The sequence below is a fragment of the Lissotriton vulgaris genome, chromosome 2_1, assembly GCF_964263255.1.
Source record: "Lissotriton vulgaris chromosome 2_1, aLisVul1.2, whole genome shotgun sequence".
Taxonomy (NCBI): Eukaryota; Metazoa; Chordata; class Amphibia; order Caudata; family Salamandridae; genus Lissotriton; species Lissotriton vulgaris.
The window spans coordinates 1606764074-1606836162 of NC_141687.1; positions in this window are offsets into that span (position 1 = coordinate 1606764074).

The following is a 72089-nucleotide window of genomic DNA, read 5'->3' on the forward strand; positions in this document are numbered from 1 at the left end:
TGGCTTTGCAAATATCCCAGTTCTTACCCTGGTACCCACCCTCAAACTGCATATTGGCTTTGGCCCAAGTTTCTGAACAGGGTTTTCGAGGCCTTGAGAAAACTCTTAGTTTTTTTGTTTTTATTTTGAGACTGGTCACCAACTTTCCCTTAGTGGGGCTTAGCAATCTCTTTCTTTTGGTCACCCCTACCATAGGTTGTCTTGGTTATCCTTGTTTTGATCCAGTGGTCTGCCTTCTTCCTGAACTTTTGAGGAAAAAGTGGAGCTAGGTCTATTAGGTACTGATGAAATTTTTCAGTAACATAATTACTCAACAAATGCTCTTTCATAATAACATCATAAAGATCATCATTGTCATGCACATTGTTACCTTTTGATCAGCCAGCTAGTGTTTTCACTGAAAAGTCTAGGAAATCTTCCCAGATCTGACTTTGGGATTTTCGAATGTCCTGGAACATAATTCAGTATTCCTCAGTGGTGAGTCCAAAGCCCTCATCAAGGTTATCCTTCATGAGAGCATAAGACTCAGCATCTGCCTTATTGAGTGTCAGGAGCCTATCCCTAAACTTTGCTGAGAACAGTTCAGAGAGAAGAGAGTCCCAATACTTTTGGTTAAGTTGTCTCTTTTTGAAAGTCCTCTGCAAGGCTGTAAAGCATTATCACCCTCTGTGTATTTAGGGACAATCCATTTGAGTATTTATTTTGCTGCCACCAGTGGGTCCTAATCCCAGCTCAGCTCTTTCTTTCTCTATAGCCAGGATTTTGCCTTGTAAAGCCTTCCTCTTGCATTTTATTTTGAGAACAAAATCCTCCTCAGGTAGGTCTTCTCTCCCCAAGAGAGAGAGAACACTAAGCTCCTCTCCTGTCCACTGTCTCGATCCTGACCCTCAGGGGACACAGTGTCAACCTCTTGATGGTCTTTCTCATACTCTGCCAGATCCCCTGTAGAAAACATTGTCACTAAAGCAGAGGCCCTTTTTTTTTTTTAGAAAACAACAAAAAGTCTCAAATAAATGTTTGGGCCTAGCCTCTAGTATACATTTTACATCCTAAACAGTTTCAATGCAGGACTTAACACATTAACACAATGTCCTAACAACCAGGCTTTAAACAATTTAGAAAAAAAATTGAAATCAGAAAAGGTTACTTTTAACTAATGACAATTTTGGATTTCTCAGTTGAATCATGTACCAACCAAGTGTGACAGCAGATGTTAAGTCTTGTATCTCACTTCTTCATCACCAATATAGGAAGCTGGCTTTTTATATGATATACCAAAATGAAGTGTATTGTGCAAAGATTGCGGGGTTCCCTTATTAGTAGCCAGGGGCTTGCACTAGCAATCCCAAGGTGCTCTTCTAAGGGGTAGTGTGGTCGAGCAGCATTAGGCTTATCAGAGAAGAGTGTTAGACATCTAAACACACACACACACAATACTCAATAAATGATGTACAAGACTCAGTAAGGAGATCCACACCAATTTATGAAAATAATGCGTATCTTTATATATGTTTTTGGCACCAGAATGAATATGATTAGGTAAGTACGCTTCCCAAGAGAAATACTTTTGTATTGAACACGTCTTCACTTATTGTATGTTTCAAAAGCTGCACTGTTATCCTATGGGAGGAAAACGAAGTACAGCAGTAAACTGGACTTCCTTGAAACCAGTCCCAGGATGCCTGTTTCTTCTCCAGGGAGGACCTGATAGATTTGAATCTGGAGGCTGGATCTAAACTGGGGTGGCATAGTGAGCAAAAGAACAATGGATTTAACCCAGATCTCTTGACTGGGTATAGAACTAAGAAAAGCCCACCTCAAGGAGGAGTGGGGGCTTGGCGGTGTGGGAATCACCCGAGTCTACTCTTACCATCCTTATATAATAAAGTGGAGCTGGAAACCTTACTCTGCAGAGAGAACCACCTTTATTACAATAGCCCGGGCTATGGAACAGAGTCCCAAGCTAGTCAGAGACAAAACCCAGGAGGCTGCTGCTTTACTCCACAACGAACAAGCCTTATATACAGTTTTATTCCACTCTTTTGGTATTCAGTCCATTGTTCAATCAGGGCGGTGTTTGTAGTTAATGACCTGATCAAGGCGGTGTTTGTAGTTGATGACCTGATCAAGGCGGTGTTTGTAGTTGATGGCCTGATCAAGGCTCGGCATTCAGACCATTGTTCAATCAGCTTGATTAACCCCTTTAGCGCGTCGAACATTCCGCCCCAGTGCGGACGTTCGATCGCGCTAACGGGATTCGGACGTCCAACGGTCGTGAGCAGCACCAGCGAGGTAGCGCGCGCGACGACCGTTGGACGTTCGAAGCACGGAAGGGGTTAAGACTCGGCATTCAGACCATTGTTCAATCAGCTTGATCAAGGTTTGGTCAGTGAAACCATTGTCCAGATGACCTGATCACGGCGTCAAGGATGTTTACCAAGCAGGGAGCAGAAGATGAAAAACAAGCTCGTTTACACAGGGTGTAGGTGTCTCATGGCTTTCTGTTGATGAATTGGTTAACTGCAAAGAACGGGGAGCTTGTGTATGTGATAGTTTTTTTAGCATCAGCGGAAATGGAGGCTGTAGGCAGGGTTTTTTCACGAGATGGCAAGAAATGGCGGAATGTGAGGAAATTAATAGGACCTAGTAAAAAAATATTTTCTTCAGACCCTCCTTTTGCCATTGAGTGGCAAAACATGTTTTTAGGAAATGTCTATCTGCATTAGGTCGCCAATCTCTTGTTGACGCATTATCCTCACGTTGGTGTCACGTGTACTGACCGGGGAACTTTTAAGGGCCTGTGTACACATAGCACAAAGCATAGGCAAGCACTGCATACACAGGCAGCATGAGATGATGACTGTTGTTCCTAAGGCAAAAAAAAATAAGGATCCCCCATCCCCATCTGGAAAGGAGGCCCCAAATCCAGCCCATGAGGGACCAGTCGTCTTGTTGTTGATGAATCTCAGAGGAAAGTTTATGCAGACATTGGATAGCTTGATAGACTGATGGAGCGTTATCAGGTATGTAAATGCAGCAGCTGGAGCCAATTAGTTTACATACACCACCACGTGCAGCAAGGATGATGTCAAGTACCATTCGATGTTGTCGTGTCATCAGGCGGTCCGCCTGAAGCTCTGCGGTGATGTTGCCCAATGCCCTTGCTGTTTTATTAATTGTTGCCTCCACCACTTGGGTAAGGTGTTGTATGTTGCGGCTGTTGATCATATGACCCAAGATTGGCAGGAAACCTTTGAAGAAGTCCCCCGCCTCCTGTCCTGCAGTGTCATCGCCCTCAATTACTCCCCTAGGCATACGACTGTGGAGGTGGGGATTGGGCAAGTGATGTGTCCCAACAGCTGTAAAGGAAGGGGGAAGAAGAAAGGCCAAATAACACACACCTGACCAATTTCCTGGAAGCCAGGTATAAGCAGACTGTCCACAAACAAAATAGGTATTTGGAGAAGTGATTAGGAATGGTGGTGAGGTAATATTCAGTGTACTGACTATTGCGCAGTCACCGACTCCTACCTCCTGGGTCCCCAGTCCTTTTATGCACACTTGGCCATGCGTGTTGATCACATTGAAAGCCTCTATAGCCAAGATTTTGCCTTCAAAAGCCTCCCTCTTGCATACTATTTTGGCCAGTTTTAATTTAAGTACCCCATTGTATTTCTCCACCAATCCGGCTGACTGGGGAATGATTAGCAGCATGAAACATTTGTCTAACACCAAGCCCGGAAAACACAAACCACATTGGCTGTAAAATGTTGACCATTGTCACTCTAAATCAAACGGGGCAACCCAAATCGGGGAAAGTATTATTTCCACAAAACTTTGGCTGTTGTAATAGCTGTCCAATCCTTGGTGGGGTAGGCCTCCACCCTTCTGCTGAAGGCACAGATCACTACAAGGACTTATTTCAAATTCGCACACCTGTCCATGTGGATATAATCCATCTGGATGGCGTCAAAAGGAAACGTAGGTGGGGAGAAGTCACCAGCGGGGGTAACTGTACTTTTTCCTGGATTAATTATAAGGCAGATCATACATGACTTAACTACTCGGTCAGCATATAGGGGTATTTTTTCATTATACCATGTTGGCTCTAGCAACTTGCATATTCCCTTTGCACTGATATGGGCAGGGCCATGGGACATTGTGACAACTGGGGGGACATGACTGTCTGGTAACATCCATTGCCTCCCTTTGGATATACGCACCCAGCATCCCTCTATCTCTTTCTCTGCCAGATGTTCCTCCCATGTGTGCAGTTCTTTTGCAGTGGCATGAGATTGAATCTCGACCGCACTCTGGCTGGTCCTGCCACAAACATCTGATTTACTTAGAGCAGTCTGTCTTGCTGTTTGGTCTGCAAGGGCATTGCCTTCCCCTACATCCTCAGTCACTTTCTGGTGGGCTTTACATTTAATCACTGCAACTTTTCTAGGTAATGTCAAAGCGCCTAGAAGTCTGTGTATCAGGGGGCCATGCTGTATTCTGGTCCCATGTGAGGTGAGAACATTTCTTTCTTTCCAGAGTCTACCAAAATTGTGAGCCACCCCAAAGGCGTACTGACTGTCGGTATAGATATTAACAGTCATGTTTTTACCGATTTCACAAGCTCGTGTCAAGGTCATAAATTCAGTCGCTTGGGTCGATGCCTGTGGAATTTGTGCTGTCTCAACTACTGTAACAAGAGTGGTGAGGGCATATGCAGCAGATGTAGTTCCATCCGATGTTTTAAAACATTAACCATCTATGTATAGTGTTCCCTCAGCGTCTGTTAGGGGGGTGTCTTTTAGGTCCACACAACAGTTTGTCTCTTCTTCAGTCCGTAATATGCAGTCATGAGGGTCAGAATTTTTCCCTTGTGTCTCAGTAGGGAGTAGTGTAGCTGAGTTTAGAATATCACATCTCCTAATGTCAATGTGACTCGAAAAAAGAGTGAGCTCATAAGCTGTAAGTCGTGCACTGGTAAGGTGTTGTGTCTTGTTGTTGTTGAGCAAGTTATCTACTGCATGTGGGACCATTAAGGTCAAGGGTGCGCTCTGGGGGACCATAAGTGCAGCAGCAGTAGTTGCACGTAAACATCCAGGGAGGGCTCGGGCTACTGGGTCAAGTGTAGCCGAGAAATAAGCACAAGGGCGATGTTTGTCTCCAAAAATCTGATTTAAGACCGCGCAAGCACAGCCATGTGTTTCATGGACAAAAAGGAAAAATTGTTTGCCATAGTCTGGGGTGCCTAACACTGGAGCTGTACATAAGGCATCTTTGAGTGTCTGAAAGGTAGCCACATGCTCAGTTGTCCATGAAAAACCTCTTTCTGGCATATCTTTAGTAGTGAGAGCTAAAAGAGGTTTGACAATGGCCGAGAAGTTAGGGATCCATTGTCTGCAATAGGAAGTGAGGCCTATAAAGGCACGTACTTGTTTCTGTGTCAAAGGGGGAGGCATGGAGGTAATAAGGGACACTCGGTGAGAGGTAAGTTGCCTTCCCTCCTTCAAGAGGAGGTGGCTGAGGTAGGTCACTTTCTCTCAACAAAATTGCAATTTGTTCAAGGAAACCTCATGATTGTGGGAGGCAAGGTGGTGAAGCAGACATACTGTTGCTTGTTCACAAAGTGGAGCAGACGTGGCTGCAATTAAGAGGTCATCTACATATTGCAACAGAGTGGCTCCTGCTGGGAGCGTCAGGGAGTCCAACTGATTCTTGAGAGCCTGACTATAGATGCTGGGGCTTTCAGTAAAATCTTGGGGGGCGAGGCAGAACCAGAAATCCACCCTCTAAGGGAGAAACCAAAAAGATGTCTACTGTCCGGATGTATGGGAATGCTGAAAAACACATTCTTTAGGTCAATAACAGAAAAATGAGTGCCGGCCGTTGGGACCATGGTCAGAAGGGCTGTGATATCAGGGACAACGGGATACTATGAGACCGTAATTTTGTTGAGAGCCCTCAGAGCGATGACAAACCGATAAATTTTGGTTGCCGCGGGAGAGGGATCAATTTGTTTTTTCGGAACTGGAATATTTTAGCTGGTACATTCATTTCCACGTGTCTCCTCAACTACTCCCGTCTTCATGAGATCTGATATTATAGATAATAGGGCAGCCGCACCTTCCTGGGGAAGGCGATACTGGCAAAGCCGGGGCAGTTGGGCACCTTGCTGGATATTGACAGTATGCAGACCAATGTCGAGAAGTCCTACATCAGTGTCAGAAGTGGCGGAGGAATCTGGTGATATTGTAAGGGGCATGCCATCAGGACTACAAGAAATGGTAGCATGTAAAGCCTTTAACAAATCCATACCCAGCAAATTGTCACTTCATCCAGTCATGAGAATCAAAGGAGCATCCATATAAGCTGGACCGAGATCCAGCGGGAGAGGTTTAGAGACAGGGTTAGTGACAGGGACCCCAGAAAAACCCATGGAGACATTGAGAGAGCCAGAAAGGGGTGCCTCCGGTATCAAGGTGTGTGCAACAGAGGATCTAGTAGCCCCGGTGTCTAGGAGAAACGTATTTTTATCCCCTACAACTGATATCCGGACATAAGGACCTCGCCGATCCACAGGAATCAGCACTCTCACATTACCACTTTCCTGGCTTTCCTATGGCTGGTAGAAACCTGTCTCATCGGTCTCATCATAATCATCATTAAAGTATGTCCTAGTGGCCTCATACCCGTTCTCAAATCTGTTAACTGTACCCTTGGGCGGACCCATACGGGATCGAACATTAGGATGTGATGCACGCCTCTGCCTAGGAGGTCCCATATTTCTTTCCCTTTGACTTCGGGGCCTAGTTTTTCCTGACTGAATATTCTGGGCTAATACTGGGCATTCACTAACCCAGTGGCAATGAGCCTTACAGTAGGCACACTGGTCTTTATTAACGGTACCTGCCGAATTGATGGACTTCTGTAAAGGAGACTGAAGGGTGCGCTGGGGCAGCCTCTGGAACTGGTCTGAAGGCGGGCCTTGGCCTCTAGCATTTTGTCCCCGGGGTGGATAACCTTGTTGTAACAAAACTTTTGTTTTAAGGTCCTTGTTCTTCCTAACCTCTTTGTTTTTATCTTCATTCTCTCTATTCTCATGATATTGGGCCTTGGCAAGGATGCCTGCCCTAGTCTGAGCTGACGACGTACTCTCAACCTTCTTAAGGCAGTCCAAGAGATCCGGTAATAAATTAGATACAAATTTATCAATAAACACTGAGCCCGAACCAGCGGCTCTAGCGTCCAATCCACTGTGACGTTTGTAGTCAGTTTTGAAGCGGGTGACAAAATCAGCAACAGACTCATCCTTACGTTGTTTACATGCATTTATCTTATCCCAATTAACAGCTATTTTGGGCAAAAGGGTCTTCATGAGTTGCAACAGATGGCCTGGAAGAACCAGAATAGCAGGATCAGGCTTAGTCCCCCCCTCTCTGTCATTCTACATCCTCTCAAAGACGGTCCAGTCACCATGCAAAGCAGTATTATGGTTGGCATGGCGTATTTTGTCCCATATGTCGGGTGGTACTACTGACCCGAATAATAAGTCAATATCCTCTAAGGTAAGGACGCCAGAGGAAACAATCTGACCTAATTCCTGATAGTAGTAAAGAGCCGGATTCTTACAGGGGTCTAGTAATTGGGATTTCAATTGAAGAAAACATCCGCTTTTTTCCATGGGACATGCACCCACATCCTACGCCAGTGGGCTGGGGATGCTCCAACACCCTGGTTATTGGCGAGCACTGCAGGGATAAAGACGGGAGCTGTCTCTCTCATAGGCATAGCTTTGTCATTCGGAGATGGCGGAAAAGCCGTTGGGTCTCTGAACGCAATCATGGCAACAAGGGCTTCATGCATATCATCTCCCTGAACATGACCCTTGACAATAGTTAGTTTTAAATCAATCAATCCCCTAAGAGTATCTCAATTCAATTCATGAAGCTTTATTCGGAGCATTAAAAAACATGTCCATAAAAGCACATACAGTTACAGATACAAACATTTCATTAAAAGAAAACACATAATACATATATTATCCAGAAGGGGATGGAATAAATATTTAAAAAGATTAAAAAGACATACTTTTCCTGGCGCTAATTGCTTTAAGCAGAAGAGTAGCAGTAAAAAAGCAAATGTCCGGATGATGCAAATTAAAAAGCAGTTTCATAGACTCCGTGATTGTTCTCACTCCAAATCTTTTCAACAACGGCTTCAGGAAGAGTTTCCGTAGTTCACTATACAATTCGCATGTTAAAAGAAAGTGCTTAGTGCTCTGTTCTGTTGTATTATCACATGCACATGGTCCATTTGGGCGCATTTTAATATTAGGGCACGCAACAAGATAATGTACTATTCCCATCCTCATTCTAGTTAGTACAAACTGGTGCGAAACTCTGGTTACCTGTGACAAATACGGATGAAATCCAGTAAAATCGTTCATGCTATTGTACAATATACATGTAGATATTTTAGAATCCTCCAGAAAACGCCTTTCGTTGCAATAGTTCAGAAAAGTTATTTTCATATTTAATTTAGAGATATCTGAGGCACTGTATGGATCATTGATCATATTAAGCCCAAAAATCTTTCGGGAGCATTCAATAATGTATTTAATCCAAGGGATCTTTAAATGCTGGTCTAAAGAAAGGCAATCCTCAATAATAGCTCTGTTCAATGAGGTGCCATCGCTCAGCCAAATAGAGCGCCACAATAATAAGGGTCTTTACATGATCATATCATTTAGGGTTTGAATCCCTGTTTCCTTATGAACCAAGGTGTCGGAGGTAGATTTGGGTAAACACAGGAGCCTTTTCAGGAAATTATTCTCCTCCACCTGAAGGCTCCCCGCTGGTGACACACCCCATACACCAGCCCCATAGAGGGCTGCAGAGAGACATCTAGATTGATAGATTTTTAACATGTCTTTAATACGTCTACTCCCCAGCTTCTTGGCAAATACAAAGACCCCATTAGCACTCCTAAAGACGGTCCAGTCACCATGCAAAGCAGTATTATAGTTGGCATGGCGTATTTTGTCCCATATGTCGGGTGGTACTACTGGCCCGAATAATAAGTCAATATCCTCTAAGGTAAGGGCACCAGAGGAAACAATCTGACCTAATTCCTGATAGTAAAGAGCCGGATTCTTACAGGGGTCTAGTAATTGGGATTTCAATTGAAGAAAACATCCGCTTTTTTCCATGGGACATGCACCCACATCCTACGCCAGTGGGTTGGGGATGCTCCAACACCCTGGTTATTGGCGAGCACTACAGGGATAAAGACGGGAGCTGTCTCTCTCATAGGCATAGCTTTGTCATTCGGAGATGGCGGAAAAGCTGTTGGGTCTCTGAACGCAATCATGGCAACAAGGGCTTCATGCATATCATCTCCCTGAACATGACCCTTGACAATAGTTAGTTTTAAATCAATCAATCCCCTAGGAGTATCTATGAATGGTGCTTAGTATCTTTTCATTATAAGTGTGCACATGTACTCAGCCATGTCTGTTTGTTGTATGGCCGACCATTGTCTAAACGTCGACCAGATATCTTTAACGCCATAAATATTACCATTATTTACCCAAAATGCACATTGTTTTCCATAGCTTCCCTTTCACTACCCCCAGCGAGTTCAGCAGACCTCAAAGACTCATTTCTAGGGGTACCGAAGAATCCAAACAGGGTATTGAGCATAAGGGAGGACCATCTTGTTAGGTCCGGAGTGGCATAAGAGTCACCAACAGGGGTACAAATAGACTTATTATCAAGGAGACAGGAATGTATGGCCGGGGTTGGGTCAATAGGTAGGGCGGTATGAACTGTTGGAGGGAGGTGTGCTGGCAGGATGATGGGAGTCAAAGGATCAGGCAGTGGTACAATGAGTGGGGCAGCCTCAACCACCACTGGTGGGGGGGGGCGTTAGGAACATTTTGAGGAAGAGCGGGATACATAGGAGCCGGAGCATAGGCAGGAGGTGGACCTTCAAGAATAGCATTCAACAACGAGTCCCCCTCTTCTCTATCAATCTCAAGGTCTCTGGGAGAACGAGCGGGGTAACATTTTGTCGCCTCAGCCCTATGATGCCTATCTGCCATTTAAACCCCTTCATGAACCTTATTTTCTAAATGCGCTTTCGCATGATTAGCCATAGACATCCTCTCTTTCTTTTTATTCAACGCTTGCTTTTTTCTCATTTTTTGATCTATTTCTTTCCTCCACAACGCGGTGGGGTCAAACATGGCTTGACAAGACCGTTTGCGGAGCAGCTGTTCCTCCTGGCTCGAGAGGGCCTAGAGATCAAATGAGCCAAACTGTGGCCACTGTAATTCAACATTGCTTTGTTTTGTATATTTTACCCATAAGGAAGAAAACATGAGAGCAGATGGCCCATATTTAACATATATTTAACATATATCTCATAACTTGGAGTTCCTTCTGGAGGAAGCGGGCAGGCTGCCTCCAGAAGGGAGTCCTCTGAACATACGCAACAACATAACTTTCTGAACTTACTACTGACTGGCATATTTTTACTCCAGGCAGACAAAAGTGGGCGAAAAATACTCATCTCACTGGCTTGGCTTTTGCAAAAGTCAATACAGACAGAAAACAGAGCACAAGGTATGGATGATCCGAAAATGTTGTTCTCTTCTGCAGACGTAGGCAGGAGTCCAGATCCAGACAGAGACCACACTAAAGGGGGCACCAGCGGGACGCAGTCAGGTTGCCCAGACCGGATGGGGAAGACTGTGTGCAAGACTTCTGGTCTACCGGACTCAAAATGGTCCCTCAGGTAGGGTACCTCCATCAGACTTCCACCATGGGCCACCTCACGAACACCGGGCCAGACCTACATCTCCGTGGTGTACCTGTTCAGGCGCCATTTGTAGAACCAAGAAAAGCCCACCTCAAGGAGGAGTGGGGGCTTGGCGGTGAGGGAATCACCCAAGCCTACTCTTACCCTCCTTATATAATAAAGTGGACCCGAAAACCTTTGTCTACAGAGAGAACCACCTTTATTACAATAGCCCGGGCTATGGAACAGAGTCCCAAGCAAGTCAGAGACAAAACCCAGGAGGCTTTACTCCACAGCAAACAGGCCTTATATACATTTTTATAAGCATGGGCGGAAAATCCGTTCCGCTTGCGGATTTTGTGGATTTTCGGTAAATTTGCAATCCGCGAGATTCGGGAATTTCCTGCAAAATCCGCGAGCGGAGCGGAACGGATTGGGTCAAAAGTTCAAGCTGACTTTTTGTAAGTATTTTAGAATGGTGCCGGAAAGCTCCAGAGCCTCTAAAATAGTTACAAAAGTCAGCTTCAACAGGAAGCACTAATAGATAAAGTAAAGAAGGTGCTAGAGTTGAATCTCAAATTCAGTTACACAATCATTAATCACCCCAAACTTGGGGTGATTAATGACTGTGTAACTTAATTTGACCTTCAACTCAAGCACCTGCTTTACTTTATCTATCAGTGCTTCCTGTTGAAGCTGACTTATGGCTGAGGGCAGAAGGGCACAAAGTGGGACAGAGGGCATGAGTTAGGCAGAGGGCAGAGGGCAAAAGGGCACAAACAAGATTGGGGCAGAGGGCAGAAAGGCACAAAAACAAGTGGTACAGAGGGCAAAAGGGCATAAAAAACAAGAAGCCCCGCGAATATGCAAAGTTCCCCTCGAACACACGCGAACACCCGCGAACACGCAAAAATAAAAAATCAGCAAATGTGTGCGAATTCACAAATTTTGCGGATTGCGAATTCGCAAATCCGCTAATTCGCGGATCGCGAATTCGCAAAATTCGCCCATGCTTACATTTTTATTCCACTATTTTGGTATTCAGTTCATCGTTCAATCAGGGCGGTGTTTGTAGTTAATGACCTGATCAAGGCAGAGTTTGTAGTTGATGACCTAATCAAGGTGGTGTTTGTAGTTGATGACCTGATCAAAGCTCGGCATTCAGACCATTGTTCAATCAACTTGATCAAGGCGCGGTCAGTCAGACCATTGTTCAATCAGCTTGATCAAGGCTGGGTTAGTCAGATCCTTGTCCAGATGACCTGATCACAGCGTCAAGGATGTTTACCAAGCAGGGAGCAGAAGATTAAAAACAAGCTTGTTTACACAGGGCGTAGGTGTCTCATGTCTTTCTGTTGATGAATTGGTTAACTGCAAAGAACAGGGGGCTTGTGTATGGGATAGATTTTTTTTAGCATCAGAAGAAATGGAGGCTGTAGGCAGGGTTTTGTCACGAGATGGCAAGTAAGGAAGGAATGTAAGGAAAATAATAGGACCTAGTAAAAACGTATTTTCTTCATGGGGATGAATGTTTGATTTGTTCCACATTCTGTCCATCATTTGTGTGTCTTCTGCATGGAGTGGTGTGGCTCACTGGTTAGAGGCGGCAGAGGACGGCCCGGGACCAGGGTTCAATTCCTGACGCGGCAGGGTCGTGGACCAGGGTCAGCGGACTCGATAATTCTCGCCTCGGTGCCTACTCTAACCAGGGATCACACTCAGCAACTCTGGGCATTAGCTTGCCTCATCTTCACAACGGCCCCCCACATACGCCGGGGATGCCTGGTTTCACCTTGGAGATACCCAGTAGGGACCATCTCACAGGGAAAGCCAGAACGGGTTCCCCAGCGGTCTACAGTGCGGAGATACCCCATGTGGGGGTATTCATGCGCTTTAAAAGACAACATTACATTACATTCTCGCTCTAAGTGCACCTGGTATGACCAGACGTGGGTCCCGGGCTTCCAATTTGGAGTCCCTATCAGCCCTTAAGCTATTTGTTCTGAGTTCTAACTGCCACTATGTACAAGCAGATGTCTGGCTGAGTTTGGACAGACATTTTTCTCCCAGCCGCTGCACCTGTACACATGTGTGTACATGTGTTGTTTGCAACCGGCTCAGAGCCCTTTAGCCCAGGTGAATAGAGTATCTGACCTTATTTTAAAGGTTATGCCAGGATGAAGTGTAGTTCCTTTTTTCCTAATTGGCTCTGCACATTGAAATAATGTACACTATAGGATTGGCATTAGACTGAGATCAGTGTGCCCCTATCGAGTATATTAAACTTTATTACTTTGTGTGCCAGTTAACTCAGAGGCCACTAGAAACTCCTTGTAAAGAGGAAGGGAGTAGTTTCTGGCAACCGCATAAACATGACAACTTTGTTTCCCTTTAGAATCGGAACACTCTCAGGATCTTGGAAACAATAGATTACAGTTTCACTTAGCTAATCGTGCATGCTTAGTTTCTGCAGAGTTACACCGAAAGAGTAGACCGGCGTTTCAATAAATGGATTTATTGAACAGTCTTATTTCTCATGTAAGAGATATGTGCTGTTACAATCATAAGGCAGTATGCAAGATATATTATGTACAGCGTAAGCAGTAGAAAGAAATAATACTGCAATAGCATTGTCTTTTAGCTATGACACATATTCATTTACTTATACCTAAATAACACAGGCCAAATGTGAGTACTCATACGATGCATTCTCAAACTAGTTCTACCCTAGTACACCTAACCTAAGTGTAGTACAAGGTAAGAAGTAGGTGCTGTATTCTATAATATGGCATGCTATAGTTTGGTATACCAAGTGTCCCTCTAGGTTCTAGTCAGCTCCATACCTTAAAATGAGATTGGTTGGAATCTTCCAGGTCTCGAACTTCAACACCCCGTGAAGGGAGTCAGAACACTGAAAGCTGGATTCTCTGCGAGCAGGGTTGACAGAATTATGTCAGTGCGTCAGGCTGGGACATGGGCTCCTCTAAGTCGAGGTGTCCTCCTTACTTGCTGTGGCGAGTCTCAAACAGAGCCAATTCGAGCCAAGCCGTGGCTTTCCATGGTAAGGGAAGGCATATTTATACCTGGAAGGTGCTTAGGAATGTTAGCATTGACGTAAAGTCGGGCAGAGGAAGATGTCAGGAATGAACCCTTAGGGTATAGCGGTTCATGCATAATAAATGAGTTCTGGGAGAAATCAATAGTCCTAGGCTAGGGAAACTCCCAGTGAGTTAAGGGTCTGGTTTCTAAGAACTCGTTGTGGCGTTGGGGTGGACGGATGTAGGAGACCATGCCTGTATTTGAATAGCATGGCTAATGCCTACATAAGGACTGGGATCTTAATAAGGGCAATGCGAATTGTGCCTTTTTTAAGGACAAGTATCAGTAAAACCTATATATGGACACCTAAAGGGGAATACACAGCAACTTTATATGATACACCAAAATGAGGTGTATAGTCCAAAGACTGCGGGGGTTCCCTTATGAGTGGACAGGGGCTTGCACTAGCAATCTCACGGTGCTCTTCTAGGGGGTAGTGGGGTTGATCAGCATTAGGTTTATCAGAGAAGAGTTTTAGACATCTGCACACACACACACACAATAGTCAATCAATGATGTACAAGACTCAATAAGGAGATCGGCACCAATTTATAAAAATAATGCGTATCTTTATATATGTTGTTGGCACCAGAATGACTATGATTAGGCAAGTACGCTTTTCAAGAGAAATACTTTTGTGTTGAAAAAGTCTTCACTTAGTGTATTTTTCAAAAGCTGCGCTGTTATCCTATGAGAGTAAAACTAAGTAGAGCAGTAAACTGGACTTCCTTGAAACCAGTCCCAGGATGCCTGTTTCTGCTCCAGGGAAGACCTGGCTTGGCAGTTGGTGCTGGACTGTTTCAATGACGAGCAGGGTCAAGACTGATTTGCATATGGCTGGATCTCACCTGGGGTGGCATAGTGAGCAAAAGAACACTGGATTTAACCCAGATCACTTGACTTGTGATAAATGTTTGATTTTTTCCACATTCTGTCTATCATTTGTGTGTCTTTTGCATTCTCGCTCTAAGTGCACCTGATATGCCCAGACATGGGTCCCGGGCTTCCAATTTGGAGGCCCTTCCAGCCCTTAAGCTATTTCTTCTGAGTCCTAACTGCCACTATGTGCAAGCAGATGTCCGGCTGAGTTAGGCAAGACATTTTTCTCCCAGCCACTGCACCTGTACACATGTGTGTACATGTGTTGTTTGCAACCTACTCAGATCCCTTTAGCCCAGGTGAATGGAGCATCTGACCTTATTTTAAGGGTTATGCCAGGAGAGCTGCAGATCAAATCCATTTTTAATTGAAGCTGGTAGTGGGTGAGACTCCATTAAGAAAACTCATTCACAACAAAGATGCAAAAACTAGAAATCAAAAATCAAAAACTCAGTGGATTCTTTTGGGTCAAAAACTATTTTCTTACAGTATGCCACAGAGATTGCTTGATAACAAAATGTGAAATGCTTTGTCAGGTTCAATGAAATTTTCATTTCCAGACCACACAACCTCCATTAGGTATATTGGTCCATGGCCTCTGAATGCCTCAGGGGATTAATATTGTCTAGCCCATGCTCTTTCACTACTTATTTGTCTGAATTATAAAGTCACAGCCACATCGCTCTCCTTCCTACTTAAAAGGAAAGATCTCTGAAATCTTGTTGGCTTAGACATACGTTTTGGTTTGCACTCTACCCTTCATGATTGAGATCCACAACAAATTGTCTATCCATGTTCACATACATCAGTCCCTCTGCGGAAGAATGATGGGCTTGCTATATTTGTCCTTAAATTAATAGACTAGACAGTGTGCTGCCCTTTTCTAATTATTTGCAATAGAAATAAGCTTGAGTGCTATCAGCTCTGAAGATACCACAAGCTGACCCAGAGCCTGAAGATTTGTCTCTGCACATTCCTTATTGTTTATTCTGTCTTATTTAATGCATGTGGTCAGAATAGGAGATTCGTCTCACAGGAATTGCACTTTTGTCTCCAATATGCTCTACGAAAAAAAGGAAATGGGTAAACATCATTTCTGGCAAAAGAAACTATTCCAGAATTATTTGAACCCTACTTGGGGCCTTATAAAAGCAAGAGTTATATTTAGTGTCATAATATCTACCTTGAGTTGTTACTGGACTTCATTCTAACTCTACCAAGCTATGAATGTTACTTTTTGAATTTTAAGACACAAAAAAATAAATATCCTAAAATAGGGTTATTGTTTGTTAGGCTAATTTGAGTAATATGTTAATAGAATCCCTTAGACCTTTTTGCTACCTTGTACATGTTGGTAAGCATATAAAACATTCTAACTTTTTTAAAACTGTCAAACATATTTGTATTAACATTTTTTTTTTTTAAATATATAAAATTTGAATTCCCAAGTATATGTTTTAAATTAACTATCTTAGAAATACAACACAAACATTATTTCATAGCTACAATACCTGCCAATCTTGGAGAAGGATTTCGAAATTTTAGAGCTTTAAAAGGAATCGTATAAATCCTTGCAAGGGAATTCTTGACTACATGTCCATGGGAAGAAATGATGACAATTTCATTTGTAGATATAGAGTTTTTTAAGAACCCCTCCTTTAAAAATAATGTATTTTCATTTTTTTCATATAATTTTCATATAAAAAAATGACCAATCAAAAATTCTCAAAATACAATATTATGGATTACTTTAAATTCCACAGACTTGTTGAATGAGCATTTTGTTGAAACACTGCCTCATTAAAATTTCTGCAATTCACAGACGTGATAAAAGTTATCATGAAATCTCATAGACTACAGTGATAATAAAACTCAACACTTAAGGTCATAAATCCATTGTTATATGAAATGTATCCTTCACAGTCAAAGGGTGTAAGCGATCAACACGCCCAGATAAAGCATGCACATTTTAATGTACAGTACATGTTGTGGGTATGACTAAATAAAAATAAATAAAACAATTTAATTTGAAAAAAAGAAGAACTTGTACTTGTATATGTACATCATGGAGAGTTGGTTATTATTCAGAATACTAAGGAACGTTTCCTAACTTAGATTGACTGAGAATGATGATAAAGTAATATTTAAAAAAAATATATGTTACCAACTGTAGTGTGGGCAAAATACATCTTGTTGTAACACCTACATCAGTCCCTCTAACTACTACATGGATATTTGTGCCACAATCATGACATAAATGTTACTTTGTTGTTAAGAACTCAGCACTGCAACAAGTACAAAGATGGTTTACTATATAAGGCAAATGGTCTTGGCCTCCCTTGTGCTCTTGAAAGCAGGTTCTGGCCTTCTTAGGTGGAGAGCACAACTGAGAATCGTTCTTACCTTGTACTTGAGAGGGGGTTGTTGATTATCTCAATTAAAGGGATGAAGCTCAAGAGTCCATGTCTCCCTGTCAGGCATCATCTTGGATTTCATGTTGCTTTCTAGTAATGCTATGTCGTTTTCTCTTTCCCTTTCCAGTCTGTGAGTTATTTAAGAACATGTCAGGCCTTGACCCTTAAGCTCTCCTCTTTTGAAGATGGGCTCCCCTTTTATTAAATTATCGCATTCTTTATACTTTTCCAAGATGACAGCACTTACTGTTTGCAGTCATTAGAGCCCAATCCATCATAGTTACCATGTTGGACTTCTTGGTTTTTCATTGCACTTTCTGTTTTCTAGGATAAATAAAGCCTCTGAATATTGACTATCTTTAGTTGCAACACAGTCAAAGTCTCTGGTGATTTATTCACTCCAGCTCCTGTAGTTCTTGTACCTCCTCGCAGATGTAGATCTGTTGTGCTCATAACTCTTTTTGCATTTCTCCAGCTTTTTCTCCTGCTTTTGCAATCCTTCTCCTCTTTGCAGGGTGTGTTTTCTTCTGCAAGCATTTGCCTCCTGTCTCAGTGGCCCCCCTAAAAAAACACTTGTTCCTTACATATGAGATTAGGTAGGGCCATTATGGCTTTCATAGGATCCCACCTATTCATCAGACAAGTGGAAGGCAAGCAGAAAACAGTATCAAAGACAAACTCCTATTCCTACCTCAGGCAACTTCACAGGCTCCCCGTACAGAAGAGATGTCAATTCAAGTTGCAGAGCCCAACACACAAGGCTCTACACAACCAAGGACCCCCTAATATAAACCACTGCCTGAAATTCCACCAACCATCGAGAAGATTCTACTCCACTTCCCTTTCACTTCCAATGCTCCCCGCTTCTCCAAAAGTAGAAGTGGAGAACTCTCCTTCTCTCACATCACTGCAAACACCTTCCTCAGTACCAAGTGATGCCCTCTGGGTGAATGCGTCCACTACAAATACACCTGCTTTTCCCTGTGGTGTTTTGGTTTTGTTTCCTTTCATGATGTTCCTAACACCATGTAGCATGAATGAGGCCTACATGCATGTATTATTTGCCTATAAGTAACCTTTTTGGTGTTCAAAAGTATGTAAATCTGTTATTTGGTATTAAATTGCCATATATGAACACAGCGACAGATGATATCTGAGCCCTCCTCAACAGAGGAAAAACAGCAGCATTGATCCTCCTTGACACCGGTGCCCACCACATACTGATCGAAGAACTCAATCACATTAGCATCCAAGGGGACACACTTGGATGGAGCACCTCTTTCCTCACCGGGAGAAACCAGAGGATCCATCTCCCACCTTTCACTTTGAACTGACAGAGATCACCTGCAGCATTCCCCAGGGCTCAGCCCCACCCTCTTCAATGCATGTATCACCCCAATGGCCAACTTTGTCAGATCCCACGGTCTCAACATAATTTATTATGCAGATGTTGGACTTGGCCCTTTTTGCAGAGTCATCCCTGAACTTTTTGCCTTTTTCCAGTACTTTGTCTGGAGTGCCCAGGGCTTGTAAATCAAATGCTGCTGATAGGCTTGCAGCACTGGTTGTGCCACACACAGAAGTAGCCTGTAAAAGTGTGTCTAAGGACTGCCATCGCAGAGCCTGTGTGCAGTCTGGTACTGCCATATTGACTGGGCACGTGCACCCACTTGCCGGTCCCCAAACCTTCCCTCTTCTTCATATCAGACACCCATATGGTAGGCCCAAGGGCAGGGTGCATTGTAAGTATAAGGTAGGACACGCTCTGATGTGTGTGGCATATCCTAATAGTAAATTACAGCCATTTTCTTTTTTCACCTTTTCCCCATAGGCCAGAATAGGCAGTTAGATTATAATCCTAACTGACTCAGAGAACTATGTAGAAATTCGAGTTTAGTATGCCTGAACTCAGAATGATAAAATGTATCTTTTACTGAAGTTGGTTTTAACATTCTGTTTGAAAATACCATTTTTAGAAAGTAGGTATGTTCTTGTCTAACTATCCAAGCCTGCCTCTACTAGGTTGCTTATTCCTTGTCTGGAGTTTGAGTGATAGAGGCTGAGGGATTCTAGGAGACAGGGTGAGTCAGCCCATTGGTAAATAGAAAGATCTGCATCTAGATGAGAGGGAGGAGTTGCACCAGGGACCTGAATAGGGCTGTGCCTGCCCTCCACAATGCTGGCTCCACCTCCTGTGGTGCGTCTGATGTCTCTGCCCTGCACTGTGCAAGGAAAGAAGGAGGCATGTAAGAAGAGTGCTCCAGGACTTACCAGAACTGGTTTGGACTAGGCGAAGGCCTCTCGGCCTTCAGAGAACCAAGAGACACTGGGTATAAAAGAGGTGTCCCAAACCCCAGAGATTTAGATCACTTTTGGGACAACAAGAAGAAACCTTTGCTTTGGAGTGGAACCAGAGAGACTGAGGAGAGACTATCGCTAAGCTGAAGTGTTGCTTGGGGGATTGGCCTTCAGTGGTTGTCTGACTGCCAAAGAAAGGAGAGAGGAACTTTGTGTGTACTTTTATCAACTTGTGTAAGGATCTCCAAGGGCTTGAGAACAGAGCTTTCCACCTGCTGAAATCTCAGGGACAACTGACTTCACCCACCAGCTCCCCAAGAATTCTTTCTACTCAATTTTAACTATTTTTATTGTAAAGTGACATTACTGTCATTTTAAACATTAAATAAAACTATTTTTGTTCTAAAGTGAAATTACTTTCATTTCAATTAAACAACTGTCTTGCTCTGCTGTACAGGTATGAGGAAACTGCAGCCAGTTTGCAAAGCGTTGATGCAATACATGGCAGCAATCAACATTGCTGTACTGTTTTGCATCATCACCTGGAGAGATGAGAACTGCTCTATATCTACAAAGACGTGATACAGTTCTGGTCTCTCCCTGCATCGGCACATTTAATGCAGCCATGCTCCAAAGCAGGCACCCTTGTGTCATAGTGCTGCAAGGCAGTTTCCTCCTTTCATATATGTTGTATAATACCGTACATAAGCAAAGTGGAAACAATGAGGAAAAACAAAAATATTTCTTCTTTTTATGAGACCACTCAGTGAAGTGCAGTATCTTAGCACAAATCCATGCCTAAAGGGCTTGGGTTTGTTTCAAAATCCATGGGTGGATAGGCAGTTGTGCCAGACTTTTGAGGACTTGCGTGTCACAAGGAGCTTGAAGCGCGACTCAAGATCAAGAAGCGTGTCGCCGAACTGCCGCCGCCGCTTGACAACACAAAGCCCCTCGCATCACCGGGGGAGAGGATCGACGTCGCAGCAGATGCCGCCGCATCACCGGGAAGTGTGTCGCAGGAGAAGAGGATCGACATCGCATCAGACGCCGCCGGATCTCCGAGAAGCGTGTCGCAGGGCCTGTCACGGCTCATCGCCGGAGAAGTGGATTGAGGTTGCAACAGACACGCCTCATCATCTGGAAGAGTGTTGCAGGGCCTGTTGCGACTCGCATCGTTGTGGAAGCAACTCGCATCACCAGGGGATAGGATTGACGTCGCAGCAGATGCCGCCGCATCACCGGTAAGCGTGTTGCATCAAGGAGAAAGCTCCATCTTTGTTTTTTGCACCCGATAATCAGCGCATCACAGTCCTTGCGTGTAAAGGACTACCACATCACCTTTCTTGCAACACTTTCGTTGCCCTGCATGTTGCATCTTAAGGTACATTGACTCAAAGTGTTGCATTTTAAGATCTAAAGAGCACTAAGCTAATTTTACCATTTTCAGTACAGTAGTGTAGATTTTTGTTGTTTGTGGTCCTGTGGTAAATCTATATAAAGAATCATTATTTTTTATATAAAACCTGGGTGGTGTCCCTCTGTAGTGTTGTCACTTGATTACTGTATGTGTTCACAAATGCTTCACACACTGCCTCTGGGATAAGCCTGTCTGCTCATGCCAAGCTACCAAGGAGGTGAGCAGGGGTTATTTTAGGAGTGTATCCCCCTTACCCTGACTAGACTCAAGGGTCCCTATTTGTCAAATGTACTTACCTCTGCCAACTAGAGACCCCCACATCTAACAGCAGACAACACCCAACTCATCCTCTCACTCAAAGATGACACCACCAGAACCAACTTCCACAGATGCATGACAAACGTCCCTGACTGGATGACTACTGGTGGCCATCAGACCTAGGACCGACACCGACTCCCTCCAACCATGCCAGAAACCTCAGAATCATCATTGACAACAAGCTTACCTTGAAATCATAGATCAATGCCATCTCCTTTGCCTGCTTTCTCACTCTGCGCATGCTACGTAAGATCTTCCATTGGCTATCCCTATATATGAGACGCACCGTGACACAAACCTTTATCACCAGCTTACTGGACTACGGCAACACCTTCTATGTAGAAATTGTCACACACCTCCTACAGAGACTTCAGACCATACAGAACGCTGCAGCCAGACTCATCCTCTGCCTTCCAAGACAAACCCACATCACACCCTACCTCAGGCAACTTCACAGGCTCCCCGTACAGAAGAGATGTCAATTCAAGCTGCAGAGCCCAGCACACAAGGCTCTACACAACCAAGGACCCCCTAATATAAACCACTGCCTGAAATTCCACCAACCATCGAGAAGATTCTACTCCACTTCCCTTTCACTTCCAATGCTCCCCGCTTCTCCAAAGGTCGAAGTGGAGAACTCTCCTTCTCTCACATCACTGCAAAGACCTGGCACAGCCTCCCATGCACCTCTGGACCATCATCCCACTTCCAGCCCTCAAGACTTGGATGTTCGAATAAGCCTCCTTGACCTGCAAGTGCCCGGATACCCTATTGGATGATTAGGCTTGCCTTATAAATTCTGATTGATTGATTGATAGATTCATTGATTAATTAATTGATTGAGATATGTAGGGCAGATATAGAGGACCCTATCCTGACATAGATGATGTACTACTACTCCTTACGGGATTCCTGGAAAAGAGTCGCACACAGTAATACCAGATCCCTCCTCTGTGTAGTGCTGCATTTGTGTGTTTACTGCCTGGCTATATTGAGTGACTTCTTTTTCTAGTTGCTGCAAAGCAAACCCATGAGTATCTCATTGATCAAATGCAATAACTTTTATGATATCAGCAGCTGAAATGCTAGTTGTGTTTGCCATGGTTTCGGTTAAGACTTGAGGTGGTAAGTCAGCATTTTCTGCTTGCACCTATAGGATGAAATATGTTGGAGCAATATGAAGAAATCCCTTCTTGATATTATGGCCATGGTGTCACAGCTCATCGCAGTGAAGTACAGTTATAGCAGGAAAAGACAATCTTAAAGTTCTGCCAGATGCCGCCACGAACCTACTGAGAGTGGATTACCCTTAGCTATACTCTGTAGATCATGTTTGGACATAGGTAGCACTGTTGTATGAGCTATCTGAAGAGATAAAAAAGATGACCTGCTCAAGAAAAATATTATTGACTTACTGAAGCGAAAGCAATGTTTTTGTTCTGTTCTTCACATATTTTACTCTATCGGGCTGGAGGTTAGCTGATAAGGCCTCAGGTTCTTCCACTCAATTTTAAACTATTTTTATTCTAAAGTGACATTACTGTCATTTTAAACATTAAATAAAACTATTTTTGTTCTAAACTGAAATTACTTTCATTTCAGTTAAACAACTGTCTTGCTCTGCTGTACAGGTATGAGGAAACTACAGCCAGTTTGCAAAGCGTTGATGCAGTACATGGCAGCAATCAACATTGCTGTACTGTTTTGCATCATCACCTGGAGAGATGAGAACTGCTCTATATCTACAAAGAAATGATACAGTTCTGGTCTCTCCCTGCACCGGCACATTTAATGCAGCCATGCACCAAAGCAGGCACCCTTGTGTCATAGTGCTGCAAGGCAGTTTCTTCCTTGCATATATGTTGTATAATACAGTACATAAGCAAAGTGGAAACAATGAGGAAAACCAAAAATATTTCTTCTTTTTATGAGACCACTCAGTGAAGTGCAGTATCTTAGCACAAATCCATGCCTAAAGGGCTTGGGTTTGTTTCAAAATCCATAGGTGGATAGGCAGGAATGCCCATGCATCACCAATGGAACCAATACTTGATGTTAAACAACACAAGACAGTGCATTGCGCTGTATTGCTTTATTTGTGGTTACAAACCAGAGCAAATCGCCATTTGTGTTAGTTTGTAATTACCAACCTGGATTTTGTGTCGAGTCTGCGTCAAACAAGTAACACAAACACAATGCAAAATCTCTGTAAATCTGGGCCTACATTTCCAACATGTACACTTTTTTATGACATGCACTTTTAAAAGTGCATGTTTTGTGCAGTTAGGCTTTGAACAATGTATAACATAGATTGAAACTTTGGCCTGATTTAAAAAGCTAAACTTGAACATTTCTGTACGTTACGTTTGTTTTGGAATGTACAATCTCCGATTTAATAGTAAGTTTACTACTACAGAGACTTCACAGTCGGGGTGGAGAACTGCGCACATAAAAAGATTCGACATGCCCTGACTGCAGTGTTTCAAAGTTACTAAAAAAGTGGAGTTTCTGAATACAAAAACAAACGTAAACTTACAGAACAGTGAATCTGGCCTGTTGGTTCTACATTTTTTGGTAGAACATATTATGAAACCTGCAATTTCAGCAGACGGTAATCTTGTCTAAAAGGTTCAGTAGTTCAAATAGATATATGCCTAAGATGCTTTTATTAGTTTGTGAACATGAGAAATAATCTACCTAAGCACAGCTGAGTGTTTAAAAACAGGAATGAATGTCCTTGACTGAAAAACCCATCACTACACATCTACTTCGCATCTTAGCAGAACTGAAACTAGCACTGGGCACAGCAACAGGAAAGCAGACAAGCTTATTCCCAGTCATTCACTTTGAAATATGCACCTGAATAGCTCAAGTAACAACCTTCACTTTCAAGTAGTATGATAGGGACAGATAACTGGAAAAAAACACCAGCAGAGACTGGGGGGGTGAGGGTTCAATATTGTAATTTCCTATGAAGCTCGGCAGAGTTAGTTTGGAGTGTCTAATTTAGAGGTTGGAGACAGGAAGATGCCAGAATCTATACTACTATTATAAAGTAAGAACTTTGAACCTTTGAGGCGGATAAACTCGGGAACCACAGCGCCAATACACACACCTGATACATCGTTGTAATTGTCAGGGTGTGCAGATGGACATAGGCTATATAAATGAAATAAAATATAAGTTATTTAAAAAATTTACGAGAAAAAAAAAAGTAGTCCCATGGAAGTAGCACCGGCCGCAACGTGCGTGCTGACATCAGGAGCGCGGGGAGTGGCGGCGTCCAGGAGCGCGAGGAGGAGCGTCCGACAGGTGGGGAGGAGCGGTGAGGAGCGGCGGACAGGCTGAGAGGAACGGAGAGGAGCGGCGGACAGGCGAGGAGGAGCGGCGAGGAGCGGCGGACCGGTGAACTCAGGAGCGCGGGGAGGTGCGGCGGATGAGGTAAGGCTCCGGGTGACCCACGGACAATGTCGGGGCGGGCGGGGGCCCTGAAGCCAAGGTCGGGACGGGCTGCTAATCCAGGGGACCCACGGACAATGTCGGGGCGGGCGGGGGCCGGGGCGGGTGGGGGCCCTGAAGCCTGATTGCTCCCGGACAAGGTCAGGACGGGCTGCTAGTAAATGAATAAACTAGGCACCATGCTGGATTTATTGCTGTAGGCTGTAGTGTGCTTGAAAGGTGTCTCTGGGACAGAAGTTACGCAATTAGCAAGAAAAACCGAATCAGTTACATCCAGATTGCTCCTTAACTGGAGGGTGCAGAATATAGTGTGGTCTGAGGAGGCTGTTTTGTTTCACAAAACTCCTGAGGAAGAGTTAAAATTGGAAATTTTCTGTGAAACCTCAACGGATGTGTACACAGCCCCCGGCAAATGGAAAACCTAGCATACGGCCTCAATAATCTGTTCTCGGTCATTTTGGTAAACGCTGAGACCTGGGATCCCTTCATCTCTTGAGGACAGCGATACAGTGTCATGACTACGTGAAAAAGGCAGTTTTATATTACCAGTTCTTCTTTCTCGTATATTTTAGTGTGAAGGTTGAGGCTACAGCAAGCCTCCTCAACTGACATGCCTGGTCTCACGGATACTTTTTCAGTCCCAACTTACGGGCTTATTTATGAGCCCCTTGCAACACTTTTGCACTGCCGTTGTATCACTTTTCATGGCGCAGCTGTGGCGTAAATAAGGCGCCATGTCGTACCATATTCACAAAGTGACACATCCAGGCAGAAGCTGCACTTTGTAAACCCCTGCACAACATCATACCTCCATCAAGTATAATGTATCCAGGGAAGGCATTCCCTGCAAGAAAACCTTGTAGAGGTAGCACCATTTCTAGGACACCACTGCGTCAAAACCTTATGCCTGCCTCATAACAGGTGTAAGGGTAACTTAGTACAATAGGTATAGGATTCCCCCATGCATTGCTGGAGTTGCATCATGCTTACGAAATAACTCCAGCAATGCGTGAGTTTTGTGCTAACAGATACGTCAGGATTCCTGACTCATCTGTCGATCCTTGCAACATGGAGCACCGAACAGTAAATAAGGCGCATCCATGGTGTCGCAAGGAGGGCGCAGTGAAAGGTGTTGCATCACTGTTTTAACTAAGGGATGTGACACTTTTCTTAAATGTTGCCCTTACAGTTTTGCCCTAATGAATATCGTCAACCTTAAGAAAGGTGCCTAAAACCAAAAGCCAAATCTGTAATTAAAACAAATCTCAGACCTTTTCCTTTCCAGGATCACTCCCAAAGACACACACTAAATTTTGATTTCTTATTGCTTGTAAAATAATGATTAAAGTTTTGCTACAATGCTTGATCGCCAATTCTGATTGTGTTATTTTTTGCACCACTTTACAAATCATCAAGCTCTGCACTTTTTAACTAACTTGCCTGGGGCATTTCCAGTTCTTTGTTTCTTAATGTGCATCTGTTTTCCTTGTTTTTGCACATGCATCACATGCATTACACTGAGGATGAGTTTACTGTGTAGTCCGAGCCACTAATGGGCAGCAACAGATTCAATGGCGTCAGGACTTTGATTATTGAAGGCCAGTGGAGTTCAGCCTTGGTGAGAACCTTTATCAATGAGGACCATATCCTTGTGATGCTGGCTAGTGTGGGCTAGGATTATATGTCCCGGTTTTCAAATATCGGGCAATCTGAGAAGTTGAAAAAGAGCCCCTGTCTGGCATGTGCTTGTTGTGTAAGTCCTCCTCCAGAGCTGGTTGTGCTGGAGCAAGGGCAGTTACTTCCATTCATTGCCTCTGAAAGGAGGCAGTGGTAGGGACAATACTGTCCCATGTTGGATAGGTGGCAGTTTACGTAATAAAAACCGTGCTGCCATCATACCTACATATACATAGTGTGCCATATTTGTTTTATTTTTAGTTTTATCACACTCAGATGCGTATCATACTGAGTTGTCGGTGCCTCGAAATAAATGTCGGCTCCACATGTAAATGTAAATGTACATGTATTTATATAGCGCAAATCACCGACCCGGTATCTAAGCGCTTGCTCAGTGAACCCATCCTGGTATTCCCCTGTGAGATAACCCCAGCAGGGTATCCACAAGGTGAAAGCCAGGCATCCCACCGCGAGGGGCACATGATTCCAGCAAGGACAAATGAAGGGCGTTATTCATAAAAAAATCCCAACACTGAAGACATTCTGTAGTCTGCCATAATATGACACGTTTGGCCACGTATGATGCCTCTACGCGATCTTTTTTTGTACAATTATTCACACAAGTAAAAACTGTAACTTTTTTATAAGAATAAATAGCATTTTATTCAGTGTTTCGGTGGCTCAAATGCAATAGTTTTTACATGAGAGCATATTCAAATTTCCTCAATAAAGGAGTTTCAAAAATTAGTTTTTTTCCTTGTGTATTTACCTCATTACATTCTTCCCCCAGTTTCAGGTTTAAGCCTTTAATGCAACAAGCATCTATTTAAAGTAATGTGCTTTTCCTTTTGATTGATGTTAGATACAACAATTACGATCCAAATGTGGGCGATAATTCTTTGCAGATGCTGTCAAATTGCAGGTTAAATGGGAAAAAGTTCCTTTCTTCCGGCCACCCACTCTAGCTCCCTTGAAAAAGGTGATCAGTTCATCCTGTGTTGTAGGTGAAACTATTCCCTATCGTACAACTCATCTGGTTTAAATGACTTCCATTTGGCTTTTCAAAGGATGTCAGAATGTTATTTTCAGATTGTTTTTCAGGTACCAAAATATTGTAACTCTGCGTTTTGTTTTAGCTGGCAAAGACTAAAGAGACGGGCTGCCAAGGTTAGGCTTATTTTCTTTTAATATAAATAACATTTGCCATTCTTAACTGAAAGAAATGTTACGTCACGTTAACCCTTTACAGAACTGAAGGGAGTATGATAACAATGCCTCTAGCAGCAGGCATTTGTACGAATAAATGTAAAAGTGCACATTTTCGAACGAGATTACGCTAAAACTCCGACTGAATCTCAGAATTACAGGGCATATTAGCAAGTACCTCGTTAAAATAATCGCAGTTTTAGCGGCAGGGAACTGCCGCTAAAACGGCGACAACGGGCTTGCTAATATGCGTTATAGAATTCCAATGGAAGCCCAGGTTAGATGTGCAGGACATCTAACCTGGCCTTCTATTGGAATTCTATAATGCATATTAGCAAGTCCATTATCGCCGTTTTAGCTGCAGTTTCCTGCTGCTAAAACTGCGATAATTTTAACAAGCTCCTTGCTAATATGCCTCTACATGTTTAAAGCCCACAATGCTACATATGTATCTGTATCCTAAACTTTCTTCAGGCCCAGATATAACATATGTATGTTTAACACAATGCTGCATGAAAGGGAGAGGACGGGAATGTGCCGTATTTAACATTACACAGCTCATAGTGCCCACACCGTCATCCGCTCCCACCCAACAACAAACACATTTTGCCCATATAATGATCACCTGAACACATTGCTTATGGGTAAGAACTGCTGCAGGTTTATTTTCATACAACAAGCGAATGACGTTTGATGGGTTATCTTACGGGCGATCCAAGGCAGGCAGCCCCTCGCTGTGCTGCCTGCCTAATGAGCCAGCCAGCACGGTGAGTTGACGCTCGGACAGTGCAGCATCTTGTAGATCCTTATCTTATACTCCCGCCCCCCCTTCAGGGTGGAGCGGTATGGCACCCCCCCGGTCGGTTCAGGCCCCCCTGACCGCCCGAAGGACGAACGGGGTGCCGTTGCGGTTTCCCGGAACCTCCTGCGGCTCCAGGTCCTTGGCTCAGGCACCCTTACTGTGCCAGGCAGAGGTACCCTTACTGTACCAGTCTGCCGCAGAGGTACCCTTACTGTACCCGTCTGCCTCCAGATCGCCCTGTAACTCCCCCACAGCTCTGGAGGAGGCTTCAGTCGATGACAGAGCCCCCCACCTCGGAGCTCCCTACTTCCATCTCGCAGCTTCCAGTGCATCCGTATATCGAGGAGAGACATATCCGTCCCGACTTAGGACGAGGGCACGCCATCCTTTGATAATAGCCTTCAACTCTTGCCTGCAATAGTGCCTCTGCAATAGAGCCTGCTTGGTGACCCCCAGCCTTCCCCTCTGTGACCTCTGCGTAGCCACGTAGAGCCCTTTTGCTTGAATGCTCTACCGCAGCTATGGACCTGGCACCCTGCCATTCCCTATGTGGAACAATCTCTGACCACACAAGCTTGCTTGGCCCCAAAATTGCTGATAGCCCGCTATATCACTTTGCGTGGCCTGTAGAAGTGCCCTCCTCCCCATGGTTACTAAGTCCTTGCCCGCTGCATGGGTAACCAGGACATGGGAGGGGGTCCCCTAATGAGAGCTGTTGTTCGCCTGCTCTTCCACCCCGTCCCGGGGTAGCCCACATACAACTGCGTTTGTGCGAAACTCTGGGTCCAGTCCCCGTGCGTTGCCCGCTATTCCAACCTGGCAGCGTATGGGTGTTCCCGCAGCACACCTGACAACCTGATGGGTAAAAGGCCACCTTGTCACACTTGTGTAATTGTTCGCGAACACTGCGCACCTTAGTTATTGCTCCATTACTAATACTCTACAACATTGCTGCTCATTGTACCCAAGGAGGACCGCGTTGCTTACAGCCGTGCCGCCCTACCCAGGAAAGTGAAGTCCTGCCTCCCCAGTGTATGGCCAAATTGGTGGGGAGGGGGAACACTCCCCCCCCAAAGATTGTCGCAGTTGCTATTGCAAGCTGTTCTAGCGCATGCTGCGGCTCCCAACCAAACTATCTCAGTGGTGGGCGGCCGCTTCCCCTAAGCTGGATTTGCGCGTGCCTCCCTTTCTAGCTCAGACCTAGCTGCTGGCATCCGAACGGGCACTGCACTCCATCTTATAAAGCTAGCCACTCTCACACCTCCCTCACATGACCATTGGTCCTGGAAACTTTGAAGTGCTAGGTTGCTGAACCCCCTATTGCACTTCCTTTGTCATGACAAAGTGCATTTCGCTGGTGGGACACTCGGAAATTTAACACACACATCTAGCCTCCGCCTTATTCTTGTCCTAGCCTTGCGGTCCCTCGCCATCTTACAGCGGTCCATAGCTGCTGAGTCACCTTGTTCCTGACCGAACCCTGGGGTGCGATGCCCTGCGCTACACCACACCACTGTTCGTGTATACCAGGAAGGAGTGGGTGGTGACAGTCATATACACCCTTCCTCTCCTTGCCGCCTAGCAGCATTCACAGATGGCGGTGTCTTGTTGTACCCACTACCCACCCCTCTAGACAGGTCATGGTTGGCCATGCTGAAGATGTGTGGTTACCTCTCATCCGTGTAGGTGGAACAAATAGCATGTGCCCCAAAAGCCCAAATTGTGTGATGTTGTCCAGGTGTAGCAGAATCCTCAAACAAGTAGCACCGGATATAACACCCAGTACCATCATAATTTGTTCTAGGTATTCAATCACTGTCATTAATTTTATCACGATTCATGAGTGTAATCTGCCAGCCACCACTCAGGGACAGTGAACTGGTTCAACATTACCATCACATTACCGAATTTAACGTGGGTCTTCTCTATTATCTGAAGGAAGACGTTTCAAATAGAATTCTAATCTCCCTGCCTCTGTAGGTGTTTTCCCCGTGAATTACATTGGTTCGATAGTCTGCCCCTCGTTGCAGTGATATCCCTCACCCTGAGGTTGGTACTCAGAGTGGCATGCACCCATCACTAATCTCTGGTACTACACTGTTTGCTACCTCTTACATTGTGTTTGTTTCGCCACTTGCACGAATGGCCCCATAGCGTACATAACGTTTGTTCTTATGTTTGGCAGTCTGATATGTATCACAGACCTATTCCCCACTTGTACCTCTTGTGGTTAGTGTCCGTCATGTATTGCAGTATTATCCTTCTACCTGAGCCGGAGGTTAAGTAACTGGCCCGCCCCCACTGTAAGCCCTCCCCTGACCGCGCGTCATGGAGACTCGGGGAGGGGCAGACGAGGCTCACCACGCCTCCTTCGAAGCCCTGGACAGGGTGGGCTATGACTAGTGGCCACTAAGGTGGCTGCCCTGCCAATGTCCCCCTGCGTGGGACGCGAGCAGCGGCATTCCTGCTCTTTGCTTGCGCTGGCGCACAAACTGCTGCTTAGCACCAATGCAGGCACCCTTGCACCATGAAACAAGGGTCCAGTTGTGCAACCATTTTTAGCGGTCTCAAACATGAAATTGGCACATTTGCAACTGCTAAAAAGGTTCGCAGCATGTACCAAACCTATTTTGCGAATCGATAACCTGTTACTGACACACAAAATAGGTTTTGCGGGTAGCTATTAGGAAAGGGCATGCCAAGGGCATCCTTTCCTAATAGCAAGTCTCTGGGGAATGTAAGATTGTTTTGCGACCACAAATGCAGATGCAAAACAATCACATTTACTACCAATTTCAAATTGGTGGTAAAACAGTTGTAAACAGGAAGGGGTCCCAAGAGGACCCCTTCTCCTTTGTGATGGGCAGCAAATATGTTTTTTAACAGCAGGCAGGGTCCCACGGACCACTGCCTGATCTTAACAAAGGAAACTAAAACGCTTAATTTTTAATTTTTAAATGCATTCTATTTTCCTTTAAAGAAAATGAGCTTCACTTAAGAAAATAAAAAAATGCTCTATTGAAAACGCAGTCACGCACATGATGGTCACTCACCCCAGCAGGCCACCATCCCTGTGAGTGCTAGTCATTCCCAAATGATCTAAAAATACGACCTGTCTCATGAATACCTATGAGGTAGGTCCTTTGCGGCCCATTTGGGAATCACAAACAGTGTCTCAGACACTGTTGTACATCAGTGTTTGCGACTCGCAATATGCTAGTTGCAAAAAAATGCAAATTGCAAGTTCAAACACTGAGGGTCGTACATCTGGCCCAAGGTGCCTGTATTATAGTCAGAATTGTTTTTGCGCAGGAAGGGGCAAGTTCCTGCACAAAAACAATCCTTAGAGGCATTCTTCAGCCTACTTAGAAAGAGGAAACTTTGAGAAGAAATAAATATATTTCTTCTTGTTGCGGCTTTGGTGGGGAGATGGACATTTCTGATGTATTCCCAGGTCTATCAGCAGTGCTAAATCTGGTAATGTGTTAGAATTCATGGGTAGGTGCATGGTAACACCCTTGCTCCACCTATGGCACGCCTCCCTGCTGCAGAACAATGCAAGACAGTGATTTATCAAGTCAGGCAGGGCCATGCAAGGTGGCCTTGCTTTGCTTGATAAATCTCATTTAGGTTCTGAGTCGCCCTTGCGTCCCCTTGTGTGGTTCAAGGGTGATGAAAGACCTTGATAAAGATGGGCCTAGATATGAATGAGTGATGTTTAGATAAAATCTGAATTGTGTTTTTTTTCCTCACTATACCAGTCCGTACAATGGAGACATTGTTCACTAATAATTTACACATTTGTAAATTATTAAGTATGTGTAGAAAACTTTTGTATACACCTCTTGTGTACATTATTCACATGTACATTTGTATTCATACACACCAGTGTGAGTTCTAAAGAGAGCATTAAAACAAGGGTCAGGGAAATCATGGGTAATTGTAACAGACACCCATTCAATTCTAACTTTACAGTAATTCTCACACATGTTAAAATGTATTTCCTAAATTCCGGCTTCTTTTTTTCTTGACACGTCAGTCTTTTTAGGAGTTCATTCTAGTTCCCTCACATATTTTGTGCAGTTATACAGCACAATTGTACGTTTCGTAAATTGCAATTAGTGATATAGCACTAATTGCAAATGTTTTTCCCTATTTCTCGGTGGGAAAAATCAGAATGTTTTGGATTTGAATGCACAGTCTAATGGCCCAGCAGGAATATCACCGATTCAGGCCCAAACTCACATTAGAACAAGACTTGGGTGGGCACTTCAGATGTAAATGGGTCTGTGGACATATATGACTACCTCATTCGCTTTGGAGTGGCACAGACCTGATGAAGTACCATCCAGAAACACATCTCAAAGAATGCATTTAAATACCAGCAATGGCTGCACCACCTGATGATGAACACTACCTTACTCGTGGGCTACTGAAATCACCAGGAACAGCAGTTACCAGAATGCAACCGGAAATGTTTGCTGAGATACCAGCAGCGTGTCCCCGTCCTGGTATAATTTTCTATGTTTTTCATGGCCAGCTGTTTTCTGGTTTTACCTATTCCCTATGACTTCCATAGTGTTCAACTGAGTGCTGTGGAGTCTGCAGAGTGTCAGAAGAAGCAACCCTTTCGAATTTTTTTGAAGTGAAACATAGCAGAAAAAAACACAGTTCCCAAATGTCTTGCATGTCTTACATCTGGACATCATGAGATCAGGGTCTAGGAAATGGCATGTTGTTTGTTGACATGACCTATCTTTTGGTGGAATGTTCCAGATGTGTAATCGTGATGAAGAATAGATGGCCACAGCTGGTAAATTGTGAAGCAATTAGTAGGCAATTTGCTGTAGAGATTCAGAGTCGCATCAACGCATGCTTAGAACTTGTTTACATGCATTTGTAGCACTGTGGAGCCCATCACAGTCAAGAAGATCCACATTTATCCAACAATGGATTTGAATTGTATAGCTCTAATCAACGCCCATTGAGGGTGCTGTTTTCAGAAAGTATTACATTTCGAGAGAACCTTAACATAATACATGTTAAAACTAGTAAATCATTTTAGACTGTTAAATGCTCCATGCACAAATTCAAAAACAACCTCCACACCTGTTGACATACATGACCACCCATGCAAATACGAAGATAGAGAAAATTACTTAAAGACATCAATGCACTCACAGAATCAAACACCTCCATCCACCTATGCATATAGACCAGCAGACAAACCCCTATGCACAATGACCTACAGGTGTATGTACATATGGGCCACATGCCATATAGTCCACAAAGATGCAGACTGAGATGCGGTTTTCATGTAGAGAGAGCGCTTAAAGCTGCTAGTTGTGCATAATGTGACAGGAGTGTCGAGACGATTGGGCAATTGGTAGGGGATGAAGGCATATCACAGTAAATGGAATTATGTCTACAAATTAGTGCAGTGGTGTAGTTGCCAACCTTAGGCATCTGGTTGGCAAAGAGGAATCTGATGGGGATTACAGACTGCACAGGATGGAGATTATGACTCAGAGAGCGTCGGAGGAACAATTCAAGAGGGAGGGTCAAAAAGTGTGAGGGATCAACCAGACAAAGTGCTAGGAATGGAAGTGTGTTAGATACCACATCAAGTCAGGGAGAGTTTGAAGGAATGTTTATGTCTAATTATCATTTGATCTCTCCTTGAAGATACCACTTCTGCTGTGTGATAAAATACTAAAGATGTTCATTCATCACAGCCCTGTTTTTAACAATCAGCTTTCTGTAACAATGCAGTGCTCACTGCATGACCATTAAGCATTCTACCTACTGCTGTAATCAAACATATATGGCACTGCATTTCAGTGTGTTTCGCTTTTAATGCTAACTTAAGATGTATATAGATTGACCACTCCCCTCCATGCATACCAACCATTTGATATACAGACATGGGGGCATATTTACATGTTCTGACGCATCTCTGCAAATCAGCAGGGATGGGCCAGAACAGATGCGTCAGGCAATCCTGTCCTTCCGCAATCACAGATGCGCCGCATTTACAATGCGGCGCACCATGGTTCAAGGAAGGGAAGATGCGTGACGCATCTTGTGGCGTATGGGTGGCTCATTGCTGGAGTCGCGTCGCAAGCGCGATGCAACTACTGCAATGCAGATGGGTCACACATACTCAACGTGCTGCTTAAGGCAGGCGTAAGGATTTGACGCAGCAGCGTCGTAAAACTGACTCAGTGAAATCTTGTAGATTTCACTGCGTCACTTTTACGGGGCTTTCCTGCGAGGGAACGCCCACCCTGCGACAGAACGCCCACATGAAACCTGACGCAGGGTTCATGTGGCGCAGGGCTTTACAACGTGACGCATCTGCCTAGATGCGTCATGTTGTAAATAAGTCGCAACGTGGCGCATTGTTTACGCCACCGATGCGTCACAAAAGTGACGCAACGGCGGTGTAAAAGTGTTGCAAGGGGCTTGTAAATCTGCCCCATGGTATTTTCCTTCAAAGATCTCTGTTATCAAATATACTGATCAGCTGGAGTAGATGAAGCCTACTACTCCCACAATCCACTCGTTTTTTTAAATAAAGCCCAATACCAATAATATGATAGCTGGCACAAATATAGCAAGTGACTGAAAAATCATTTTTGTTCTTATTCCGAATGTCAATCAAATAATTCTCAGAATTTCAGAAAATACAAAACTAAATGAAAATAATGTACATTGTTTAGCTATTTTACTGTGCTAAACATGAACGTGGTAATTAGAATTTATTTTGTTTCTCTGCTTTCTCATAAGTTAAATGAGTTTGTATTTTGAAACGTCTATGCGTATTATTTTGTATTCTTAAACCATGTCCGGCTCTCTGCATCTTTTTTTGTTGTTAACAATTTCTTCTAAGCAATGAACTCGCAATGGCAGGAAAAGAACCTTGTTTTGAAAACAAGGACATCACCTGAGGCTGCCAGGCAATGACATGGGTCACATATCTATCACTGGCACTGACACTCTGCAGGACTGCAAGAAAGGTATGTTGCTAACATTTTCTTTCAATTGTTTTAGCTATGAAATTCAATAAAGGATTTCTCAAGAATCGCACTGCAGGCTTGTGCCTACGCACAGTGGGTCAGCTGCTTCCAATCCTAAGTCCGCAGCCTGACAATAAATTGAATCACACTTCTGGGTTTGGCACAAGAGAAATGAAGGAAGATAATTGAAACTGTCCACCCTGCAACCCAGTGGGCCAGGGACATGAAGTCAGAGCCCAACAGGTCTGCCTCTAGTTGTGCTGGGCAAAGGACAACCAGTCACAGTTACAGCACTGAGCTTGGATTTACGAAAGAGAAGGTTAAGAGCATGGGTCGCATGCAAAATGAAACCTAGAGTTCTCTACCCTTATGAGGGCCCTCTGGTTATACCTAGCAGTGCCTAAGTGCCTACAGGGAATTCTGGCCACAGTGTTGACCCTGCGGCCCTCAGCCCCAAGAGACAAATCTGCCTACAAAGCATGATTTTAACATGTTGTTCCTACTTCCTTGCCTTCTATTAGGGGGTCCCTGTTTGCTTTAAAAAATCTAAGGAAAATATAAATAAGGTGTAATCTAGTGCTTCCTGGTCATTTTCACAATTCTCATTAACTCAAGAGGGATAAAAAGGTCCTGAACATTGGGCGAGAGTCCTACATCCCCATGTATCATCAAAGACCCTTGAGGCAGTGAACACAGCTGCTTAAACCATCACTGCACATAAGAGCTAATTAGGCTAAAAGGGATAGGAGAAATTGACTACACTGATGTTCCTAACTCTAATCTATCCCTGTATACCAAATGCTAATCCTGCCTTTTAGACCTGGACCCTGTAGTGCTTGCTCCCATCGGATCCTGCACGAAATCCTCCCGAGACACTGTGTTGCTTCTTCTACAGACCATACACTATCTTCTCCTCGCTGGAGAACGCACTACTCTCCCATACCAGATTCATACTCCTCTCTCGTCCTGGACTCTACATTGCTCTCACCACCAAACCCTGCTCATTTCCTCCTCTCCACACCCTATACTGTTCTCACCTCCTCAACACTCAACTGCCTCCTCCTTGATTCTTCCCTGCTTCCTCCACTAAACCATTCTCCCTTTCCATGGGCATTAAGGTTTCCCTCCATCTCGCCACTGTTCCCTTACCCTTTTAAAACGGTGTTGCTCCATCTTCCTTGGATTCTGCACAGCTTCCCCCTTTGAAATCTATGGCGTTCTTATGGTCTCTTGCTCTTATGCCTCCCACTCACTCTTGAACTGGGGTTTTTATCTTACCCCAATGTACCTTCATTGGTCATGCAACTGCTTCCCACAATATTGCCAATTTTTGTGTGATATTCAGACTGGCACTGTTGATTCTCATTCACAACCTATTCTCTAAAAAAGGAAACATCCTACTCCTGAGACCTAAGCCTCACTTCTTCTGTGAGCTGTGGACGCTTGCATTTTCAATGACTTTGTGGTACCCTTCTCTTTAATGGAAGAAAGATTCCACTCCTGATACCAATATTCTACCTCTATGTGTGTATTTATTTATATTTGTGTGTGGGTTTGTGTATGTGTGTGTGTGCATGAATATATGTGTGTTTTTGTGGGAGGTCAGATAGCACTGCTGGTGTCCATAGAGTACACTCAGAAATGTGGGTAATAATTTGGTAGGGGGTCAAACATAGCAACTTAATGAACACAGTCTGGTTGGGCCAAAACAGTGATTTTATAGAATCTCTGTTGGTCTACTTGAATGTATGGCAAACACAGGATGTGATCTCTTGATAAGTGCATATTAATTTCAAACAGAACCAAAAATGTAACCATCAAGAAAATAACAGAATTATATTCCCAAACTAATTTAGAAACATCACTGGGAATGCTATTAAGCCTTTTTTTAATGTGCTGCACCATTCAATATGACAGGTGCACCATTCACCATGCACTAACTTTGGAGGAGTATTCTCTGGTGTACTGAGAATAGGAGCAAGAACAAAGAAAAAGAATCTGCATTCACTGATGTGATGGAACATGAACCGAACAAAAACGACATGAAAGGAGGGCAATGAATCAAGTGAGAGTGCATGTAGGCCTGAAGCCCAGAGCAGAGAAACTCAGGACAAGCACCAGTATGTGTCTTGTACAAGATACGTTTATTCACAGAGAACCTGAAAAGGAATTTCAACAGGAATTTAATAGAAGAGCACAGAGGTAAATTAAGTAATAGGCATGGCAGCTATGACTTACAGAATCTCCAGGCAACAGACAAGATCTTTACTTAAGCCAATCAAGACCGCATTTCTATAATCCAAACAGGCAATACAGCTGACTGGATCACCTACCGTCTTCGTTCAACTCCGAGGCAAGGGAGAATTTTCTTTAAGCTCTTCTAACGGAAATAACATAAATCAGTGTTATTTTTTTGTTTTGCCATGCGACCAGAAGATAAGATCACCATTAATAGTAACACCAACATTTTTGGTCATAGAAGCAGGGGCTGGGTAGGCCAAGAGCCAGTGGCTACCAAACAGAGGTGCAGATCTCAGTATGAATGGCTAAAGCCAACACCTCTTTTTTTCTGCATTCAACTTCAAAAGCCTATTGGTCATCAACCATGAGTCTGAAACAGTACATTTGTGACGTTCAAGGGTAACATCATGGTTATAAAATCTTTATAATGTCGGAAATTCACTATTACAGCACAGTTTAAAAGAAGTAAAGCCAAAACAATAAGTTAAAGCAAATAAGTAATTAAATAAATGTAAACTCCTTTGATGCTAAGGCAACTCATTGACATCTTCCACACTACTACACCTGTGGAGTATGTCAACTGGTTGCCCTGAGGGGGGACCATGGAGGATCCACCGGTACACACAGATTCCACCCATGTGACAAACTGTGGGATGTGTCACGGAATTGCTTCTGCCTCACACCCGCCTTCTATGCACAAGGAGAGGAAGAGTGCTCATTTTGGCTCTTCCCAATTTAGTTCAGCCACAAGTTCTCCTTGTCATTCCAGAGGCTTGATGCAAGTGAATACTGAAAAAGTTTTGATACATCTTTCTAGATGACAACTTTCTTGAAGAAACTGTGCACCAAGCTAATTTGTGTGCTGAACAGTTTCCCAAAATGTATTGATGCACTTTGGGGCAATGGATTCCCACTTCACTCATTCGGTTGAACAAATTCAGGGCTTTACGATTAACATGCACAAACCAATTGTACAATCCTACTGGTCTACTTGTATGGTTTCACTTATCCCTCTGACCGTCCAACAGCAACCAGCCGTCCCAGGATGTCAGAAAGGGAAATGCACAGCTCCTTAGCAACTTCCCAATTAACACCCCACTCACCTCAACTCCACAACCATGCAACCCACAACTCTGGCAATGCACACGTTACAAGTCCATCACCAAGATGCACAATTACACGCCCACCAACCAGACATGATAGAACAACTCACAATGGTAACCTGGGAAAACCGTGAACATGACCAATCTACGGCATGGCACCTCAGCCACACAATAGATGAACATTTGGAGAGTTGCCAACCAGGCATGTGTGAAGGATGCCGTAGAATCATGACTGGGAGAGGACACAATACCAAGAGTGGTGGCGAAGTACTGGACAAACTGCAGTATGCAGAACACACCCATATCCACAGCGACATTCACTTCTGGTGAATGGAGTGCAGTGGACAGTGGATGCAACCATGTCACCCCAGCCAATGGGGGTCCTTGTGGGAAAGTTTCCTGTTACGACCCACCCGTTAGCATGAGCATAGTGGGATGGGATGGCGTACGCACTGCCAACATGTGTATGTGACTGCTAATTGCGTGCCCCTAGGCATTGTTCTGGGCTGTGCATGTGCACGTGTATCTATGGCAGTGTGAGTCTCCTTGTAGGGTGATGGACCCCTATGTAGGTGTCCTGGTTCGCATTCCATGGGTTTGGTTCCCTCCAACACCTGTTGGGCCATTTCCTTTTGGCGTGCTGACACATGCCATTGGGGTGCCATGTGCGGGTGGGTGAAGTAGCATGAGCCAGTTGGGCCTGCGGTGCTTCCTGCTGTGTGGTCTGTTGCAGGCTTGGTATTCTCCTCTGAGTTGCTTGGCTGTCTGGGTCCTGGGGGGGTTGTGTGGGATATCCATGGGCTGTTGTGGGGCATGGGTGTCGACGATGTGGTGGTCCTCTCCGGCATCACTGATGCGTTGTGTTATGTGCTCTGCTGCAGGTGTTGTGTGCCCCTCTGCAATATGAAGGGGAGGTGCGTGTTTCCTTTGTGTTGGCATATATTTTGGCACATTGTGCTAGCTGGCATGCAGACTGTATGGCAGTGTACATTGTGACTGTTTGGAGGGTGCTGGATTCCTCTGCTTGAGGGTCAGTTGCTGGTAGTGTTCTGTCACTTCTGTTACGCTGGTCTTGTTTTCCTGCGGTCTGCACCCCGTCTTCCTCTCCCTCTTCTCTCTGGCCTTCCCCTACCCTGTTGTTTTTTGCTGGTAGTCTGTGGGGCTTGTGGGGTTTGAGTTTGGCTCTGCGCTGCATCAGGGTGCATCCATGTTGCTAGAGGCTTTGGCTTGTCTCTGGTGTATTTTTGCCGGGGTTTTCATGGTGCATTGTTCCTCCAGACGCGAGGGATTTGCAGGCCTGTGGCTGGTTTTTGCTACTTTTTGTACCGCGGTTGGCCTTATCACAGGTATCTTGGGGTTAGCGTATCGCATTTTTGCGGTGTGGCGTTGATTTTCATGCAGACTTTTGCTGCCTTGTCCGGTGTCTATCGCATCCTACCGCCTTGTTGTGAATTCCACGTTGTAACTTGGTTATTTTCCTGCGAAGGCTAGGATGCTGAAAGTTGGTTTACGCTACTCTTGCTGTAGATATCATACGTTCTTGTGAATATATCCCTAGGTCTTTTGCAGGGGAGCAGATAGAATGCCTTGGTCCAGAGGATGTGAATCTGGACCAATTCATAGACTGGTAAGCCTCCTCATTGTTATTATTACATATGCGACCCCTAATGTTTAGGAGGCATTCTCCACCCATTCTTAGACCCTCGATCGACCCTCATAAAGCAAAGCAGCATTTGTTTTTAATGCAGTTTATTTTCCTTAAATGAAAACAGCACACATTTTTTTAAAAATTGAAAAATATCACATTTTTAGGTCGAGCCTATAGCAGCGTGCATGCGCAGCAATAGGAAAACAAGCTCTTGCAGCTGACCAGGACTTTTCACAAGCTCCTGCTTGTGGCATTTTTTCCACCAATATTTCCATTGGTGTTTATGTGTGTCCATCACCACCCCCTTTTGTACTGCTTTTGGCCGCCATAAGTGTGGCAGGGTATGCTCAGACTTGAGTCCCTTGCTCACTCTCCCACTGGATTCAAGCAAGCCGGGCTGAAGACGGCTGGAATGCCAGAAACCGGTCCTCGGAAGCTTGTTTCCGGTCCAGGGAAGACATGGCTTGGCAATTCGGGCTGGACTGTTCCCATGAGGCACAGGGTCAGACTGATTTGCTTATAGCCATGTCTGAACTGGGGTGGCAGAGTGGGCTAAAGAACGGTAATGGATTAAACCCAGATCTTTTGACTGGGTGTGAGTGTTTGATTGATTCAGATGCTCTGTCCATCACCACCCCTTTTGTACCGCTTCCTTAAAAGACAGCATGGAAGTGAGAAAAGGCGGGTGCATGTCCCGCCTTTCCCAGCCAATGTAACCGCCCACGGCCTAAAGCTTCCAGATACGCGCACAGGCCACATCTGTTTTCAATTATCATGCCCAGACACGGGCGCGAGATTTGAAAACAGATGGGTTGCTCGTGCTCCCAAGCGTGCACGCACCACTCGCGGGCTTTCTTCATCCGTTTTCTATCTTGAGTTGGTGGTGGAGCTTTACTGACTGATTGGCGTATAGCTCATGTGCTTTAAGGCATTTATAGTTATTAAATATTTCTATGATTTAAAGCGTTTCCCTGGACAGGAATGCTTATCTCAATAGTTGTATCCTTCTTTGCGGGTTCCCTAATTTTAAATACATAAAGTTACATGTCTGCCTCAAAGACGCCTGTGAGTTCAGTACAGCCAGCTGCCTGGCATGTCATAAATGTGACAGGCATGCTGGGCATGTTTTCCAGAGGCACCATGGAGTCAGAAAATGTTTGTTTCCCAACAGGCTAACATGTTAACACCTATTCCTGTTCTCTTTGCAAGATAGAGAGTGCAGTAGGATAATGTGCCTGCTGCTAATATACAGCTCAGAGGTCCAGCCTTTAATTTTGTGAGGCATCTTTTCGCTCAGTATGGGTCTAGTGGCATTGGCGTGCAACAAATGGAAGTGATGTTTCTCACAGTACTGCTGAGCATTCAGTATCTAGAAACTGTCTTTTTCAGTTCCCATGGTAGGACGTCTTCCCACTTTTGCAGGAGGAGAGCTCTGTGGACAGATCATTGCTTTCTTTTATAGAACTGTAGGTGATGGTATTTATGGAACGTGAACTGAAGCCTTCTGTGTGAATGACAATCTTTACTTTGCATGATTTTACATTTTTACATGGGGAGTCATCAAATCATGTTAAGTACAGACGGAGTATCATTATATTGTGAGTTTTTACTTTTATTTATTTTAGTCAATTTTATTTAACGTAAATTGATGAAGATTTATGTGCCAACATTTTTTATTTAAAATGGTCATACCTATATATTTAAATTTAAGTCAGTATTACTTTATTTTAAATGTAATTGAATTTTATATTCCATTCATTAGGAAGGAAAGCATTGCTCTGAGAAACATAATGACTCGCTGATGGTAGGCACTGCCAATTATTTTTTTGGGTACGGCGTAATAAGTTGCTTAGGAATATCTCGCTTGCATGGGTGTGAGGAAACATGATAATGTATGGCTATGAGGACACAGGCTGGCAAAGTAAACCAATATGTATAAAGAAGGGTCTGCAAAGCATATGGGAGGTTTAATGTGAGGTAGCGAGGAAGAAGGAAAAGGTTATAAAGTGCATGGCTAGTCAGACACCTATTCCATTATATGGGGTATGCCTGTAAACTCACGACAATCAAGGATTGGTTTTGATAGACATGGAGAAACCTTCCAAAACCCTGCAATGAAAATATCTGTAACTCTGAAAACACAGCATTAGCAAAGCCAATAGATTTTGCCTATGCGAAATCTATTGGGTTTGTTAATGTTTTCTTTACATGTTGCACAGCAGTTGAGCTGCTGTGCACCATGGGTTAAAGTAATAAAAAAAAAAGTGCTATGATGTAGAAAAAAAGTAATATGATGCAGACAGCATTCACCACATCATAGAGCTTTTTCTAATTCAAGCCATGTTGCACAGCAAATCAACTGTTGGGCGACATGTAACAAAAACATTGACCAAGCCAATAGATGTTGCATAGGTGAAACCTATTGCCTTTGCTAATCCTTGTACATCATAGATTTAAACAAGTATTGGCATAGCCAATAGGTCTCGCATTTGGGACCTTATAAGTGTTTAGTTATCCAGCACAATATCCTGTGTTGCATGGCTAAACACTTATAAGGTCCCAAAGGCTAGATCTATTGGCTATGCCAATGCTTGTCTGTTTTAGGCATAATCAGTGGTCCTGTGACCCACTGCCTACTGCTTGAAATGTTTATTCAACATTTACAAAGGGGAATGTTCCCTGGATACCCTTTCAGCTAGTGAATGATTGCTGACCTCTTTTGAGGACTCTGCAAAAAAATTATATTTTGCAACCAGATTAAGATCGGAACATTAATTCATACAGTAGGAATGAGTATTTGGAAGGGACGTCATAAACACACCACTTCCAAGTACAGATTCATGATGGATTCCTAAACCCAGTTAACGATTCAGAAAAGCTTTCCGAATCGCTAAATGAGCTCAGTATATTTGAAAAAGGGTTTTAGCATATCACTAAAAGCCTTCGCACATCTAGGCCCTTATTTATGAGGCCTTGCGTCAGTTTTGCGCCGCCGGTGCGTCACTTTTTGTGACGCTCCAGCGGCGTGAAAAATGCGCCTTGTTGCACCATATTTAAAAAGTGACGCATCTAGGTAGATGCGTCACTTTTTAAACCCCTGCGCCACATTATACCTGCGTCAGGTATAATGTATGCAGAGGGGGCGTTCCCCCGCAAAAAGCCTCGTAATAGTGACGCAGTGAAATCTATGAGATTTCACTGCGTCACTTTTAGGATGCTGTTGCGTCAAAATCTTGCGCCTGCCTCACAGCAGGCGTAAGACTGACGCAAGTCCTTTCACATGGGGCTTTCCCCATGTGAAAGGACGCATTGCTGGAGTTGCGTCACTTTTGTGACACACTCCAGCAATGCGTCACTTTTGCGCTTACAGATACGTCAGAAATACTGACGTATCTGTAAGTCCTTGCGACATGATGCGTCATACATTAAATATGACGCATCATTGGTGTCGCAAGGAGTGCGCAGTAAAAAGTGACGCAGCGCTGTTTTCACGCAGCGATGCGTCACTTTTCATAAATGAGGCCCCTAGTCCTTGGTTCTTCTCATTCAGTGTATGGTCGTATATTTTACTTTCAACAGTATGGTGATTTTTGGAATTCACTTTCGTTACTTTACAAACTCTCTTGATTTTGCCTTCTTTATCATGATATGAAATAATCCCAACATTGCATGTTTTATTTAAAAGTAAAAGATTACTTTCGTGGGATGTGTTTTGGTTTAAATTAACAGAACAACAACCTACAGAAGTGAGGCATGAGCTCGTGTTGTTAGCTTTCTTTCCATTTACACTGCATAGCATATTTCTGTGTGATACTGATTTGCATTCAATTAGAAGAATTTCCAAATATATTGCAAAGGTTGCACAGCTGGAATGTCATGCGTGTTGACCACAGTGGGTACATTTCTAAAGGAGATTCAGCAGGGTTGGAACGGCTCCCCTGTGATTTTGAGTTTTGTCTAACAAGCTTACTATAGAGACAAGCAAGGTTTCGCTATTGGGAGGCAAAGATCCCGATATTAGGAAATAAACGTGCACGCTGAGAACCTAAGTGCTGGGCTCCAAAAAAAGCTAGAAAGTTTATGCACAATCATAAATAAATATACAAAATTTGAATATGACATTACTCAGTCCACTGAAGAGAGTTCTATTGTTTTCATGAGAGCAACACACCTAAGCAATGAGTCCTTTAGGGCAATCAGATGTCTATTTTGTATTAACAGCCATAATTTACAATAAAACCTCGAAACGCGATGTTTAACATGATTAGTATGGTTTTCTAAAGTTTGATATCTCAAGCATACACTTCCTCCTAAACATAGGGGCATATTTACAAGCCCCTATCTCCACCACAGCGTCACTTTTCAGGACCTTGTAGCGGTGCTAGGGGTTTCGCCTTATTCACTTGGCAGAGTTAAACCACTTAACGTGGATTAACACTGTATTGTGAATAAGGCCCCCTTTCACGCTATACTTCGCGTGAAGGGGGTGGGCACTGGGTGTTGCGTTGGACATTCCACCGCAACACCCATTGATTTGGATGCTGCCCCATATTTACAAGGGCAGAGTAAATATGGGGCAGCGCCAAAATTAAGACAAACGAAAACCTGGTCTTAAAGAGGTCTCCTCATTTTTGCTGTTTCTATGTGTGCTGCGTTATGCAGCACACATAGAAACAGCAAAAGGCCATTGATTGTTTTTGCGAAAAGAACAATTGATGGACAGAAGGCAGAACAATGTCATACATTCACCCCAGTATAGAGACCTGGGCCTAAATCCATAGTTTTTGTGCTCACCATGCCATTCCAGTTTGGACCCAGCCATATGCAAATCAGTCTTGACCCTGCACCCAATGGGAACAGTCCAGCCCGAACTGCCAGGCCAGCTCTCCCTTCCTGTACATAAACGATCAATCGAAAAAAGTACATTTTGCAACTTCTTTGCGTGCTGCATTAAGCAGCACACATAGAAGTTACAAATCACCTTTTAAAGATTGTTTATGTGCAGGAGGGGCACCTTCCTGTACATACACAATCTTACCCTATAACTCAGGTTCTCCTGTACTATGGTGCAAGGGTGCCTGCATTGGAGCTAGGCTGCTAAATTAAGCACCAGCTCAGGGGTAAACACAGGGCTGCACCATTATTGTAAATATGGTGCAGCCCTGTATGTCAGAAGTGGTAGTGCACAGCGTTAAGCCAAGGAGGCTAATCCTGCGCTCCACCCCTTCGTTATAAATATGCCCCATAGTGTGTGAATCCCATACCAACCTTACACAAGAAACTGAATATCCAATCTCTACAATGTAAATGTAATCATTTAGGGGCACTAAAGGCCTCTCCAGTCACCGGAGAGAATCCATGAGGTCTTTTCACCGATGGACCCGGACCACTCAGACTTTTAGAGAAGACATCAGCTACTGTACTTACAATGGAGGAATGTCTCGAGGTGACAAGCAGTGATGTAATAAAACCTCATGGGGCCCCCTTGCAACGTAAGATGAGGGGACCCTCATTACCCATTCCCTAACGGCCGTGCTGCTTCTGAATGTTTTATTTGTTTGCAGCTGGCCAGCCCCAAGGGGGCCCCTTTGAAGTGAATGGTCTTGGCGCCCCCGCACCACAAGGGCTGCGAGGGTCTGTGCTACCCCCCCTGGTGATGAGCACCCCACTATGATATGCCCTGCATAAAACAACAATAAGAACACCACTGACACATGAATCAAGAAGTCCTGAGAAGTAGACATAGAACTCATCTGAAACACTAAACCAGACGTCATTGGTTCATGATATATGGCATCACTGGAAATATAGGAACTCAGAAACAAAAAAAGTGCTGCCCTGCTCTATCCCAATTTACTTTGTGAGAATTTGAAAATACACTGTCAACCTAATTTTGGTGGAGGGCTGCCAAGTGACATTGTAGTGAAGCACCCTTCAATAGAAAGGTAGAAAAGTAAAATGACAAAGCATTCTCCAACAGGGCTGTGGGCTCCCTGGCATGCAGGTTGCTCAAGCAAGATACGAATAGGCAAGTTGATGATTCATTCTAGACAGAACAGTGATGGATGATTAAGGGATTCAAAGGGAAAGTTAGTACCAGGCACTGCATTTTAATTTCACAACTCTTTTTACACTCAGTAACAACAAGTTGATGACCTGACCGTACGAAATTAGGATTTCAGGCATGCTTGGAGAGAAACCTGAAACATGAGCTAAATAGTGCCCACAAGTAATCTCAGTGCAAATACGTTTATACTGCGTGACCAGAAGTAGGGGGACACCTGTCAACATGTATCAGTGAATTGTGCGTTTTTCAGAAGCGTAAATGTCCAGGCTATAATGTCTCTGTAGGACCAAAGGTGCCAAGCAAATTGTGATCTGCTACCGATGATGAGTCGGGACTTATGAGCCAGGGAGTTGAGGATACTGGAGCTATATATATATATGTATAGTCAGTAGAATCCCAAACAACTTTACCTGTGATACTGTAAATGTTATGATTCATTTGACTAGCAACGGGAAAAGATCCCATGCTGGTGCAAGCGCAGAGGAAGCGTGTCAATATTACGACTCTGGTGTGGATTTAGGACAATAGTAGGTGAACATATGACAGTCACTAACCTAGAAATGTAGGCACAGCCCTCAGAAAGTTGCACTGCAGAACTCATCTCTCCTACACATCCACAGGAATCGTGGTGGTTCTTGGAAGATGGAGAAGGTGCCACTGGCACCACAATCCTCAACTACTTTGAGTAGTTGCGAGCATCAATGCACACCATACTGCTCTGACATCTCTTTAAGGTCCAATACTTTAGTTGTACACTTCTTTGAATTCACAGCTATATACGACAATCCTTGATGTCCCAGGGTTGCATCCTATTTCATCATTTGGCAACCCTATACAACATTGCTGTTGTAAATGTGGCAGGATTAAATCCCAGTACTGGCCACCACGAGAATAAAGAACACAGCTTGAAGTTATGCTTCACTTACTAATTGCCTCAGGGCATAACAACAAAAACAAGCATTGACAACGACAATAGGTATTCTGTTTTAAAGTCAGCTATTAGCTTTGCCAATGTTTGTTACCATGGGTTTGGCATAAAAAATAACATAACAAAAATGACCGCTAGTAGTTAACTTAACTATAACTGATGTATTTTTTAGGTTTTGGGGCTTTATTTTATCATAGCATGTTAGCTCGTGACATTACAACACCTGATTACAAATACTATTTAACTTTTTGTTTTTTCAGTGAATTTCTGCTTTATTTCTACACAAATTAAGGTCTTAAAACCTAACCTAACTGTAACATCACTTTGATCATTGCTGTTTTCAGTTAATTTCTGTTTTTAATCATATTTTAAATTCGACCAACGGTCAGCCTTCCCCATGCAACCAATTTCTGCTCTCCGTGTCCGTCAGCTGTGAACCACAGAGTTGCCCAGGAGAGATCCTGGCCTTTATCCAGGCCCTGCACACAACTCCCTTCTTGCAGTCAACAACCACTCTGGACAGCCTTTGGTTGTACATATGCAACCCTCATTGTCTTCTACCTATTTTTTATTTTTTTGTATTTTTTTTTCAGTACGGCAGGACTCTTGCTGTACTCGTCTCACAAGCTTACTTCCCATGGTATCATATCCACCTTGCCATGCAAGCTTAATTGGTTGAGCTTGGATGGTACTGTGAAACCTTGGGGAGGAAGCTTGCAAGATGGCTACCGGGAGGGCAGAGCTAGGTCCAATGTTTCCATTGTTTCCGCGTCCCAATTTTTCTTTAATTTTAAACTGGGGAGGGGATGTTCTCTCTGGGTTCCCCACCGGTGTCTGACGGGCAGGGTATACCTACTCCACAGCCTTATGCCCTAATTTAGATTTAAATTAGTTTTTATTGTTAGAGCAAGAAACAAGGCATTATCCCCATCATTAAACACCTATGTCGAGCTACTCTGCTTCATGTCTCAAGAGTAACATTTTTGTTAACAACTCTCCTCTCCCCTCTCAACAACGCTCCCCACTCTCTCGGGTGCTCAGAAAATATTATATTTGCAAGCCTTGAAGTTCCGTTAATAGGCTCCTGGGGGTGTCTCCAATGAATCACTCCAGTAGCGCCGTTAAGCACAGTAGGCGCAGGTATCTGGGGCAGGTGGGATCCATGAACTCCTGTGAGAGGAGATTAAGAAATGGCTTGATATGAGTTCCACTGTTGTGTCAAGGTCTGGGAAAGTCTCTCCATCCCCAAAATGTGCCATAACTGGTGTAGCCAATTTAGTCAGGACGGCACTCTGTCTGTTCCCCAGTGGGCTAATATGGATTGATGTGCTGCTCCCAGTGCCAAAGCAATATGCCTCCCAAGTCTAGATTTAAGCAGAAATGTTAATGGATTTGGAAGGCCCAACTCTACGCAGGAGGGGTACCTGGGTAGCTGAGTATCAAAATGTGTGTCTATATCTGACAGGACATAATCCCAGAACTGTTTCAGTTTAGAGCATTCTCATAGAATGTGTAGCAGGGTCCCTTGGGAATCACACCCCCTCCATCACCTATCTCTACATTCTGGGATCCCCTTTGTACGTTTAAATACTAGTATGTGGCGAATTTCGTCATGGTCTCCATACTGGAAGCATTAGAGGCAGTGTGTGTACCCAGAAGTAAATGTCTTGTCATTCTCCTTGGGATAATTGCCTTTTTATCTCCTGCTCCCACTGAAGTTTTGCGGGGGATTTCTGTTCTTGCTCACTGTCCCTAAGTATACCATCCAGTTCAGTAATTAAGCTTCTGTCTGTGTCCTTACTCAACAGCAACCTCTCAAATTTGGTCAGGTGGGGCTGCGCCGCCTCTTTCATGGCTGGCTGCATCAGCCAGTGCCTTCTTTGGGTGTAGCGCTATCTCTCTCACTCCGGTATCGAGGGCCTCGGATAGGATGGGACCCTCCTCGTTGAGGACATGTCCCGCAGATGGGCACCCCAGCTGCTGCCAAATACTAAACATGGAGCCGTCCAAGCACGGGTGAAGTCCCCATTCCCCACCACTGGAGTGAGGGGAGAGGGATACGGTATGAACCCCCTTAGACTTGCCACCGTGTCCCAGATTCTCAATGTGGGTGAGGAGACCAAGGAGAGATAGAGGTTAACTGAACGATGTATGCAGGCCAGAAATGGGAGCTTCCACAAGTCCGTTCTCGCCAGAGCCCTGTTCATAAATAGCCATCTCTTTTCGAACTCCAGACACTATCATTCGTCCAAATATCTGAGCTGTGAAGCCTGAAAATAGTGCAACAGGCATAGGACCCCCAGTACCCCCTCCAAAGGGGTGCACCAGTTGCACTCACGGCTCATTCGAGGGCATCTGCCTGCCCACACAAAATTCTACAGCACGCCCTGCAAAGTCAGAAGCATCCCAATAGGATGCTGCAGTGGAAGTACTTGAATTATGTGCAGTATCTTGTGTAGGATCATCATTGTTAGGGCAGTGACCTGTCCGACCCACAAAATCAGGTACAGCTGCCACCTCGTTAGATACGTCTTCATCCTCTCAAGTAAGCTGGGATAATTTAGGGTCACCACATCATCAAGGGTCGAGGCGGGCCGAATGCCTAAGTAAGAAATGGACCTTGCGGTCCACTGAATCAAGAATGCCAGGGAGAGATGTTCCCTGGTTTCAGGGGCCACCATAAGATCTAAAGCCTGCGATTTAAGGAGATTTATATAGAATCCTGAGACCACCTCGAACTGTCGCACTGTAGTGTAGTTCCTAAATCCCTGATAGGCTCTGCGCATTGGAATAATATACACTATAGCTTTCACATAGGACTGAGGTCAGTATTTCTCTATCGAGTACATTAAACTTAATTACTTGTGTGTGCCAGCTAACTCAGAGATCACTATAAACTTCTCGAATGAACAAGAAGGGATTTAGTTTAAAAATGACAGCTTTGTTTCCCTTAGAATCGGAACAATCTCAGAATCGTGGAAACAATATGTTAGATTTGGGGGTCTCTAGTTGGCACAGGTAGGTGCTTGTGACAAATAGGGACCCTCTCCTCTAGTCCGGATAAGGGGATTACACTCCTAAGATAACCCCTGCTCACCCTCTAGATAGCGTGGGATGAGCAGTCAAGGCTTATTTCAGAGGCGTTGTAAGTTAAGCAGTTGGGACCACATACAGTAACCCAGTGACAACACTACAAATGGACACCACACAGGTTTTATATAAAAAATAAGTAGACTTTATACAGAATTACCACAAGACCATAAACAACAGAAATACACACAATGATTACTTTAAAATGGTAGATTTAAGCTTAGTTCAGTTCAGTTATTAGATGCGACACTCTGCGTCAATGTACCTTAGGTTGCGTTGCGCTTCCAGGACAAGCAATGTCGCAGCGATGGGAAATGCGGCAAAGTTCAGATACAAAGAAATAAAGATGTAACAATCTTCCAAATGCAGGGATGCGAGAAGTTCTTGGTTCGATGCATGGACTGCAGCGGCAACCCCCTTATGATGCGACGACAACAACTCCAGCGGCGACGCTGTTCTCCCACCTACTTGGAGATCCTTCACAAGTTGAAAGCAAAGTTCCTTTCTCCTTCCTTTGGCAGTAAGGCAACCACTGCAGGCCAATCCCCCAAGCAGCACTTCAGCTTAGGAATAGTCTCTCCTCAGTTTCTTCAGGTTCCTCTCCTCAGTAAAGGTTTCTTCTTGTAGTCCAAAAATGATCTAATTTCATGGGATCAGGGTCTCAATATTTATACCCCAAAATCCTTTGTTCTCTGAGGGGAGAGGGGCCTTTGCCCAGTCCAAACCAGTTCTGAAGCACTCTGTTTACCAGATTCTCCTTTCCATTCACTGTGCAGGGCAGAAACATCAGACGCCCCACAGGAGCTGGAGCCTGAAAATAATAAAGATTAAAGTGTTGTTATAGTTAGATAAAAATGTCCTAGGCGCTTGGATGTGCGCATGTATACTTGTGAAATTTGGTGTTCTTGAGCGAACCAGAGTGACGCAGGCCTGTGGATTCCATTTTGGAAATGGCCAGGCCTGTGCCTGCACACATGATGGAGGTGACATTGCTTTCCCAGACAGTGGAAGTGTATTTCTGACATTCCCTAGATGGGAGGCAGCTAACCTAGGCAGTGAAGTGAGGAATGAGGAGAGAGGCTGCCTCTTAGAACTGCAAGTAGGTCCCTTTGATACAGAGGGTTGCCAGTTAGTCTTTCTGAGACTGCCTTTCGGTTATGGCTGGGCTGCAGTTTCTATGTCAGGGTTTGAAGGGTCTTTTAGAAGAAGAGCAGCCCTTCCTGATCACTGTCAGGTTTGGGAGTTGATAGTCAAGTACAGACTGCTCACACTTCTTTCTTTCTCTGATGTGGGTGCTCCAGTCTGGATATCAAACAAGAAAGGGTGGACTGTGGGCACTTGTAAGTCCAGCATACACGCCCCTATGTATCTATTTAACAATTAAGGTGTGCAGTTCCTAGAAAATATAGAAGGAGAGGACTGGTCTTTGGGGGTTAATGTCCCAAAAAGGGGAGAGGGGGCTCCCACTTGTGGGATTAGGGCCCTCACACACCTGGCTGCGTGTCATGCTTCATCACAGGGCATGCTCCTCTTCAGGCCGGCGCTGCAATGCATGATGGCCACCCTATGAGGGGCTATTTGTCGCAGGTCTTTAATTCTCAATGCCATTTGGTGCGGTACGGGTGTAAGGCCTTGTGGTGTAGATGAGTATAAAAGGTGTGGGTGCAAATTGGAGGTGCAAATAATAAAATGGGATGTAGTGGTACTCAAAATTAATTGTAATCAGCAAAACCAATGATCTCAGTTATAAACAGTGGTGGCACTATACTGATGTTGTGTTCAGTGGCGGCTAAGTCTTAGGGTCCAGCCTGAAGACAACCATGCTGTGAGGAGCATCACTCAAAACATAGGCTGATGCTGGAGGAAAACTTCAGAAGCCGGAGAACGATACATGAAAAGGGAATCAATACAAACAATCTGCAAACACAGATAGAGAATCCACATCCCCTGTCTGCTAAGTCAGTATAAAAGTTGGAGCTTCCGATGCCTTTGTTTCAATTTGAAGTTTTTTTTTACCAGAGAGAGGTTGCTCCACAGAGTTCTCTAGGGCGAACTGTACCATGAAGACCTGCATGATAGCCAACTTCCCAGAGGTGAGGGAACATCACCTGGAGTCTGATCTGGAGAAAGAACTGCCTCACTTTTCCTAGGAATCCAAGGAGTCCTGCAGGAGTGAAGGAGAAGGAGCAAACCCACCATGCAGGAGGAGCTCAACAATGTAGAGATCTAGAACCTGTTGACCCTGGTGAAAGGGTCCATCCATCAGAGACTGTGTGAATGTCATGGAAATACATTTGGTGGACTAGTCCACTGCATGCCTGCAACCCTGGATGACATGACTGTGACACTGCCAGTTCTGTGGTATGTGGTTCCAGCCGCCCCAAAAGCAAAGTTTGCATATCTGCATTGCCCATCTAGGGTATTCTCCCATGAGGAGCTAGCTGCCACTGACCATGATGGGTGCCAAGTAGAAACTTCTGCTCTGAAGAGCGACGTTGCAGAATCGAAGCATTATTTGTCGAACTAGTGCCTGGCAAGTGAGGTACTGTAGTGTCAAATTGAACTGATGTTATTGTGCTCCATCCAACACCTATGAGTACCCTTTCATCACTGGAGCCATAGGCTAAATAACAGGACCGGTGAACTGCCTCCATTAAGTAGGCCCAAAACAAAGCACTCACTGCCAGACCTGTCAGGCCTGACAGCAGACAAAAACTGCAGGAGCCCAGAAAAGGGCCGAGGCTGCTTCTCTTGCTGCAGCCCTCCGAAGTATCACCACACTTCATGCAGCTACACCAACTGAGCAGAACTGACACAAGCTGTGCATTTGGTCCTGCTCAATGCTAGTGAATCTGCCCACCCACAGGAGGCCCATCACATGTCTACACTGCCAAGGCAAAGGAATGGTTGATACACTATAGGGGCTATTTAGGTCCTCAAGAACTGCCCATTTGCTAAGAGAAGGGAGTGAGATAGAGCCCATGCATCCAGAACCCCAAGATATAGAGTGGTGCAGAGTGCCTAGCCGAGGCCCATGTGACTTGCGCCTGAGTATTCGGTTTCCATTGCATTACTTTAGTATGTAGCATTGCATCTATATATAAAATAAAGTGCTTGTCTTTCGAAAAGAAAAACACTGGGCTTGATAGTTACATTATTCACTGCCAGGAGTAGCGTTGAGTGCTGAGCTTATGTGCCCCAACACTACCCTCCCAAGAAACCTGTGCCTGCTCCCTATCGCGACTACTGAGAGTCAAGTGCCTCAACAGTAAAGGCAACAAACCCAGCCCCCACGGCTGGGGCCCAGTAGCCCATCTACCGGGTGACCCCTGAATGGGGTCTGGTATAGTGCAGCCCTGTTTTGAGAAATGTGCGAACTTATAGGAGTCAGTTTTATTGGTTTTCATTTCTACACATTGCACATGTGCCAATTCTATTGCTTTTCTTGTCCTAATAATCAAGCCAACAGTAAATGTTATATGCATGCTTTAACGGATCAGCCATTAGAACTTGTGCAGTCAAATAATAGGGTTCCTTTTTATAGCGCAGTGCAAATCCTTCTCAAACTACAGCATTACACTGTTGTATCATAATATATTATAATATACGTGAAATTCAAGAATCCATACATTCAGACTGTATACCATTACTAGTTACATAGCTAAATCCAGATTTGATATGTCTAGGCTTTTAAAAGATCTCAACTCATTATATGGTAATATCAGCCATTGTGTTGCGTGTAGATAGAATTTATTACATTTCATGTTCACACTGTCTATTCAAATGATACCACATAAATTGATTTCCAGCTTTATTTATGCTATGGTCGAATTCCTGAGTCAGCATAAAGAAACCTAAACATGTACAATTGCCGGGGAGTTGTCGGTGCGTATGATAGCCACACCTTTATTACTAACAATATAACTAATGTTGATAGTAACTGTGCTGAATGTTCGGATCCAAAGTAATTATGATGAGAAATATGGATTCCTTAGAGAAGAGTTACCAAAACGATTCCTATTAAGATATAATCAAATAATGAAGACAAAATATTTTCTTTTTAAAAGGAAACTCTCTAAAGAGCTTATGCTCCCTTGCTGAGTGTAATGTGGATATGTTGAGAAAAATGCAGAATTGATAGCTTCTATAGAAAGAGGCATCAAGTAGAACTTTGTATTTCAAAGAAATAGATAGAAATGACAGTACTATTATCGGGTCATCGCAAGTTAAACTGCGAAGCTAGGAAAATAAATGGGATTTAACCCATCTTTTGCAATGAGCAATTTTTCTCCAGATGTGGAAAAGAAGAACCCGTTTCATCAAAACATGCAAATCGGTCGCTCTGAGTGCATTTTGCTCTAAAAGGTAATTTCCTCTCCAAAAATGAAAAATGGAAAAGAAGTAGGTAATGACTTAATTTGTTATTAAGAGTAATTACTGGCTGGCCTCGAGGGGTTGTTCCTGCATTGGTATGAACAAGAAAACCATTTAGCATATATTCATCTTTGTAAATTGTCCCAACTGATCAGCAAATAACTAATCTTCTATAAAAGAGATCTTTAAACTGTATTTGCCTTGATAACAAGGAAATGATAACATATGTAGGGAAAAGGCTGCGACATTTGATTAAGTTAGCATGAGAAGTTAGAAACACAACATCCAACAATTATTTGTGTTGGTTGTGTTCATGGAACTAAGTTCAGAATGACTCAATATTTGCACTAGCACTCGCCTGACGCAGGGCATCGCAAAGCAGTGCAAACAGCAGCCATGAATCAACATTTAAGTGCAAAAGATTGTATGGGCTTAAATTTGACCTGGTGCTGCGGCCAAAACCCATTTGCACCAATCTGTTATTGTTTACAAGAATGGGTATATGTGGGAGAGGCCTGCACAAAAATGTTACTTTGGCATAAAGTCAGATCTACTGAATTACTGTAATCTGACGTTGCTCCTATTCCTACAGAAAACAAAACAGGCACAAGCAACGGGTGACCACACAAAAAGGAAAGTGCACTTGATAGAAGTCAACCAGACGACAACTTTATGATCTAAAATATTCTTTTTATTTCATCTTGTTTAAAAACCGGCACACAGCCAACGCTTTTCGTTCCCTAGTGCTATAGGAACTTCATCAGGGTTTCTAAATGTATCAGTTAGATGGCTGGAAAGATGGAATATTGTGCAGTCAATCAAGCAAGAGCGATTGTGAACACAAACCCGATTGACATAATCCTGGCTCAGATAATAGATTTCAGGAAGGATCACGAACAATTCGAGCAGTACTTCCGGTATTTCTTAAAACAATTCTTAATGAGGTAGGAGGTAAAGTTCAATACTGGTTACCAGATGGAAATATTGATGTAAGATTTATTCAGGGACACCCGGGTATAATGGGGCCTGTCTTTGATGGCTCAAAATAACATGCAACAGATCTCCAGAGGAGGCCACACAAATAAAGCGTAGGCTCTCAAGGCAGAATGACCCTCAGATATAAATGGAACCCAGTGTCAATATCTCAATTGGAATCAAAAGCGATATCCAGTTGTAGTCCCAAGATTAGAACATAGATTCTCTAGCTAAGGAAACCCACGGGTGTAAATAATGCCTGTTATCAGTTTCGCAGAAGAGACGAGCGGTGTATTGATGTTATTTATGAGAATTTCTCTAAAGTCTGAACCCTGTGCTGATGCCTACACCTTGGAATTTGTACTGGAGAATGTGCATCCAATACAAAACTTATACTAAAAAGCACAGAAAGCCCATTTAATTTTGCTCTATTGATGGGCATAAATCGGTACCTTGCACAACATTTCCAAAAATAGGAAGAAGGCCTTATATTCATCAGAACTAAAATGGAAAAATGTGTAGATGAATCAATCCTGAAAACAGTGGAAGAGTCTTGAATCTGTGATTAGCATTGTAAAAATGAGAGACGGTAAACTCTGGACTATCTCTAATTTCCTTATTTTTGACAACTTGCAATGATTCTAGTCAACTGTAATAATGAAATGTTGTAGCTGAGGTGACGACAATCCCGCTTGGTCTGCCACTAGTGAACCTCTCCACCCCCACTCGTTGTACCTCATACCATTCCCGGAACGCCGACGCAATGTGCGGGGACGCCGATGGAAGCAGCGGCTACCAAGAATGAGCCGGGTTGTGTTTGGGCATTCGAGAATCATTTTCTACTGTGATAACAGGAAAATAAAATGCTTACCGGCGGTGCATGGAGCTGAGTTTTCAACTCATTAGCGAAGGAGCAGCTCATGGAAGTGCTGCATCGACTGCAGAGAATCTAGAGATGGTGGGACACCGCTGTGCCATACCCAACTTGGTCTTCAAGCTAGAGGCGTTATTGATCATGATGGTGAGTGGCAGCCGATCTCTGAAGGATATTAGTTTTATTTGGCAGCCTGTTTTTTGTGAGTTTTCACCAAAAATGTTCTTCTGACTGCTGAATCCGGGTCCTGCGATTCTCGTGAAGTGATTGAGTTTGATGGCTCACTGACGAAGGCAAAGTATGCAGATAACCTAGCATGTTCTGACGGTATTGGGACTGCCATCCCCCTCATATGGAAAATATGCTGCAGCCTGTTTTCTTTATTCTTTTTTTCTTCTCTTGCTGCTCCCTCATATTTGGGGTGGACACTGCCAATAGGACTGCTTCCACTTGGTGCTTAATATGATGGGGAAGCATTTAAAATCTCTAATGTGATGGCTGATGTCGACTCCGCTGTGAGCCTTAAATCTAAGTCATGAACAGCTCACATTAAGATAGCTTCGGCTGTAGCAAGAGCCGAGCACTCTCAAAAATCCTGTCGAGGGTCAGCTCCAATTTCAAGCCCACTGAGTTCAGAAGAGGATATGGTTGAGCATGGAGTGGGGGTTAAAGTTGGGGGTCAAGCTATGGAAAATACTCAGCAGGTCAGGTCAGCAGAAGAAGCCGGCTTTGAGGGGCAACATACGGCTCAAACTGTTCTAGCCGGAAAAGTGGATATTTTTAACGAAGGCAACTGGGCAACAGAAAATAAAGATGAGGGGCCGAACCACGATGTCTCAAAGAAAGGCTCGTCTAGCCCGACCCAAGAAAAGTCTATGGAATATCTATTATTTATGAAATCTAAAATAATCTCAAGGTCAGTAACTGCAGCACAAGTTCAGGAACAAGGGCCCACCATCAATATGCAAGCAGGACTGTCACAAAGCACTCAGGGCCAGATGTAGGTAAAAAACATTTACCGATTTTAAAATACCGAATTGTACCGATTCGGTATTTCAAAATCGGTAAATGGTATGTAGGTCCCAACATCTGGATTCGTTACCGAATCCTTAACAATTCTTTAATTACTGATTCGGTAAATACCGAATCGGTAATGCCCATTCATTCCTATGGGCTTTGAAGCCCATAGGAATGATTAGGCATTACCGAATCGGTATTTACCGAATCGGTAATTAAAGAATTCACAAGGGTGCAGGGGGTGTCACTTTGACACCCTCTGGCACCCCCAAAACAGGCACAGGTGCCATGTGGCAGGCATACCTGCCCTAAGGGCAGGTCTGCCTGTCACATGACATAGGTGTGTATGCACACATGTGCATGCACACCGGAATCGGTATTTTACCATGAAGTTGGATTTCATGGTAAAATACCGATTCGTTAAGGCCTTTGGGACTCAGAAGAGTCCCACCTACATATGGAATTTACAGAATCGGTAAAATTACCGATTCGGTATTTTACCGAATCAGTAATTTTACCGATTCTGTAAATGTAGATTTACCTACATGTGGCCTTGGATTTAGGCCCCTACATACCGATTGGCCATTTACCGGTCAGAAACGGCCGAAATCGGCCGTAACCGGTCGGTAAATGGCCTGAAACGGCCACCTACATCGGGCCCTCAGTCTCTTACTCTGCCTCAGCGTACATTGGAAAAAGAAAAAGGGACTCCTCGATCCCTATAACATCAGAATGATCCTTCAACAGACTTTCAGCGACTGTCTTTCATCTCGGGTAAACTCCCACAGGCGAGGGAGCAAGATCAGACTCCGCAAATATCAGACGCACTTTCAGAAAAAACAGGCGCTAGAAATACTGCAAGAAGGAGGGCGCATCATCCAATATGATATTATATATCTGGACAGAATGCAAGAGGCCAAATCTCTGATCTCCCAGCTTGAATAACAGATGAACACAATGCAGCATCAGGCCATTCTGGATAAAAAACAGAAAATCTTACTTGAAAGCAAGTTGTAAGAGCTGGACATATTAATGAAAAAAGAGCAGAATTATGGAGAACAACCAATCGGGAGGAGAGAAGAACAAAAAGTTATATACATTTCTTAATAAAGAAGCTTCAGTTTCAAAATGCTGTTGTCTGTTTTTTACCTTTGAGGAAAGATGGCTCTTAAAGCATGCATAGACTCGGTAAACATAATCAGAGTGTCCAACAAGCAAAAGTATGGCATACTAAATATTAGATGATTAACTTCCCTGTCTCCTCAATTTTATTTCTTCAGGAAACCCATCTAAAAACAAACACACCAAAATCTTTTATTCCCTAATATTATTCCAAGGCATATTTTGCCTCTGCTGGGCGGGCAATGGATTGTTTGGGAGAGCTCTCAGGTTTCGAGAGACTCCCAAGGAAGGTGGATCTGGGTTATTGCTAGGGTGAACAGGACGTTTTCTAACTTTGTAAACTAATAAACCCTGGCAGAAGATGATCCCTAAGCCATTATGAAAATTAATGAGTTGGTTAAAGGGAAGGTGAGCCCTATCATTTTAGGGAGTGATTTCAATTTTATTTAAGGTTTGAAAAGTGATACTTCCAATAAAACAAAAAACAATTGAAGCCTCAGACTAAGAAAGTATAGGATTTTATGAAGCAGGACTATCAATTGATCGATCCATGGTGAAGGGCCCATCGAGAAACTTCACAATTTACTTGCTACTCTCGTTGATTTCAGGCAGCTTCTTGTATCGATTTCTTAATTATTTCTCGTTATATTAAGTACTTCAGTTCAGAAATCGAGACTAATTCATTCTCAGATCATTCATTGGTTAGAATTGAAATCGTAATAGAGGCAAGAAGGAGGGAGAAGTCCAGGTGGCAGATGCATCGTCTCCTCCTGCTGAATCCCCAATGGGTGGAAAATACAAAACCATTTATAAAAGTATTCTTTCAGGAGAATAAGGCACTGCAGCAGTTTTCTCACTCTGGGGGGCCTTTAAGGCCACAGTGCGGATGCTGATGGTGGCTTTCACAGCCTTGCATAGTTTAAAGCTCAGGGGCACGCACAGCTGAACTACAACAGGCAGAGAATGCAGAGAAATAGTGGTTTGGAAAAGCGCTCTGTAGCTGAGGAGCAATTAACCAAAGCTAAGCAGGAGCTACGAGAATTTTTCATTCTTGAGGAGATAAATAGTTCAGGGATGTTTCATCAGCGTGTAGATGAGGAAAGTCAGATGGCGGGCAAACGTTTGGCTTGGTCAAGCAGAGTTAAGCAGGAGGCCGCAGTAATAACAGAATTGGAGGAACCAGGGACTGAGGTATTGGTTGCCAATAAGTAAAAGATTGCAAAAGTCTTTTTAGACCATTATCATAAGTTATGTGCAACAAAATATATGGTTTCAAATGAGGCAATAAGTCAATATTTTTAGGTCACCAAGCTTCTGCAGCTAGCAAATAATCAGGCAGAGGAAATAACAGTGGAAATTACAATTGCAGAAATCGAATGTGTCCTGTGGTAATGGCACTCTTCCAACTGAGTTGTATAAAGCATTCTCAGAAGAACTAATACTATTCTTGGCTGAGCTTTTCAACTTTGTGAAAGCAGGAGGTGAGGTTCCATCTATTTTCAAAGAATCTACTATAGTCAGCTTTGTTAAAAAGGGTAAGAACCCCAAAGATGTAAACTCATACAGGCCGATTAGCCTGTTGAATGTTGACTATAAAATATTGATGAAAAATTGGGCGAATCGATTCTCTCCAGTAGCACAGAAGGTGATCCACAAGGATTGGATAGGATTTGTGACTGGAAGATCTATGTCATCAAACACCGGGTTTTTAGTTCAAGCACTTTTTTAATACCAACCAAATACCTGCACTAATAATGATGGCTGATGCTGAAAAAACATTCGATCTTGTTAACTAGGATGCTCTTTTTTTAACGCCCTTTGAAGGTTGGGGTTCCCAATATAAATAAGTAACATTTTATGGAATTTATACCAAGGGGCCTCGGCTCAGGTCTTTATAAATTGCAATCTAGCAGGGAAGGTTGATATAGATTGAGGAACCAGTCTGGGCTGTCCTCTAACCCCTGTGTTTTTTACCTTTTTTTATAGAACCATTCGCTGCCAGGATTAGGGATAATCAGGAGATAAAAGCACCAAACTGGGTATGCCCTAATTAAAACTGTTTGCAGATGATATTATTCTCTATCTTAGACCTGGAGAGCAGACTATAAAAATAATGTTGACAGAGTTTGTGTAGTTTGAATCAATTCATGGATATTAAATCAATCATAATAAAACTGAAATCCTGCTACTTAATACAGGCTACCAAATTCTCCGAAGCAATCTTCATGGCAAACCTGTTCCCCTGAGCCAATTGGATACTTGGGGATAGATGTTACAAATCGCTATGAGGAACTCTTTAACTTGAATTTTGGGACAATGTTTATTAAGACTAAACCTTACTAGATAGATGAACACTTCTTTCTCTTACATTAATTGAATGCGTTGCTCTTATAAAAATATCTATTTTACCATTATTAATTTTTCTTTTTACAAATGTTCAGATATAAATTAATATGTTGTATTTTAAAGAATTAGAAGCAATGTTTTGTAGGAAGGCATCAAGGTAAAATTTTCAGTGCTTCGACTCTACACCAGTTAAGGGGGGATGGCATTCCCCCAAGTTCGTACTTATTATGAAACTTCTTTTTTGGATATAATGGCTCGTTTGATAGATTGTAAGGGATCGCTAAATAGTTTCTTTTTGGATAAAATGGTGCAGGAAGCAGAATCTCAGATTCCGATTTTTATTAAAACTGCCAAGCTCCCGAAGAAGACTAGACATAAGACACTACAGCAGTATGGGGTCAGACTACGGTTATTTTATTCTATGAAGACTTATAGTGCTTGATATGAGTACTTTAGGCTTTTAGAATGTAAAAGTTTGGGCCTTCATATGCAGAATAGCCAGATAAGTTTCTTATTTTAAAGTAATACCTTTGAGGAACTCAAGTCATTTTACAGTAGGGGGTGGTATTTAAATTGGCAGGAGATGCAGGCTAGGTATGGAGTGCGGTATACGCTCTTCTTTTTAGGGTATTTCCAGATATGCAACTGCTGAAAAATTATTCCACCCCATCTCTTTTCGCCTCAGTATCTGTACTGGCTGCCTTATTTAGAACTAAGCTAATGGATGGGTTGGAAATTGGTACAGACTTTTACGGAGACAAAGGAAATGCTTCATATTAACAAGCTTTTTAGATAAAATTACCAAAGAAACACAATGCACGTTTTCAGAGCTTGAATGGCAGGAGATTTCGCAGGATGGCAATAAGGCATTAAGAGCAGTAAATTTTAAAATATGTCCTTGTCCAAATTGATAATATCAATGGCCCATTGACCTGCCTTAAATGTAGACATACTTTTAAATAGGACCACAGTCCCGCACCTGGTCATGCCCCCATTGCTGACTGCAAAAATACCTCATACAGCTGCGCTGCGGCCTTGTCAATGCAAGATCCTTAGCCAAAAATGCACTACATATTCAGGACATGTTAGTGAATATGAATTGAGATTGTCTTTTCATCACTTAAACATGACTAAGAGAGTGTTCAAATCCTCATGTTGTGCAAGCTATACCATTTCCAGACAAGATATAAATGAGCAAAGAGGGGAGGGGCTAGCAATAATATACTAGAACTCTCTGAAATGCTCTATATTTAATATTACAGAATTAAAAGAAGCAGAAAGCTCTTGCTTCTGCTTTCAAGTAGACAGCTCTATGGCATTCGCTGGAGCTTTGATCTATAGACACCCAGGGTCTACTCTCAAATTTTTAGACACCCTTGGGGAAAGTATACGTTCCCTAGTGGTCAGATATTCCAATTTCACCATCCTAGGAGATTACAACATACACCTAGAAGCACAAAACTTTTTATAGAACTTATAAACACTCTGGGTCTAAAACAACAGATGAAGGGGCCCACACATTGTGCAGGGGACACCTTAGATGGCATATGCACCAACGTCATCGGCCTAAAAACAGACCCATCAGTCACTACTAACTTGGTCAAATCATAAGCTTCTTCCTTTCAGGATTGGCCATACTACTGCTCAACCGGTGAGAAACCCCAGGCCATCTGGATTCACATTGAGAGGCAAGTGGAATAACATGCTTACTAACCCCGATTTATGTGCCATGGCAGAAGCGGGCAAACCCACTCTTACAGGTGACCCCTCGATAGGCACTGACATCTTTAATGATTGGATGACCTCTCTAGCCAATACTCTGGCACCATTCACCCGTTCTAGGAAAAGCACCATCAATTCAAATTCTGCTCCCTGGGGCAACTCTCGCCTAAAAGACTTACAAGGCCAATGCAAAAAATTGGAAAGAATATGAAGGAAGAACTACAAACCCGAAGAACATTTATCTTTCAAAATAGCTCTTAGACTATACCATTGGCATATTAAAATAGAAAAGAAGGTACACTATTCCAATTGTATCAATAAGGCAGCAACTAATCAGAAAACCATTTTTAATATCGTAAAATATTTCATGGATCCAAACATTTTAAAACAAGAAATTCCTCCATCACAGGGATTATGTGATCAAATTGCCGAATTTTTTGAAAACAAAATTGTAGATTTAAAAAAAAAGACTTTACGGAAATAATCCCCTCTTCTATTGAAGCAGAAATGTTAGTAACCAGAAGGGAGCTCACCTATTTCAAGGAGATTAGTCTTGAACAGCTCCAGCAAGCTATTCTCTCTTGCAAGTCAGGCTCACCCTTCAATCCCTGCCCCCCCCCAAAAAAATCTTACACGCACTTGTGGACATTTATTTATTTATTTGAGTTTTATATAGCGCTGGCTAAACCCGGAGATATCAGAGCGCATTACATAGGGAAACAGCATGTTACAAGTTACAAATCTTTCACATTAGTTACAGCATGTTACGTAGTCAAGACAGGAGTTACTAGCGAACAAGAACATCAAGACCCAACAAAAGATCAAGGAGAGTTGTGTGACCACAGGAAGGAGACAACAGCAGAGAAACTAACAAGACATATGTCTGAAGTCCAGCTGGGTAGGTGACGGCAATAGCAGTGTGCCAGAGCCAATCTCCCCTATAGCTGTCGGAGTAGCTCCACCGGGAATCAGCCATGTGATTCATGCTCAGCCGTATTAGAGTGAAGATCAGTTACCAGTGAACAAGAAAATCAAGACCCAAAAAGTACCATGGAGAGTTGGCAGACCACAGGAAGGAGCCATCAGCGGAGAAACTAACAAGACATATGTCTGATGTCTGGCTGGGTAGGTGACGGGCATGGCCGTGTGCCAGAGCCAATCTCCCCTATAGCTGTCGAAGCAGCTCCACCGGGTATTGGCCATGTGATTCATGCTCAGCTTAGTGTGAAGATCAGGAAGAGACCAAAGGTCATTGAGTCCAGAGACGGACAAGTGTAGAAGACGAGGGTGGCAGGATAGGAAAGAGAATGAGGATAGGCTGCCATGTTATGCAGTTGATTCAGATTGATCTCATAGGGATCATTAAGGGGTCAGGCAAGAGATTCTGCCCCTGGTGTTCCATTTAGCTGGTCCCCAGTCTTAGGTGGGCATCTGCATCTTTCATTGGTTCTCAAAGCTGGAATGCTTTCTGTAGTATGAAAGGGCTCTGGACTTCTGAAGGCTTAAATGGAGCGCCCTTCGGGGAATAGAGGACGCCTACAGCTGCTACTGTAGAGGGACTGGCTGGTGAGCGGGTCCAGAGTTATCGCGAGGCATTATGTCAGTCACAGGCGCCATTCTGAAGCCAGGCAGCAGCGATTCCAGTTTGAATCAGAGATCGGTGGAATATATACATTGCCCGGGCCATTCACGCCCGTATTTGTGCCTGCCGCAGCCCTCAGATAGCCATTGCAATGCCTTCTTGTGGTGTTGAGTGCCGAACGGCCGCCACAGAAGTGTTGGTATGCAGGAGCCAGCCCTGCCCCGAAGCAAACCATAAGACAGGTGGTGTGCGGACAGATCAGGGGGGGGGGGCGTTGGAGAACCGGGGGCACTGGTAATGAGACTGCGTGGCCGGAATGTACCCTCGAGGCCGCCTCAGTGGAATATAAGTGCTGACTGAGCCCCACGTTGCCGAGTCCTCCGAGGCCGCCATGGGGCATGGTTGCTTTCCCCCGCTCCCGAAGCGGCCCCAGCTGCAACTGAGCACCCCTTCCTTCTCGAAGCTAAAAATACGTGGAAATGGCATACAGGTGATCAACCCCGCTGCACCCTGGCCTCTTGCATTGCGCTTCATTAAGGCTGATAGAGTCATCAGTTATTGTACCTCACACTGGACAATTCATGTCAGCAGCAGTTCAGGTGCTGCGCCACTCTCTCCCGCCTGCCCCAGCTAAAAGCGAATCCCTTTTTGAATGGAAAGACCACATAGTAAAATAGCAGAGAAAGTGGTCAATATACAACTCAATGACTTTTTGCAGGAAGCAAACGGGCTTTAGACCTGGTCATTCAACAGAATCAGTACTGCTCCATACTGCTGAAACCTTAAAGTTTGCCCAGATCAGGGCAAGGCTGCAGTACTGATTTTGTTGGACCTATCAGCTGCATTTGACATGGTCGCTCAATATATTCTGAGAGAGAGGCTTGGGAATAGTGGCATCGCCAACAAGGGACTAGTCTGGCTAATATCCTTTTGGGAAAACAGGCGACAAAGAGTAACACAAGGCAGTTACAAATCAACAGAAAAACAGTTGCCATCAGGGGTCCCACAGGGCTCGTCCCTGAGCCCAACTCTGTTTAATCTTTATATAATACTGTTGCTCACTTTGATTGCCACATTCGATATCGAATCTATTTCATGCGTGGACAACACTCAGCTAATTCTCACCCGTGACAAAAATTCCAAAGCAGCTGAAGAAAAATCTCGTTATTGCCTATCTGCAGAGTTGGAATGGATGAACCTCAACCATCTTAAATGTAACAACCAAAAAACTGAAATCATGCTGCTTGGAAAATCTAATCTCTTCATGCCCAAACTGTGGTGGCTGCAGAAAAAGTGTTCCATCTCCCAACAATGTAGAACTGTGATGAATTTAGGGATCAGGTTTGATTCCACGCTATCCTTCCACAAGCAAGCCCTCGCTGTGGCAGGCATGTGTTTCCACAATAAAAAACCTCAGAAAAATTCCTGGATCTACTTCCTGTTACTGCTAGATAAACAGTCACAGCAGCATTAATCCTGTCACGTCTGGATTACTGCAAAAGCCTGTATGCAGGAGCAAAAAAGGCTGCTCTGCAAAGATTACAGGAAGTCCAGAACACGGCAGCTAGGCTGTTACTAAACAGCCTAAGGGTTCTTCTTCAGCAGTAGCATTCAGAACCCTTCACTGGCTACCCATACATAAAAGGATTCTTTTTAAAATTTAAATATTCATCTACAAGGCCACTAGGGCAACGGGACCACAATACCTAAGGTCCAAAATCATACCCTATATTACCCAAAGTCTCTTGCGGTCATCCTCTGAAAACTTTTTAGCATCTCCCACCTTCCATCTGACACCTGGAGGCGGTAAGGCAATGGCTGTACTGGGAACGAAAGCCTGGAATACCTTGCCCACCCAGTTGAGACTGGCACAATCGGACTAATGTTTAAAAAACTTCTAAAAGTCAGTATTTGATGCCCCAGACCACACTGGGGTATCTCTCATCTGATCCCTGTTCCCCATGTGTTAGCTAAGTTTTCCCCACCTCTGATTTCCAAGTTCTCTCCCCTAGCACCAAGATGCTCCTTGGAGTGAACATTGCGCTTCATGAATGCACTCATTCATTAATTTTTATCACGCTGGATGGTTTACTGTACTCCAAGAGCGCTACATAAAATACATTCAGAAATACAGAATAGATGCCTTTGCTGCCATCAATTGGGTCAGGGGGGCTATCTCCATATTCTTTTTAACCTGCCTGGCCTTAGCCCAGTTTTGGAAGAAAGTGTTTTGCGCCATTAGCTGTGACCTAATGAGAAAACTAAAACCAGAGGCAGAAATAGCACTCTTTGGTGTAGTAAGAGAGAGCCAGAAATTTCCATTCTCCAAAGAGATTCATAGCAATATTCTCTCCAATGGCACGTTCCCTGATTCAACAGAATTGGAGGACAACTAAAGTGCCAGTTTATCTAAACTGACATAATAAAATGATTTCAAACTAAAAACATTTGAGGAAGTCTGTGCTTATTCATATTTAGGTATAGTTAGGAGTGGGATTTGAGTGAAAAAAGGGTATTAGGTTACAGAATTAAGATTTAGATCAACATCATCAGGAATTAGTCAAGAAAAGCACATTATGCGAGTTAAATTCACAGCACTTTCGTATGAAGAGGTATTTAGAATTTTGCTTTTCCACATGGATTATTACCTTGGGATAAGATGTAATAATGAACGCGATATTGAAGGAAGTTCGATTAGTATGCATAATGATGAAATTCATTTTGTGATTATGCATAAAATGGAATGGACAGTGCCGATGCATTTGTTTTTGGGGCTTGTTTTTTTTTAAATGCACAGTAGAGCTGGTTTCTCCATGTTAAGCATGGCTCAATGGTTAGAGGCGGCAGACCCGGAAGCAGAAGTCGGCCCGGGACCAAGGTTCGATTCCCGACACGGCAGGGACTTGGACCATGGTCAGCGGACTCGATAATTCTCGCCTCGGTGCCTACTCCAACCATGGGTCCCACTCATCAACTCTGGGCAATAGCTTGCTTAATCTCTACTAACGGCCCGTTCAGTGCCGGGGATGATTGTCTTCACCTTGGAGATGCCCAGGAGGGACCATCTCACAGGGAAAGCCAGGATGGGTTCCCCAGCGGTATACAGCGCCGGGACGCCCCTTTGCTGGGGCAGCTGTGCGCTTTACAAGTATACGACATTTAACATTTAATATGATCCAATATCCCAATTAGTTATTTTGGTATTTTACTTCATGAATGGATAAGAGTGGAAGATGAGCTGAAGCACTTTAATAGATACTGAATAATGTTTAGGGAATTCTCACACTATAAGATGATTTGGAACTTTAAAGGACCGGGATGTACTGCGCTTTACTAATAGCACTTCGTCTAGGCTGAATTCCTGGTGTTACCATGTTTTCAAACGATGACATTCTAAAATGCTTGATTCACTTGTTAAAGATGAGAGGAAATATTTGATTTTACGAGTTATAATTAGCTATATTCAATGTGAAACTGATTGTTGATGATGTATTGTTCTTGTTATAATTCTGCTCAATAAAATAAAATTAAATTAAAAAATAAGAAAAAAAAGAAATGTTGTAGCTGCTCAACAATTTTAAGTTGTTTCAGTTCATTTGTAAAGGCATAATGCCTCTTGCCAGAGTCTGCACCCAAGGTGAAAGCCAGGTCTGGGAGCATAATTGCAGCTGAAGCTTCAACAACACAATAAAAATGAAAACATTCTTTTCCTTTTTATGATCTGTTTTCCTAAAACAAACATTGATGCGAAGAGATGAGATGTTTATGGGAACTTGTTTATTTGCTTGCACATTACAGGATATCGAATCTCTCTGCTTTTTTGTTTAAAAACATTCTTAACCTTCTGCACTTTTTCTATCTGATTTACATTACACAGATTCTAATACCTTTTTGAAATAAATTTCTAAGGGCCAGATGTAGGTCGCCCAATACCGGTCGGTAACGGCCGAAATTACCGAATTTCGGCCGTTACCGACCGTTATTGGGAATTTGGTATGTAGGAGCCCAAAAAATACTGATTCGCTTAATATGAATCGGTAAATACCGAATCGGATGTTACCGATTCGGTATTTACCAAATCGGTAGATGATATGGCCGGGATGCCCGCCACCCCCTCTCAACACAATCCCCAAGGATGGGAGAAGTCGGACACAGGTTTGAACTTTTGGAAGGCGGGAGGGAGTCACCCTCCCAGCCGTATTTATTAAAATATGAAACAAAATTTAAAACATTAAATAAAAGTTTCATAATTATGTACAATTTTACATTTATTACATTTCGATGAAGACATGTTCTTTGGCTAACCTTAACAGATCTCTAATACAAAGGTTTCCTAGCCGAGTCTAACATCCTGCAAATGCATCCATTCTAAATTAAAATTGTACATCCTAGCATTACGGGCCAACGGCAAGGTCTTAACCGGTGTCAGATCCCTACTACCAAAACTCACGCCCTCACGGTGTGAGTGGCGCATGCGCAGAGGACTCTACCCTCGTTGCCAACTGTAACTTCCCTTGTCGTGGTGGGGGTCCCCTTTCCACTCGACGCCATCTTAAAGGTCGTCCGAGTTCCCGTGTGAGGTATCTGTAGGAAGGACAGGGTGGACTCGCCCCCATCCCCACACTCTCTATCCGCCGTCGCGGATATCCGGCCCCCGGGAAATTAGTAGGAGGGGCATCTAGCCGCCTCCCCCCTGGGAGGGGCCTATGGCCGACTCCCCCTAGGCGACCCATCCTTAGTGGGTGCCGCCTCCCCGTGGGAGGGGCCAATGGCCGTCTCCCCCCGGGCGCTCCCATCCATTCTGGGTGGCGCCCCCCTCTAGGGACCTTGAAATTACTGCTCACCGATCATGACCTTACCGCCCGACCAAAATAAATACGACAGTTGTTTACCTACTAAAGAGAGAAAAAATTCTGACATTTCCTCGATGTGTCATCGACTGCTCACTCCTACCAAGAAAAACATTATCCTACAGGCAGAAGTCACATCCTTATCTTAAACATTCCTTTACTTTTCTACAAAGGAAAAAAGGCCTATCTCAGCAAAACTTTATTAAAAACAAACATTGCCATAAGGGGCTGGTGGGTGGGTCAAAATTGCTGCTTGTTCCGTCGAGGGCTCACGAGCAACGAGTGGGTGCAGCCTTCAGAGCACAGGAACAAGAGGACGCTTCTTCGGGTTCCCGCTCTATTTATTCCTCTGCGGGAGGGCATGTACCCTCCTCCGGTATGCCTACTGGGCGTGGTCTTCGGTGTAGGTGTCTAGGACAACCCCTCTTGGGCGGGAAAAGGCGCGCCCCGGCTGCGCCGCTTCGGGCATACCAGCCGAGCCACGCCCCCCCGCCCAAAATGGCTTCCCGGGGGGATCAGGGCACCCAACCATACGTTCGGGGGGACCGAGTGGTCGCCCCTTTCCATATTGCCGGGATGCCCGCCACCCCCTCTCAACACAATCCCCAAGGATGGGAGAAGTCGGACACAGGTTTGAACTTTTGGAAGGCGGAAAGGAGTCACCCTCCCAGCCGTATTTATTAAAATATGAAACAAAATTTAAAACATTAAATAAAAGTTTCATAATTATGTACAAATTTACATTTATTACATTTCGATGAAGACATGTTCTTTGGCTAACCTTAACAGATCTCTAATACAAAGGTTTCCTAGCCGAGTCTAACATCCTGCAAATGCATCCATTCTAAACTAAAATTGTACATCCTAGCATTACAGGCCAACGGCAAGGTCTTAACCGGTGTCAGATCCCTACTAGCAAAACTCACGCCCTCACGGTGTGAGTGGCGCATGCGCAGAGGACTCTACCCTCGTTGCCAACTGTAACTTCCCTTGTCGTGGTGGGGGCCCCCTTTCCACTCGACGCCATCTTAAAGGTCGTCCGAGTTCCCGTGTGAGGTATCTGTAGGAAGGACAGAGTGGACTCCCCCCCATCCCCACACTCTCTATCCGCCGTCGCGGATATCCGGCCCCCGGGAAATTAGTAGGAGGGGCATCTAGCCGCCTCCCCCCTGGGAGCAGCCTATGGCCGTCTCCCCCTAGGCGACCCATCCTTAGTGGGTGCCGCCTCCCCGTGGGAGGAGCCAATGGCCGCCTCCCCCCAGGCGCTCCCATCCATTCTGGGTGGCGCCCCCCTCTAGGGACCTTGAAATTACTGCTCACCGATCATGACCTTACCGCCACAGGCCGGATAGTTGACCGACTATCCGGCCCCCCCTACTCCTCCTAAAGGTCATGCTTCCTCAAACCCCTTAGCCATGCTATGAAGTCTCCTATGAGTAAATCATTCCCCTCCCTGGACAGGTGAACCCCATCATTTAGATACATGAGATCACCCCGAATACACCCGTGAGGAATGCTATGCAACTACGAAGAGCGAAACAATTTACCAATTTTATTGTTAACCCTTTTCACCGAATGGTTCAGTGCTGGCACCGAAAGGCCCCCCCCGCCATACCTTCCTGGGAATCATGTGGGACCAGGCAATCATGCACCCTGGGATTCTTTTAGCCAACCAGCTAACAGCAGACAAAATTTGTTCAAACAATACTCATCTACCCAGTGTCACCAAGTCATTGCCCCCCAGGTGTACTATGACTACAGATGGCGGTGACCTTTGCCGCCCTAAGAGACCCTCAAAAAATGCTTCGAATTGGTCAAAACAGAGAACGCCCTTCCAATGGAAGGCCACTCTGTACCTGTATTCCCCAGCCGCGTGAGTCGCGTCACCTGCTTTGAATACGTCCCCGGCGCGCCTCACATATGAGTGGCCCACGACCCATACCACTCTCCCTCCAGACGGTGATCCTTGACCGCTGGTCTCCTGGTGCTGGGTCGACTGCAAATTCCGCCCGCGTGACAGGCTCGCGAAACTGTAATTCAAACAAAAGACAAGAAGCATGAGTGCGTCAATTGATCTTTACAACATGTGCAATCGCACATACCTTTTGAAGCAATCGAGGACCATCGTCCCAACTGTTTCACTTCCTCCGCACTCTGACCCCTGGCTGTAGCCTCAGTAGCAGCCCCTACCCTAAAGGAGTGGGTCCCAAAATCGCACGGGTCCATGCCCGCAGCAGCGATTGTCAGTGCTAGCACCATCTGGAACTGAAACCTAGTCAGTGGGGTGCCATCCTTGTGCCTTAGCAAACTCCCCCCCCATGTAGCCGCCCTTAGTGCCAAGTATTCCTCTATACACTTTATCGGGCACGTGGGGGACCCTCGCGCGCGCTGCACGACAACACTATTTCCCATAGCCCCCTGGTCGGTCTTGGACCTGGCTATCGAGACCACCATCGAATCACCCCTAATTTGGACGTGATCCCTGCACAAGCCTCCCTCAACGTCTTTCTTATTTCTTGCGACCAGTTCACTCACCCGCATAGCCCCATGGAATGCTAATGCGAACGCTGCCCGGAACAGAACTGCTTCGAAATGGGAGGAGCACGTCTCGTCTAGTTTCGCTACGAGTAGAGACAACCTGTGTAGGCCAATCGGGCGCCTCGCATCTTGCTTGCGACCCTCGAGGCGCTGCCAGCCGCGAAGGGCCTTCTTAACCAAAAAGGAACCAGTTGGGTCTTTAATACCATGCATCTGCGCCATGAATG